Consider the following 68519-nt stretch of genomic DNA (forward strand, 5'->3'; position numbering starts at 1 on the left):
CATTTGCATCCAATCACCTTCTTGTTCTTTGCATGCTCCACCAAAACCCAAGTCTTATTTTTCTCAAGAGACTCCATCTCTTCCTTCATGGCTTTTAGCCAATGAATTTTAGAATCTAGCCTCATAGCCTCTTGGTATGAGCTGGGTTCATTAAACTCCAGCACATCTCCAACTTGAAGTGCAAATGCTATGACATCTGCATGTGCAAAACGACTTGGAGGTCTTATATTCCTCCTAGTCCTATCTCTAGATAGCAAATAATCCTCTAGATTATCTATATCCACTTCCACATCATGCTCCTCAATGGGAATGTCATTCCCATCATCTTGAACTTCAGCAACAGTGTGCTGTTGTTCATTTTCAGCCACATCAGGTTGCTGCCCAGTGTTGTTGGGCAGCTCCACCTCCAACTCAATAGTCCTAGGAGGATGCTCTTTGTCACTAAGTTTGGATATGTCTTTATAGAATGTGTTTTCTTCGAAAATCACATCTCTACTTATGACACATTTCTTTTCAGCTATGAGCCATAGCTTATATCCCTTAACACCTGAAGGATAACCAACAAAGACTGATTTAACAGCTCTAGGACTCAACTTATCTTGTTTTACATGCATGTATGCAAGACAACCAAATGGTTTTAAGTGTCTTAGACTTGGTGGCTTACTAGACCAAAGCTCCATAGGGGTTTTAAGACCTATAACAGTGGATGGGCTCCTATTTATAAGGTAACATGCTGTGGAAACAGCCTCAGCCCAAAAAGATTTAGGGAGACCAGATTCAGCCAGCATACATCTGACCTTATTTAGGATGGTTCTATTCATCCTTTCAGCCACCCCATTTTGTTGGGGTGTTTCAGCACAAGTTCTGTGCCTCATAATACCATGCTCATTGCAAAAATCAAAAAATTGATTATTGCAAAACTCAAGCCCATTATCAGTCCTTAGGACCTTGACTTTCTTATCAGTCTCATTCTTTACAAGGGTCTTCCAGTTCTTGAAGCTATCAAAGGCTTGATCCTTTTGCTTTAAGAACATGGTCCATACTCTTCTAGAGTATGAATCCACAACCGAAAGGAAGTAATGGCAACCAGAGAGAGAAGGGGGAACATTAGGTGATCCCCACAAATCAGAGTGTAAGTAATCAAGGACTGATTTAGAAAAATTTGAAGAACTAGGAAAAGGTAACTTGTGTGTTTTCCCTAAAATACAATTTTCACAAAAGTCAACACAAGTTACTTTCTTAGGACTTAAAATACCCTGTTTACATAACTCAGACAGACCCTGGTTTCTAATATGACCCATTCTCTTATGCCAGAGAACAGATTCATCATCCTTGGCTGCTGTTATACAGCTTTCGGATGAAATAGCATGGCCCTGTAATATATACAGGCCATTAATCAACCTTCCTTCCATTAAAATTTCATTACCCTTAAGAACAGTGAGTGAACCTTGCTCACTCTTGAATAACAGCCCACTTGAGTCAAGCATACCTAGAGAAATTAAATTTCTCCTCAAGTCAGGGACATACCTCACTTCTTTGAGGATTTTATGGCTGCCATCAGCCATTAGAAACTTGACAGCCCCAATCCCTTCTATTTGACAGACCTGGTCATTCCCCATAAGGACCTTTCCACCCTTTTGGAACCTTAAACCAGCAAGCCACTCCTTCCTAGGAGTCATGTGAAAAGTGCAACCTGAATCCATAACCCATTCAGCCTCAAAGCCCTTATTAGACACCATAAGGACTTCAGCACCCTCACACCCACTAAGTAAATTTGCATACTCAGTTTTGGTTGCTGCCTTTGCAGCTCCCTTATTATTTTCAGGGCAATTCTTCTTGATATGCCCCTCTTTATGACACAACCAGCAGGTAAGTTTACCTTTTGGCTGCTCCTTATTTTTATTACCTTGTGTATTCTGGTTAGGTTGGGATACATTATTGTTTCCCTTCCATTTATTTTTAAATTTCCCCTTCTTGTTCCCTTTACCCTTCACAACCAGCCCCTCAGCATGGGACTTTTTATGGGAGAGTATTTCAACCTCCCTTGCTTTCAAAGCTTCAGTTATCTCATCTAAGTCCATTCCCCCTTTGCTGTATTTTATAGCATCTTTTACACCCCTATAAGAATCTGGAACAGAATTCAAGAGGATCAAAATTTGATCCTCATTTGAGGCAGTTGCCCTAGCATTATCTAGATCTAAGGTGAGTTTGTTAAACTCATCAAGATTGTCCTCCAGGCACTTAGAAGGATCCATCTTGAAGGAAAAGAATTTCTCCTTCAAAAACATCTTGTTTGGGGCAGATTTAGTTTGATAGAGAGCCTTAAGCTTTTCCCAAAGCTCTCTAGGATTAGTTATCTTACAAACACGCCTAAGGACACTATCAGACAGATTTACAACAATTAGACTATGAGCTAAAGCCATTAAGTCTTTTAGTTCCTTAGGTGTCAGGGAATTAGGAAGATCCTTTTCAGGACCAACAGCATCCTCACACTTCTGTTGGACCAAGACAACCATTATCTTGATCTTCCACATGTTATAGTCACCCCTCCCATCAAACTTCTCCACCTCAACCTTGGTGATACCCATCCTCTTCAGCTTCCAACAGCAGATAGCACGAGGACCAGAGGGAAAAAGACAGAAAACACGGAACAGAAACAGATACTGACCAGAAGAAAAAAGGAACCAAGAACCTAAGCTCTGATACCACTTGTTACAATTCTTGGTATAGAGCTACCAAGAATCACCCCAGAAAACCAACTAGCAGAAAGAGAAAACATAAAGAACAACACCAGAATTTATACTTGGTTCAGAAATTCTTTGTAAAAGAATTTTCTACATCCAAGTTGGCCAGTGAGGGTCAAACGCCCTCTAGCATGCAATAATATTCAGAATAGTAATATGTACAAATATGTTCAGCAATTTACATATACCAGCAGCTAACACAGCATATACTAAACATGTAAATCAGCACCTACTCACAATTACAGAGAAATACCAGATCTGGAGAAGAGCACCACAATTACAAATGATTTATCTCAAGAAACGAAAACTATCAGAAAAAGAATTAAAGACAAGATAACACCGTTCTCAAGCAAGCACCAATAACACCAGCACCTCAGCTACACGATTTCACCAGCTCTGCATCAGTCCACGAGCTCACCATCTTGAATCATCTTCAATTTCTGATAACCGTATCTTCCAGAAATAAACCGATTAAAGGATGCGCCTCACCACAAGGAACAAATCTCTCCAAACAACTGAGGTGAGATTCTCAGTATTTCTCACTCAAAAACCCTCTCAAAATGTTCAACAAACCCTAAGTCTCCTTTTCTCTCAAAGAACCCAAATGAACCAGAGAGAGGAAAAAACAATCTGAAAGCTTATCCATTAAACAGAATTCGACCACGTATTTTTAAGGCCACTCATTTTTAGTTTTGTTATCACAGCAGTAAAAACGCAGCGTATTGACTTAGGTTACAGATAACTAACATATAAGAGTAATACTTATTGGGCCTCACTAATAAAACATAAGCTTCAGCCCACAAACAAAATGGACAAACAGATATGGAGCAAATGACATCAGTATATCGATAGTTGCAAGTTTAGGAAATATCCACAACACAATTTATTAAAATCGGCTCAGTCATTAACTTGGTTGAAGTATTAAATCACTGGTTCAATCATTTGGTCATTAGTTCAATCGCATGATCCGGTAATTATATATAATTTTATAATTTATATTAAAAAATTATAAACATACTCAAATATCTAAAATAAATGATAAAAATTTCAAATATTTTAAAATAAAAATAATAAATCACATATTATTATCCAATAAAGGATCAAACAAAAATATAATAATCATGATACGGGACTTTAAGTTCAGAAAACGACATCTCTAATTATAAATCAAATCAAAATTTTCTGCATAATGCATAATTGAGATAATATTAGTGTTGTAGATACATAATTTATATAATTTATATAAGTCAATAAGCAAAAAATATTCAAATATGTGCATTATGATTTTTATTTTTATTTTTTAAATTTTGGAAAAAAAAAATTTGGGACCGGTCCGGGTCATCGGTTAATCAACCGGGTCACTGATTTTCATGAAAACCGACCGGGTCGAATCGGGTCGCACCGATTCTGATGCATAGTCAGTCCATTACTTCAAGCGAACCAGTTATATGTTCAATTTATCGATTTTCGAATTCACCCAGATCAGTCTAATTTTATTAACGCTGATCAATACATCCAAAAAAGTTCTCAACATGGTTGTTGGGAATATATTTCCAACGGAGAGTGATCATTGCCATTGAGTAAATCTTCGGGTATATTCTTGCTATATAAAAAGAAAAAAATATATGAATATGTAAGAAAATAATTATGAACACAAAGATACTATAAATATGTTACTTTTTTCATATTTGATAAAGAATATACCAAGTGGTCCATACATCTATAGTACTAAAAATATTTTTGTTTTTGTTTTTATTTTTCCTTTAATTCAAATAAAAAATTTAAGAGTGATGTGGCACAACATGGATGATGGATTGCCTTTACCTTTTACAAAAATAAAAATAACTCTCCATTTTCCTTTCTAAAAAATATTTATATCCCCACATTTCTCACTATAACTATTAAATAGTTAAAATTATTAATTAATATATTATTATAATTATTAATTACTGTATTAACAATTCTCATTTGATAATAATAACTAATTAATTTTTAATGAAAATTTGATGTAAATTCATTGATGACAATTTTATGTAAATCCATTAATTGATTATAATTGATTTATACAAAAATTTATTTGTTATAAGAATACACAAATTTTATAAATGATAAACTTATCATTAATCTGTAAATTTACTGAAAATTTATAAATTTCAAAGAAAAAATAAGAATTCATTAATTTATAATTACTATAATTAATTAGTTATGGTGATAGACCGACCACCACAGACCTTTCCCTTATATGCTCTAATTTTGCTTTTTTCTGTCTTTTTTGTTTTGTTATAAAGTCAAGCGCTTCGCCACATCTAACTCATCAAGTCAAACACTTTCTCAATTCAATAAATCATCACAACACAAACAAATAGATAGATAAACAGAGAGCAAGAAAGCTAACTTGAACGATAAAAATGGAGGTTCTGCACTTTTCAAAGAGAAAGAGTCTATATGTTGTGATGGTTCTGGAAGAGTGAGAGAGAAACAGAAACAGAACACAATGTTTGGTGAAGAAATGTAGAAGAAGAAAAAGGGTTTCGGTGGGGAAGACGATGAAAAGGGTACGAGGGTTACAATGCAGAAGCGAAAAAATGAGACGGGATTAACCTTGTACATCAATTTTTTATCAGACCTAACCTCATCTTTTATATTTGATTAAATTATATATTATGTTGACATGTTATTATATAAATTTAGTTTATACTATGGTCACAATAAACGGTTAAAAAAATATAACATGTAATATAAACTTATACTGAACTTATATATAACATCATTAATGCCCTAAACGTTTATTTGTAGGGAAGCAAATACAATTTTCTGTCTCCATCAACTCTACAGTTAGTAGTGATTTTTAATTTAATTACAGAATATAAATTGTATTAATTAATATAATTATTAATGGATGTAAATTGAGTGTAAATCAATTAAAAAAATTGCTAATAAAATTTAAAAATGAAAAAGAAAACATATTGAAAATATAAAAGGAATAAAAAATACTTGATTTATTTAAAATATATTCTTTTAATTTTTTGTAAAAAATCACACACACATACACACCACACACACATATATATATATATATATATATATATATATATATATATATATATGTATGTATATATATTAAAAAAAAAAAAAAAAGTTAATCCAAACTCCAGTCGCGGTTTGAGGGTTCTAACTTGTGAAGGTTGAAGAACGACCTCTCTGCGAGTGTATAGACCACGCTACATTAGCCGTCGCGGATTGCTGATTTCATCTTTGTTGATGTTAATAAGAACTAAACAGGTTAGCTCAGTTTACCCACTTATTTTTTTGTCTGTTTCGTTTATGTGTGCGTTCTGACATCACGGAATTTCAATTCATCACTTCTCATTCATTTGGGGTTTTCGTTCGATTCCTTTTATTCTCTATTGCATCCTCCCTTAATCAGCCACACTTTTCCAAGTAAAGCAAAATCGATAATTGTGAGTTTGCAACACACTTGTTTGCAATTCTTTTTAAGTTATTATCAGGTTGATAATATTTCGCATTTCTAAATTGTAAGTTTTTTTTCAGCTGTGGAAGGAATGATGTGGACAGTGCATTTCTGTTTTAGTTATATAAATATTGGATAGATTTCTACCACATGTTAAATTACATAAATAATTCCGTAATATTTATTTGTCTAATGTAGTGAAACAAAGCTTATTTGTCTAATGTAGTGAAACAAAGCGGATATGGAATGCGTGGTTCAGGGAATTATAGAGACACAGGTGAGTTTATATTTTCTTCCAAGTTTCAATTGCCTTTTTCTTTGAAGAAAGGTGAGAGATGTTCTGGAATTAATTTGATTTGGCTACACTGGTATTATGATGCACGGGCACGGACACGGACACGGACACCTACGCCTGCATATGTGTGCCTGCGTGTGTGTGGGATGGGCGTGTGCGTGCGTCATCTTGCTGGTACTCTGCTGTTATAATTTTTGGATCTGATGTTATAGTCCATCATTCTTCATGTTAGAGCTATAATCTCCTCCAAATTTTTCTCTTCCTTTGTTTCTAGCATTGCTGACCATGATTGCTCATGTATTGGTTTGGTTAAATTTGGTGCATGTTTGTTTGCAGCTTATTTGGAGATAATCTTTTTTTTTTTTCAAAATCTCTCTCTGGAAACTTCCAAAAAAAGCGTTTACCCCAAAATTAGCTAATTCAAACATGCACTTAGTATTTGAATTCAATCCTTGAGAGTTAGCTTATGGTTCTGTTAACCCGAATACCCTAGATACTGAGGCAAAAGATTGAGTAGCTGCCTGATTAGACCCCTTTCTCAAAACAAAAAAAAAATGCAGAGAAAAAAACTTGAAGGCATAGAAGAAACAAATTTATGGTTACTAAATGATCACTAAAATGAGTTTTCCAGTTAAAAGAATGAGTTTTATATAATTTAAGTCACATTTTCTGCATAGTTTGAGTAGCCCCAACATTGCGGGTTTGATTTCTTTAATGTGATATTCCCTGTTCAAATGAAAAGGAAGCTGCAAGGCTGACGTCCAAACATGTAATATGCATATTAATACTTTCAAATGGAATAGTAACAAAAACTGGTCAACAGAATAAGGTCCAATGCTGCAATAAACAAGTTGAGGAAAAACCCTAAGAGATGATGTTCAAATTCGGATTTATGTCTCTTTGAAGTGGATTTTTTTTTCCATCTAAAAAAAAATATAGCGTTGGCAATGGCTTGTAAAGAAAGAAACAGAGTAAGAAACCTATGAAACATCAGGTAAACATTATATTGATGGCCTCTTCTTTGTTGAGTGCTCCCACATTCCCTGTTCCTTCCTTTATCTTTCCTTTGTTACTATTTGGCACCTGTAACTAGTTTACCCTTAACTCCGTTACGGGTATAATTGCAAAGTTCTGCCTGTATCAGGCCTTAGCTTTCCGCAATTGAATTTATTTATTTTTTAAATTAATTTAAGATTCACCAAAGTTCATGTTATCTCTTACATGTGGTTATAATATTTATTACATGTTTCTTTTATTGAGATTTGATCATTTAAAAGTTAAAACTTCTCTGAAGCTGAATTTTGGGTTGGAGAAGCTGATAGAGAAATAAATAATAAGTATCCAAATATCTCAATGTGGTATGCAAATAACGACCTGCTTTAAGCTCTCTAGAATGAAGTCTAATATCATAAGATGGTATTTGGAAATTTGCTTGCCATGATCCAAAATATTTTACTGTTTCGTGGAAGTATTGAAATATCAAACTGTTATTTACGATTACAAGCTTCTATTGGCTTAACATACAGAAATATTCAACTTTTCTCACAAAGTATTCACATATTAGCATTCCAAATGGCCATTTTCACTTCTACTAAAATTTTCAACTGAGATTTTTCTTTGAAACCTCTTTAAAACATGTGTTGAATCTTGTGTTCACATGATCTTTCTCCTTCTGTACCAATGTATTTTTCCCTTTGGACAGCTCATTTGTTTGTTTCCTTTCCCAGAAATAACTTGATCCTCTCCTCTCAGATTTTAAACTATTTAATGTTTTGTTAGACTGTCACTGTTCTCTAGTAGCTTGGGTATACATGATGATATATTATCCTATGTTTGATTTTGTTTGGAATCTCCGTATGCAGGACAGTTTCTTTCTGATGGCTACTGTTGCTTGCGTTTGTTTATCTCCCTAGTTCACTTCTGCACTCATTAGAACTGTGTGAGAATTTGACAGAACATCCTAGAATTACATTTCATTGAACATAAAGAATAAAGGAAACATTATTTTAGCTCAATATATTAATAAGATGTGCTTTAAGATAATGAAGACATGTTATCTTAATATTAAATCCTTTTCAGAAGGAAACCTTCATATGGAACGACTGTGTTCAAGACAACCTTGACAATTGATATTTTGCTATCTTTCGCAGCATGTTGAGGCCCTCGAGATTCTTCTTCAAGGACTATGTGGTGTTCAGAGAGAACGATTGAGGATCCATGAGATATGCCTCAAGAGTGGTCCAAATCTGGGTGAGTGTTTTCTTCCAATATTTTGTTAAGCTGTGGGGTGGGGCCAACAACATTTACTTTTATTTCCTGCTATGAAAGAATTTTTTTTTGGTAGATAGTTATGGAAGAAATTTTATTACTAAGAATAAAGGGAAGAATAGCAATCTCCTTGGAAAAACAAATATGAAATAACTCTAGAAGGAATATCGTTGTTACTTGTTTTACCCTTTCTGTTCTGTGACGTGGAATATATTCATGGTAGTCCTAGATATAGGTTGAATCTGTATTTCATTTTTCCTAGATGCGGGTTAAGTGTTTTCACATCTTCTATGATTCTCTCAACATTATTGTCTAGTTTTCTTGAATGAATGTATGTATCCAGTTTTCTATAGTATATCATTTCTGATCTTTCTCAAGCTGATCATGATTTTATGGCTTTTCTTTCTAGGCACTGTAACCTCAGAGGTTCGATTGTTATGTGATCTAGAGCAGGCTGAACCGTCATGGTAAACCAAGGAACTTTATTGTCGTTCACTTGTTAGAACTTTTTCCCTACCCATATATACATTATCACGTGCTTGATGACTTATTCAGGACTGTTAGACATATAGGGGGTGCAATGAGGGGTGCAGGTGCAGAGCAAATTTCAGTTCTGGTTAGGACAATGGTGGAAAGTAAAACAAGCAAGAATGCACTTCGTTTGTTTTATGTACTGGGGTACAAGTTGGACCATGAGCTGCTGAGGGTGGGGTTTTCCTTCCATTTCTATAGGGGTGCGCAAATCACTGTAACAGTTTCATCAATCAATAAAATGCTGAAGCTGCATGCAACTGATGAGGCTGTGCCAGTAACACCTGGTATACAGATGGTTGAAGTAACAGCGCCTGCATCTGCTGAAACCTATACTGAAGTTGCTTCTGCTGTGTCATCCTTCTGTGAATACCTTGCACCGTAAGAATCTTTCACTGTCTTCTCAATTGAACATTTTTATATACTTACCACAAATCGTTTATTTACCCGGATGTTGGAGCTGCTAGTTTTGTATACACAATGGTTGGTAATTGGCCTGTTTACGCTGTTGTTAATTTTCTTTGTGATTGGCCAGTGGACAATCTCATTTTATAATTTTATTTGGCTTGTTTTATATCGCTAATCGTGATTGTCTAAGGTTTTCCCACCCTATTAGACTTAGTTAGCAGTAATCAATTTGGGGGGACTAGCAAATCTGCATAAGCAGATCATACTGTTGGTTTGTTCCTTCATATAAATCATTGACACATGCAACTCTTTCATGGCAATTTCTCAGGCTTCTCCATCTGTCAAAGCCAGGTATTTCAACCGGTGTTGTTCCTACTGCTGCTGCAGCTGCTGCATCTCTAATGTCTGATGGTGGGGGTACAACATTGTAGTGGATTTGCACTTTTATATATATAAACACACACTTGACGTACTTTAAATTTTCATGATCTAAATAGTGTCATCAATTGCTTCTTAATCAGTCAATTGGTATGCCAAATGTAATTTGATTCTTCCAAGTTGTTTGGGATTAGTAGTGTTATATTTTATCAGAAAAGAGGAGAAAATTGTTAATTGTTAGGACGTGAATGTGTCGGTCCGTACAATCTTAAACCATCCAAATTTAAACCCCAAATTCAATTCATATTCATGTATTTCTAAAATGGACCAAATTTTATACTTAATAGCATAAAACTGGTATCGAATCTGAACTGTTACAAGGACCTGAATTTCGTTCGGTCTTTATAATTACACACTCACAATACGAGAAAATTTTTGGATTTTTTCCTTTGAAAATTTATGCAAATATTTAAGGAGTTAAATTTTACACTAGCATATGAACTCAGATTTAAGCTAATTTTTCTCATTCGAAATTTTGACGTTAAAAAAAAAAAGAGAATTTTTTTTTCATGCACACAAATTAGAAGAGAGAGAAAAAGCATAGAGTGGAATGAATCTTTGGTGCTATTGTTGCATCAAAGATTCAGTACATCCCACCAACAGAAATTTTACATGCCAGCTAAAGTTTTTTTTTTTTTTCTGTCAAATTTTTTTTTCTCTTATAATGTGTAATGCTTCCATCAGTGGAATGCACTGAATCTTGGTGCAACAGTAGTACTAAAGATTTATTCCATAGAGTGAGCTTCACCTCTAATTCTGCCTCTGAGAAATTTTTTCTCTATTTCCTCAAAAAAAATGTAATTGATTTTGTTTTTAATATTTATAAATATTAAAATATGAATTAGTTTTATTTATATTTCATATATTTTAATATTATATTTAAAATGCACATGAATCATGATTTTAAACTGTTTTTTTTCTATATATATTGTAAATATTTTGGCTAAAACACAATTGAAAGAATAAGTAATTGTAGACTTTGCCTATTTGTCACCTTTCGTGTCCTCCCTTATACCACTTTGAGAGTAGACTTAAAATGAATTTGTAAGTTTCTCCGCACAATTATAAAAAATAATCATGATTCGGCATCGATTTGTGTGAGTCTCATAGATTAAAAAAAAAAACACATAAAGATATCATTCAAACCGCAACTTTCTTGAACGCCGAATGAGCATCTTTTATTCTATATTGTTTTTATTATTTTACTATGGAAGTTCTCAGTGGGTGGGTTGGGTGATGTTGGGGATAATGTGATATCTAATCTAATTGTTATAAAAATTGCACCTGCTATAGCTATTGCAGTGAAAACACCACTATAACACTATTGGTTTATTTCTCCACCTTACACTAGAAGCACAAAAACAATTGCTAATTGCCGTGGCCATCTTCGCCTTGTCGAAGTTTCGCAGCACTTTACTCGTACCAATAATTATTTGCCCTGTAAAATCTACAAAGGCCACAAAAATCCCAATCTGGGATATAAAGACATCTTAGTAAGAGTAAGTCAAGGTGGATATAACGCGAGGGTTTGTATTTCTCTATTCTCTAGAAGGAATCAGAAGTATATTACATCAAATATGTGTAAATTAGCAAATTCGAAAAATTCAAATGACTCAATAAGAATTAACAATTTAAAAACACTGTTGCATGTTATACAAAATAATGTATATTCTATTAATTTATAAATTAAAATAACCTACCTAGAATTGAAAAAGTTAATTAATGTAGATACTAAGAATGTGTCGTAACAAGTGAGTTTTATCCGACATATCTTGGCTAAGAGGGAGGACGGTTGGGGCCTACATGAATTAGGATATCATGTGGATCAAGCAGAAAAATATTTAATTTATATATTTATTGTCTGATTATGAAACTATTATGCTTTTTATAGATTTTCCAGTTTTTCTTTTAACATTCTATAAATTCTTTTAATTTGAGTTAAGGTTGCTGCACTAAAATTCGTTAATAATTATCCATTTTTATAATTTATTTTTTATACTCGCATTTTAAGAATTTTAATGACTTATAAAAAAAATGAAGGTCCGTCGCATGAAAATAAGACTCAAATCCTCTAAGTTCTTTTTACATTAGTATAAGATTAATAAGTTTTACACTATATCTCAATTATTGATGGACAAAAATCATCGGTTGATATTTATAGATAATTAATGATTAATCAATATTAATTAATTTATATGACTTCTTAAATGATAATCGTTAGATGCACAAAAATCAACGGTTGAGATGTGGTATTTATTAGTCTTACACCGGTGTAAAATGATCCTAATCCTATATATATATATATATATATATATATATATATATATATATATATATATATATATATATATATATATATATATATATATAGGGCTTATCATTTCTCAAGTTTCTTGAGATAATTTTATCACCGGCTACTAAATCATAACCGTACAAAGATAGATCAATGGTGATAAAGGAAGAGAAAGAAAAATGAAATCATAACCATTCAAATGTGAATCAATTAATATAAGGAAATAAATAAACAAAACGACGTAGTTTTTGGATAGACGGAGATAAATATATTTTAAGCTACTTGAGAAATATTTTTCTCATATATATATATATGAGGTAGGATCATTTGACATCAGTGTCAAATTTGAAATTTGACACCTCATCTAAGAGCCGTTAGATCAAAAAAGATCAACGACTCTTATTTGTAAGCATGTGACACTGTTGATCTTTTTTGATCTAAAGACTCTCAGACGAGGTGTCAAAATTCAAATTTGACACCGGAGTCAAAGGATCCCACCTATATATATATATATATATATATATATATATATATATATATATATATGGGAGGGGTTATATTTACAACCCAAATAGTTTACAAACTCTTACAACCATATCTTAACCGTTTATTTTCGCCAATCAACGGTTGTCATTTATTGTGAATTAATAATTAATTAACAAATTTGATTTGTGAAAATCTTAACCGGTGATTGACGGAAATCAACGGTTAAGATATGGTTGTAAGAAGTTGTAAACGAAAATAGTTTGTAAATATAACATTCTCATATATATATATATATATATATATATATATATATATATATATATATATATATTGGTTAAACTTACCACTAAAAAAGTTATAAGTTATAACCAATTTAATTATCATTGGATCAGAATTAAATCTAATGGCTCATAACCAATACTTATAATCTTAATTATCATTCTTCATCCTCTTTCACCTTCTCTCTAGGTCTGACAACCCTCCTTCTATCCTCTCTCTAGGTCTATTAACTGCACATGACAAACTAGTTAATTTGTCTCTCACTCTTCAAAATGATATACATAGGATATGATCAATTTACACGTGTAAGAATATATTTCTAATATCAAATCTTAATCATTGATTTTTGTGTATCGGCTATTATGATTCATTGAAAATTAATAATTAATTAATGAGTGTGATCCAATAAATCACAACTGTTACATTCACATAAATCAACGGTTAAGATTTAGTGTAAGGCTTATTATTCTTACACTAATATAAGTTGATCATGCCCCTATATATATAGTGCACTGGACGTATAAGTAATAAAGTCGATAAATAAGAGTATCCTTTCCACAAGGATTAATGTTTCAAACTTTAGTTCATTATTTTTACTTAGGTTGGCGAATTCGAATGAGAGATTTAATTAAAAACTAATTAATAATTAAAATAAGAACAAGAACAAGAATGCAAAATCAAGGATTCAAGCAATCAATAAAAGCATAGCTGGGGATTCGATTTCCCTCAACCTCCACTATATGTATTGAATTAAATCCTTAATAAAACATCATTTTTATATTGCCAATCGCTTCATCTAATTTAATTAAAACTCAATTCCTTAGTATTCTAACCCTTTACTCCCTTAAGAGAATCCTACTTCCTTAGTGTTTCTAAAAGGATTTAAGCATTAAAATCAAGAATCATAAAAGTGGTATAACTATTCAACGATTCATATGTCTAACCCTATATTCAAATAAATCAATGATAAATTTACCAACCCCGATTTGTATATCAATATCCCTATTGTCATAAATGAACCTTATACTAGTCTACAAGAAGATTAGCTCATAGAAGCATATGATGAACATACAAATTCATTCAATATAAAAAGAAAAAGTTGCATTAAAGATTATTTCAGAAACATAAAGATTCAATTAGGTTCCATCTAACCATAAGTACAAAGAAAATTAGCTGCTCATGGCAAACCAAAGACAAAAGAAATCATAAAACAACATTCCAATGAGGGCGTGGTGAATCTCTACAAATCCCAACTTGATCTCCCTTGGTGAAAAGCTCCCTCAGAAAGTCATGAAGATAATATTTATAAAGACGTATGCGCCTAAGAATTAGGATTAAGCTTTTCTGTTTTTGGATGCTTAGGTGGAAAATCTTTTGAATGAGATTTCATTATAATATTTGTAGCTCCATATCTTCCTAATTATCTAAAATACTAAAAAGTATAAAAATTAACTTAATTATTCATAAAAAAACTTAATAACAATTCATCTAATTATTTCAATATTAACCATTTAAGACATTATATTCATATTTTACTCCTTAATTAGGAGTTTTAAGACTCCATTTTGTTGGAAATCAACAATCAGACATACTCGAGATCGAAAGTCGAAAAGATAAAGGGAAGAAGAAAATGACACAACAATTTATCTTGGTTCACTCAATGTAAGCTACGCCCAGTTTGTCTGTACTATATTCACGACACTCGTTACAAGTCACTTAGTTTACAAGGGAATATAAATAGGATTTAGAAAACCCTAAAAATAGCTATTCATGGGTCTAAGTCCAAACTACTAAGAAAAGGATAAATACAATTACTCAGCAATGAGTCAGAGGCCTACAACAGTACCAGACATCTACGGGCTCGGGGGCGTTGCCCCTTGCATCCCCGCCGGGGAGGCTCCCCTAGTTGGCTTTCTGCTAACGCTGCCAACAAGGATCTCCATCTAAATGCGAAGTATGAGCAATATCCAATGTTATCTCCCCCTTAAATGTGAAACATAACGTTGGTATGCTTCCACTCAATCGAGTACCTGGCCCAAATACTCCACCTGCCTCTAGCCAATCACCAGGCTAACTCAAGCCAAACCCAGTTTTATACCACTGTCAGATGGGCGTAGGGAGGAGCCTGTGATAGGGGACCACCGCCAATGGACTAAGCTAGACCAACCACCAAGTGGGTCCGACACATTGTCACAACCCAAAATCTTAAGGCATTAGAGGAATAGGTCCTTCCACTTATATTAACTACACTTATTCCATTACCAACCAATATGAGACTCATCACACTTGAATATCCCAACATATTTTATGTTCAAAACATTATGAATTTAAGGTCTATAATATATATATATATATATATATATATATATATATATATATATATATATATATGTATGTATGTATGTATTTATATTTAACAAAGTGGGTTCTAGATTGCATTGAACACAATCTCAAACTTTCCATCAACCTCCTTTTAAGCAAGTACCATAAGTATCATCCTCCTACATAGGTTTATCCAAATATCAAAAGCATTCTTTTTTTAGAGATGCTAAACAAAAAGTTAGGATTTTACAAAAGAGTAACTCTACGATTCTCAAATACTAATATCAAAATAACAAAATTCAACTCCCATAATAAATTACAAATTTATTACAAATTCAAAATTTAAAATCCTAAAAATAAAGAATTTTTTTGAAATAAATATAACGATAATTAACTTCTAAAAATAAGTAAATAATTACAATTAAATCATTTAAAACACATTCCAACTTCCAAGTATTAGATATCAAATTATGTCAAATATGTTATTTTTCTTTTCTTCCCAAACAAATAACAATCATATTTGCTATTTTATTTAGATTTGGATTTGATAATAATTTGTTATATTTCAAATTACTACTTCTTTCAACAATTGAGTCATATTTATTGAACCACAATTCTGATTAACTGCGAGCTTCTTGAATCAATGATTGAGTCATATACAATCACAATACTACGTTTCCATTGCTATATAAACCATATCGATAACCTAGATATTCGATTCAATATATTTGAAGCAATTGGATAAAACATAATGCCAAATAATTAAGAATTCTTTAAGTGATTTCTCTATAAAGCACATGTCAACTTTTTTATCAGTTCAATTTTTAATTTTTTATTATTGATCCAAATAATGATTTTAATATACAAATAAAAAATTAAAATCTTTAGCAACATATATAATTTAGGGCTTTATATATATAATGTTACAGAAAAGTAAAATGCGGTATGCAAACGACATCGTTTTATTTACTTGCTTCTTTTTATTTACTTGCTTCCCTTTTTATTTGTTTATGAAAAGAGTTAAAAGGCGAATGCATAGTGGAATTTGGTGGGAATGGAAGGAAGTGAGAGTGAAGCATTTTTCTATTCACATAATCTGAGACCGCAACTCTTCCTTAACGAAGTTCCCAACACCTTCGACGATGTCGTCAACGAAGCTTGATTTCTTCTACTTGTAACACTAATCACCCCCTTTCGCCTCTTCTTTTTCTTCTTTTTAAGTTCCATTACTTAGTGTTCGTACATCGACCGAGGTGAACTCCGAAGGCACACAAAGGTCCGAAGATCTGAGAAAGGTTAATCTATTTTTTTATTTTTTATTTTTGTATTCAACACGTTTTCTCTACTAAATAATTAGGGTTAGGGGGAGTAGTTATAATAATTGAAGTTGATAATTTGCATTAACTGCTCTACATAATTGTTTGGGAAAAGTACTCACTTCATCCCTGTTTTGCTGTTCCACAAGTTTTTCATATGCCAAATTCGAATTGGTTCTTGATTATGGTTTTTTTTTTTTGGTAATCTCTTGATTATGGTTTTTGGGGACACGCCGTGAAACAAATGCCTCCTTAGAAACTACTTCTACTTCAAATTTGGGGAAAAAAATAATACTTTCTCTTTCCTTCATTAATTAATTAAGGACTAAATTTTATATAGGAAAAAAATTCAAATTTGTCTAAATTACATGTTAAGAACTAAATTTAGATACTTTAGTGTATGTCAATTACATGTTATGCATACCTACAACACCTTCTTAGCATGTAGGTTTATGCTTATGCATGTGTATTCTCTCATTTTTTGCTATCAGTATATCTTTTAGCTTATTTTTTTTTTAAACAATCTTTTAGCTTTTGTATAAATGGCATATCACTGCCATCTGTTATGTTATATCTGTCAATAAAGAAACACCTGTTCTCTAGGGAAGGAAGGATTGCTATTTGTGAGAATGAAAAAAATATAAAATAAAGTATCACTCTAAGTAAAGAGGTAGAATATTTGTAAAGCTATTTTCCTCAATTATATGTTACCTTGTGGTTTTTGGTGTCATGTGCAATATCCTATAACTATTTACCTTACGTGTGATTCCAAACAAATAGGATATGAATTCAAAATTAAACTTTGAGTTTTGTTATGAACTAAAGCTTTATCCTACCTGTTTATCTTATATAATTAGATCAATTTACTTTGTGATTTTATATGTTACATCTGAAATTGTCTAGCTATGTGTAACACCCCGTTCTAGAACCGGTTTGTTAACGTTGCTTCATGATATTAAGCGCAGTTACAATGACATCGGTTCAATTAAAAACTCGGGTAAATTTTCATTTTCTTTTTTAAAACGTACTTGATTTTCCTCATTAACACTGCCGAGTTTAAAATAACCAATTGCGTGACCATAACCTCATTACCTTGCGGAATAATCAGAACTAGAATTAACATCATATTATTATTTACTTGAGTTCAATACTAAACTCTCTTCGCTTTTTATTAAATTGTAAAACTTGTACTTCCTTATAGTTCTCATTTCACACTATACGTATCCATTCTTTGTTTACTTAAGAAATTCCTATACTTCCTTTATGGTCTCCTTTTTCCCAATATATTAAAGGATATTTCATTAACTACGTGTGGGTTTAAACCGCGCTCAAATCGGAGCACCGTAGCTCAAGTTACGCATTTTCTAAGAAAAGGGTGCAGAAATTTGCAGGACTCCCACGCTCATAGCGTGGGATCCCACGCTCGTAGCGTGAAATTGTCCCAAGAGGCAGAAAGTTGGCGCCCCAAGCGCCAATGCTACTGCCTCGTTTTGGCAGTTGGTGCCCTTAGCGCCAGTTTGGCGCCCCTGGCGCCACACAACAGGGCTGGATGACCAAAATAAGGTATTTTGGCCTACCTAAGATGTTTCATCCATAACTTTAGTTATACTTATCCAAATTACACAATCTTGGTCTCTATGGAAAGCTAAGAAGATTTTCTACAACTTCCATAAAAGACGCAAAGGTCCAAATCTATCATATGGAATACGAAAAATGGACAACAAGACAAGATGTCTTTATTTCTACATGGATTTTCAAACCCATGGTCCTCTTTCACCTAATTGACATCATATAGTCCTTCCAATACATGAATTCTAATCTTTCAAGGTACACATACATTAAGAGGAGCATGCATATCATTTAATCATACATATATCTCCATTAATTACAACACTACATCAGGTCTTAATTACAATTCTCATATATATGCCAAAGGACTTAGCTACAAAAGGAACATGATCAAAGCTATAAGCCATTTACAACAAGTCATTCATCACTACAATGATCATGCACTAAGTCCCTCAAAATACATAATGTGACATCAAAATATACATATAGCAAACATAAATAGCATGCAACTCAAAATATCCAGCTATCTGGTACAGTATACTTATGCTTCTTGCCTCGATCAACCTCACCTCTATCAGCACCTGAAATGATGCCCCACAACACGGGGTGAGATATACGAATATATCACAGTAAACCAGAGGTCCTTGGAGATCACTCCACCCTAAGGTTCACTTTCGATGCACACATAATCATAATAGCTTAACACATTCTTATCCACAACCATCACATGGACTTCCAAGAGAGATCCACTAAGGGCTATTTCTCTTAGGCTTTTACCACCTGGAGATCCACATAGGGTTGTTTCTCTTAGGCTCTAACCACCTGGAGATCCACATAGGGTTGCTTCTCTTAGGCTCTAACCACATGGAGATCCACATAGGGCTGTTTCTAAGGGAAGTTCCTACCAATCATCCTCATCATAATACTATCACTCAAAACCTCAATTACAATCCTCAACCATTACCTCATTCATTATTTCTATCTCTACAACCATTCCTCAATCATTCTTAAACAATCAAACATCAATTAATCAATCATAACATTTATCAATGCATGAATCAATGCATGGGCATACAATTACGATCATAATTACATATCACATCTCATAAACCATTTCTCCTCAACGGAGTATGGTGGAACACTCAATGGGATCAACCCCAAGGTCCAAAGGTTTACCTTGATCTTGAACTTTCCTCAATTGCTCACAACCACCAGGGTTGGTCACTCCACTTGGTCCTCTTGCCTCAATCCTATCAACACAAGGAATACAATCAAATAATGCTAACAATACAAGGAAATCCATAGTTCCAAGCCTAGATTTCTCCAAATATCAAAGCATACTAAAATAACACTCTAAACTCATTTCTACCGTTTATTTATCGTTCCTAGCAACATTTACAAAGGCACCAAGCCTCCATCAAACTCAAACTCATAAAACCCCAGAAAACACTATTCATCATCTTCAACCTCTAGAAAACTCCATGAACACAAGGTTGGAGAAGTGGGAACTTACCACAATAGGTCACATAACCAAGCAATAGAGGCCTCCTAAGCTCCCATGGGTGGAGATGCCACAAAACTCCTCAAATCATCAAAGGGTCGAATTTTGGGAAGGAGAAATCTCACTCCACAAGGACCCCCACTCAAAACCAAGCTTGGATTATGAAAGAGGGGAAGATTTGGGGTGATTTAGGCTTTTGGATCAAAGAAAATGGTTGAGAATAGAGGGATCTAGGGTTTCCTCCCTTTCCTTTTCTCTTCTCCTCCTCTCCTTATCTTCTCTCTTCTTTTCTTTCTTTCTTCTTTTTGGTCGACGGGTTTGGGGAGGGGAAAATGGGTTCTTTATTTGCTTTGCCACTTAACATAGGTTAAGTGGGATCAAGTGGGTATTGGTTCATCTATCTATTCAACTCCATTAATTACCAAACTTTACCCAAATGTCTGAAATATTATTCTAGGAATATTTTCACTTTTATTTTTATATTTTGGGTACTTTTGCCTACACCCATTTATACCCCTCAATTTTCACTGAGTACATTTTTTACCTCAAAAGTGACCTCAATTCACTTAATTAGGCCTTATACTTAATTTTACTCACTAATACATTCTTAATTACTTAATTTGAAGTAATTAATTAAATTATTTAAGTTAGGGGTATTATACTATGAAATTTCCAGAAAGCCTGGTTAAGAGCATAAAATGAAAGAGATCATTGGGAGTGGAATCTTTGCTGCTAATGGAGAAAATGGCACTACAGAAGTTGACGGTGTCAAAACTACCCCCAAATTCAACATGGATACGCATGTACCAGGTGGATATCTATGGTCTATGGTCTGGAATTGTTATAAACATGGATTTTTACAGGTTGTATTGATTTGTGTTTTCCAATGGGTCTCTCCTAACTTGTATTATGATTTTTTATTGTTTAAAATTTGTAGCAAGCGGTTGCAGGAATAAGTCACTAGAAAGAGAAGATTCTAAGATAAAGAAACAAAAAAATTGTGGACATCATAATTTGAGAAACTTGAGATGTACTTCTCGAATACAAATTGTGAGGGTATTTCACCACACAAAAAATGTACTGCAAGAAATCTAAAAGCTCATGTGTGTACTGCATTAAGAGTATGTGTTGTTTTACCTAGCGTCTATGTGATTAATCTTTGTTCATTTTAAGTTTTAAAGTTGCTTGTTTGACTTTGGTTTTTGGACTGATGGAAAAGATCCATGCATTAAGCATATGAATGAGTTTTTATATAGCATCTGTATGCTAAATCTTAGTGCCTTTTAAATAACAAAGTTGCTTTTGACCTTGATTTACAGATTGATGGAGATCAGACACTATTAAGTCCACTGAGGAACCAGTTATGAAGACAACAAAGAAGATTAAGGACCAGAAATACTCTGATGATGAGATGCGAGGGAGTTTCTAATTATTGTGGTACAATTGACAAAACACACATACTGAGGAACCAATTATGAAGACAACATGGTTTTACTTGATTATAGAGCAGTGGAAGGTGATTTTCAATTTTGGATCATCAACCAAAGTTTTCATAGATGATTTAAAAACTTGTAATTATTTGATGCCTTTTTTGGGGTAAACAAATAGACGAAGCCAATTGTTGCTTGATATGTATAATGACTTTTGTAATTGTATTACGATGTTACTCATTTTGAGCATAATTGATAGAAATTTCAGTTTGAGTAATTACAATTTGAGCAACTTCATTCATTTCTAACTTTGATATATTACACTTGCTGAATGCATTGAAGTTTTTTGTACAAATCAAAAATCAGCAGGTTACTTTACATTTGATCAAAGTCCCAAAAAAAGCATAATCCTTTACACTTGATCACAGTGATTGATGTACACAAAAAAACTTTTCCATATACATATGAAACCCACAGTGCTTCTAGTATTTACTTCGCCAACCAACAGTGCTCTACAAAAAGATTGCGAAATTCTAGTATTAACTTGTCCACATACAAATGAAACCAGTAATGCCCCAAAAAATTTCGAGAAAAATAGATTGAAATGTTAAAGTTAAAAATATAATCATGAAAACCCTTCACTAAAAATAACTTCTTACCAAAATAAAACCATGAAAATATGTGCAATCGCTACTATTCTTTTTGCTTCTCTCTTCCAACTTCCATCTACTAATGAAACTTCACAAAATTTTCATCAAGTTTAAAGAGAAAATCTTAAACATAAATAGCGATTTAAAAAATGAGTACCTTTAGCATCTGACAACCTGTTTTATTATGACCCTTCCCTCGACAATAACTGCAAGTTTTTTGTTGTTTTGTCAACAACTCCATGCTTGATTTTATTCGTGAAGCAAGCTTTGGACGCCTTTTGGTTTTGACTGGTTGAGTGGGATCACGAACATCATTAATCAGTGAAGCTTGTGGAATCATTTGGGTAATTAGTTCATCTTCACCTCTTTTTCTTTTTCTTTCCAACTATTGTTGCAGAAATTCAGCAACTATAGCATCAAACCTTTTAATCTCAAAAATAGAATCTCTTGCCTCAAAAATAGCCATAGTGCACTTTGAATGAATCGACCACAAAGACAATGCACTAATTTCATTAGGATTTGTTTCCTCATGAATGGATACAAGATTCCCAGCCTTATAGCTTGCATTCATGGTCCATCTAGACAAGATATATTTTTTCGGGAAGAGTCATTACTTGTTTCTTCTTCATAATGTATAGAATATGTTTACACAAAATCCCAATAGTCTCAAACTTTGCACACGAACATTGAACTGTGAGGCTTTCTGTCAAATGGAACTTGACAATTGCCCACCATTCTTTATCAACTTCAGGAGACCCCACCCGATACATGATAAGGTTTTCCTCTGTTGCAATCTTTTCATGAAAATAATCAAGTATGGCAGCCTTCCACTCTTTTTTGAAAATTTCAAACAATTTTCTTGTGTACCGTTCTCCAGCTAGTGCTTCAATAGGATGATTGGTCTCCAAAACTGCTTTTGTATTTCTAGTTTTGAAATCCTCATCTTCCTCCGCATCCCTCCTAGATTTGATTGCTTTGTCATATTGAATAAAAAATAATTTAACATTGTGTTAGAGTTAACATATCCATCAAAAAATGCATTGATGCTCTCACTTCGGCCACTTGTGGTCATTCCGGCAAAAAACGTATCTTTCAAGTATGGCTTTGCCCAATGATGACGTGAAGCATACATGTTAGCCAACCAACTATTTTTTTTAATATCATATTTAGAATTCAATACTTCCCATTTGCCTTCAAACTCATCAATGTTTCGACTTTTATACCACGCACGGAAGACAACATCAAAACTATCCTTAAATTGTGCACGTAGTGCTTGACTATGCTCCATAACATGTTTCTTTATATGCCAAGCACAAAAACGATGTCGTGCTCCTGGAAATATCTTGGCAATTGCTTTTCCCCTAGCTTTATCTTGATCAGTGATAATAGCAACAAGAGACTTGTCAAACATACACGTCTGAAATTGTTCAAATAACCACATAAATGTTGCCTCCGTTTCATCTTCTAACAAAGCGGCAGCAAATAAAATAGTCTGCCCATGGTGATTAACCCCACAAAAGGAGCAAAAGGAAACTTGAACTTGTTTGTTCTGTAAGTCACATCAAAGACAAGGACTTCACCAAAATGAGCATATGCAGCTCTTGACCTACCATCTGCCCAGAATACGCTTCTTAAAGTTCCATCTTCTGCCAAATCCATATCAAAATAAAAAGCTCCATCAACCATGGACTTGTTTTGAAAGTGTTTGATGATGCCCTGACATTCTCGTCCCACATTATTCTTTCGCTGGCTAGATATAATACTATTGATTTGAACGAGAGTAAGATTAACCTCTTTGTTCATAGCGCTCACAACCTTTGAGATTTTCGAAGATGTTAAACCCTCTTGATAAAGCTTAGAAACAATAGATTTTGTCAAGTCCGAGCGTCTCAATTCATTCTGAGAAAGAAACTTCTTCACCTTTGTTGGAGTGTTAATCAATGGATGATTGTGTATATCATTGAACTTCTCCACTTTTCATAGGCCATCCACCAACTTTACTTGTAATATTGCCATACAATTAGTCCTTGTATCCTTTTGCCTTTTGACGTTGTCAACATCAGCTCTTTTATCATGTTGTCTCTTGACACCTTGCTTCGAGCACACATAATTCCACCTATATATTTGTTTTGTAATTAACCTCTTATTATGGTATTGCTTGCGTATTCCAAACCCCCTGCCTTTTGCGTAAGCATTATAAAATGCATAAGCTTCTTCTGATGTCTCAAAAACTCTAGTTAAAATAGGGGCCTTGCTTAATTCGGTACAACATCTCCCGTAATTGCATGTGCATTGTCTTCCCCACATTCACCATCTTTGTTTGCCATGATTTCACTAAGATCATCTTCTCCAAATTCATCCGCGTCTTTTTCTAAATCAACAATATCATCTACACATACTAAACTTTCACTCATGTCAATATCTTCAATAGTTACAATTTGAGAGTGATCCATCATGAAGAAAAATTTTAAATCTGCAAAGAATTATAGATCAAGAGTTACCTTGAATTTGATGCATGAAAAATTGTAAATTCTATACTTTTGTTGTAGGTATGCATAACATGTAATTGACAAACACTAAAGTATCTAATTTGACTACTAAATTATCTAAAATTTGAAATCAGCTATGTTTCCGAAAGACAAAAATCAGTAAGAACAAGTAAGAGAACAAGCAAGGAAGCATGGTATAATGTTAGAGTAATTCATCCAAGTTCAACAACTCAGCTGTCCATTTGACCTATTATTCACTATGGTATAGATAAGCAAGGACCATTAAAGAGCATATCATAGAAAAAGGGAACTAATTTTTTTTTCCGTTAGCCCAAAGATAAAAAACTAAAAACATTACACACACAGATTTTGATTGAATTGTGAAAAAAAAATGAGAATGAGAGAACAAAACGAAATATCAAGAATCACCATAAATTAAGGACTTTGAAAATTATAGGTTTCAAAAAGAAAGAAAAAAACGAAAAATAATCTCAAGGTAAAATAAAATAAAATGGTACAACAGCTTCATTGTAACCAGGCTAATCAGCAATGAATGACTACCATGGTTTAAAAAATAATAAAAAATGTATCAAGGAGTTGATTGATTTTACACGAAGAGGGCACAATAAATCTTACCGTTTGTTTAAGCTCTCCACCTCTTCATCAGCAAGCTCTTAATCTGGTTTCGCTTCCATGACCCTTATGTGGTGATTACAAAATTTATTTCAGCCTCAACTCACTAAATGCAGGACACCCAATAAAAAAATGAGATTCAGTGATGAACTTACATTGAGACTTTGCAAGATCATAAGATTTTCTAGTTGTGGGGGTGTGGTGGTGCTACACGGTGGAGCGCGAGAAACTGTGGCTTGTCTTCCTGCGTAAATAAGAAAGGAAAAAAAATAAAGGGAAGCAAGTAAATAAAAAGAAGAAGAAAGGAAAGTTACGAACACTAAGTAATGGAATTTAAAAAGAAGAAAAAGAAGAGGCGAAAGGGGGTGATTAGTGTTACAGGTAGAAGAAATCAAGCTCCGTTGACGACATCGTCAAAGGTGTTGGGAACTTCGTTAAGGAAGAGTTGCGGTCTTAGATTATGCGAATCCAAAAATGCTTCACTCTCACTTCCTTCCATTCCCACCAAATTCCACTCTGCATTCACCTTTTAACTCTTTTCAGAAACAAATAAAAAGGAAAGCAAGTAAATAAACAGAAGCAAGTAAATAAAACGATGTCGTTATCACTTGCAGGACCGCGTTTACTTTTCTGTAACATTATATATATAAAGCCCTGTAATTTATGCACATTACATAAAAAAATAGCATTGATCAATGTTATAAAAATTGGACCGGTTATCAATTTAGTTGGAATATTGAATTAGTGAGTTGTTGTTCTAACCAATAACTCACTAATTGAATCATTTAATTTAGATTTATAGAAGTATGTAATAAATATAATAATAATAATAATAATAAAATATCATAAAAGGATAAGTGGCATAATGGTTGTTGACTGATTGTATTGTCTCATTCCCTTCGTCATAAAACTCCAAAACTGGTCCAACCATCAAACTGGTCCAATTTTACACCGGTTCAAATGTACAGGGAATTTTTTTAGTTGGATCAAACCAGTTGAGAGTTTAATTCTGGGGTTAACCGATCCGACCGACCGAACTGGTTCGGTGTTCATAACATTGAGCCCGGCTATACCGCAACTTCTTGTGACCTTCGTGCTTTCATTATTAATTGTGTCGACTGCTAGTACTCGGTCGGTCTTAATCTGACTGGCTGATACTGTTCCTAGATTCCTAGATATTGGTCCCCGTGACACGTGTCCACATTTTGTTTGCTGATTATAAATTTCCACATACCAAACCTAGTGACAATAATCATGTTCCATCCACTCAAACAGTAAACTCGTTTCTAATTTATTTATTTTTCTAAACTTCTTAATGGATATGCACATTGAGAAAATGTTCAGGATCATTTTATAGCAGTGTAAGTTACACTTTTAATCTTGTCCGTTAATTCCACTTATATTTAAAGGTTCAATTTTTTTAATAATATGAGCCATTAGATACAAGTGGATCAATGGTCAAGATTGAGTGTAAGATTTCTAACTCTTACACCAGTGTAAAAACATACTGCCACTTGAGAAAATAATCTCCTAAATTAGTTCACTAAATATTAGTTATTATTATTACATTAACTTTTTATTAAAAAATTTATCATCAAAATATTCTTGGAAAGATATAAAAGAATTATTAATATTTTTATCATAATTTCGATCTTTTATAAAAATGAATAATGGCATTTTAAATTTGTAAAGAAAAATTGAGTAACAAATTTTTCTTGCAAGACTATTGTAATGATAACATAATATTTGAAAGCTTAATTTAATGAAATATATCTTTAAAATATTAATATAATGAAACCTTAATCTTTTAAGCATTTTTTTTTACTCGTGGTTCTAATCTGAATTTTAATAAAATTCTTATTTTGTTTTTGAATGTATTATGCTTGACAAAAATTTCAATTTAATGTATTACATTAAGTAGTTTCCTAAAAACTATTTCTGAGTTTACGTAAATTGAACACAGAAAGGATTGGTTGTGCAAAAAATACTTATTTTTTATTTTTAACATGATATACGCTTCTGTATTATATATAAAGACACATAAAAGTTAGATGAATGGAAAATTGCCGTAAGTAATTTACATTCAAAATAGTAAGCTTTTAACATAGCATAGCGCTTTAATTTGTAGGATACGGTTTTTAAACGGTATACAAATGAAGGTAATTAAACAATTCATATAGTTCGGTAATTACTTTCTATCAGTAATTGGTGCACTTTTAACTTTTTCTTTTTTGGTTTGCAATTATTGTATAGACGTACTAGTTTAATCGTTTACCATTGACTTCACAAACACCACAAAAATGGTATTCGGTTTGGCAATTTATAGTACATTCACTTGGACTGTTAAAGCAAAGACTTCTCTACTGTGAATTTGGCAATTTGGAAACAAACCAATCACGCTGCAGAGCTAAGAGGAAACATTGAAAATTTCTGAATTTCTCTCGGTTGAGGTAATCCAATCTTATTGCTGCTTCCTTGCTTCTTTCACTCTTACTTTTCCTTCTTTCTCTTCCTCCCTTTCTTCTCTCCTTTTTATTTTATTGTAGTTCTTGTTGTGAATAATCTTCTTTCACTCTGTTCTCCTTAGCCTTTCATTTTTTGTTTTTTTTTTTCGTTGCAACCCATCCTGTTGTGAGGTCTTCTTGTTTTGCCGACAGTATATTATTATTATTGTTATTATTGGTATGTGAAAGGATATTAATTATATGAGGATAGGTCATAAGTAACTGCAAAAGATTAATATTTTATGCATATCTTATATTATATGTCTTCATCACATGTGAGCTGATATTATCCCAGGATAGGTGAGCAAGTTTTGGGAGGATCGTTTATAATCAATACAAGTTCGAGATGATAAGCATGTAAGTTTAAAAAAACATTATTCAATACTATTTTTTCTCTAATTTTTACAGTACTTTAAAGATTAGGCCCGGACCAAAATTTTGGACTTTATTGTGTTTAGGACTAGGACTTGGGCTTCTAACTTAAGTTTTGTGATTCGCATGGGTTAGGCCAGTCAAAGCTATCAATAATTCATATAGTGATCATGTTTGAAGATTATGGTTTAATTTTATGAGATAATTTTTATTTATTGTACACAGATAAATATATGGAGATTTATATTTTCTTTTTTCTTTTTTTTTCTCCTCATATGACACTATATATATTCCGTACATTTTTATGTTTTGCAAGAGATGATTTTATTTTTTATAAGAGATAATTTTATTTTTTATAATATGAAAAATATTAAACCCGAATATTGTTATTGTTCGTGACCGAGGAAAAAAAAAGAGTATTTTTGTTGCAAAACAAGAATAAAGTTGCCAAGTTTGTAGGCATTTCTATAATTCTATTTTACCTCTCGAATTACATTCATATCTTGCGTTTATTCTATATTTTGATCAAATAATGCCTTATCAAAAGAAATTCAATAATTTTTACATATACATATTACTTTCATTCGCTTTCCATGAAATTATATCACTTTTCAGTTATTATTGGATATTCTTATTATTATAGACACTAAAAACGAATACATGTTTTATTTTTTTCCCCTGCTTTTAGTGAATACATGTATTAAAGTAGTATTATTTGACTTAATTATTGAAAAGATATAATAATGTATGTTTTCTTTGTAGTGAAATGGCTGCAACAGACTCAACATTTGTCCAACAACAGTTGCAAAGGGTTGCTTCAGCGCAGTTTAGGAGGCCTCTCCTTCATCGACTGTCCACTCGTAAGCTCTCTGTCCCTTCTTAAAATCTTACCAATTTATTAATTTTTTTAACAAAATGTCAATTTTTTAAACTGTAGTTGCATTATCTGAGATTAAAAAATAAAATAAAAAATCAATGATTTCATCCCTTGTGTATTGTTAGAATATTAAAGGGTGATGGAGTCTCACGTTGATTATTAATAGTCTAGTGAAAATCATATAAGTAAATATACTCAATGCCTTAAGATTTTGGATTAAGACATATATTGAACTCACTTGCTAAGGTTGTTATAGCTTAGCACTTTGATGATAATTCCCGCTAAGATGCATTAGTCGCGTTATTAACTCCAAAATTCATATAGGAATAGGATTCTATAAAAGGTTTACCCCCTATAATGATTTCCCTCAATTAACTTGTTGCAGAAGAAAGACATAGATACCTCACGGAATGTGTTCCCCTTCACAAAGCAGCATTAAAAGGTGACTGGAAAGAAGCTATGAAGATAATAGAACATGATCCAGCGCTTCTGACAAGTGCCATAACAAAGGGATGGGGAACAGTACTCCATGTTGCAGTGGGAGCAAATCATGTTCACTTTGTGGAGGAGCTCTTAAAACTAATGGATCGTGATGATTTGGAATTGCAAGATGAATTGGGGAACACTGCTTTCTGTTTTGCTGCAGCAGTTGGGAATGTGCACATTGCTGAGATAATGCGAGAAAAGAATGAATTGTTGCCAACAATAAGGGGTGGACAGGGAGTAACTCCTCTTCACTTGGCTGTTTTACAACGAAGAAGTGAAATGGCATGGTATCTATTCCCTAAATCTAGAGAAATACTAGAAGAAGTGGATTGGGATCAACTCTTCCACATTTGTATAAACTCTGGACTCTATGGTAAGCATATAGCATAGATAACCTCTGAAGCATTTGTTATGGAAAAATCAATTCATTTCTACTCTCATATTAGTCAGGAGAGGTAAAAGATGATCCTTGTTCCAAATTGGAATTTGGATTTTAAACATAGAAACAATGAGTGGATGATGAAAATCTAAATAATTTATTGTTTGGTTAATGATTTTGAAAAATTGTCTTTTTTTTTTTTCTCTTGAACACAACCCTTCCCTTTATGTACGAGCCTTGAAGTAGCAATAAAATTGCTCCTTGTGACCGGAAGGTCAAGGATTCGAATACGGGGAACAATCTTTTTGAAAAAATATAAGGATAAAATTCCGTACCCTTATTGCTTGCAAGTTGGAGAGTCTTGTGCACTGGAAGCCCTTTTAAAGTCCATGTATGATTATGAACACCAATGTATATTACTAAGTACACTTGAATACACTAAGCAGTAGGAGCAAGTTTAATCTAGGTAAAAACAAACATTGATAAACACCCACATTATTCATTCTGTGATCAGAATTTTTAATCTGCACATAATTTGGATTATCTTGCAGACTTAGCACTGGAAATGCTAAATCAGAAGGAAAGGCTGGCTTTTGCTCGGGGTGATTACGAAGAGACAGGTTTGCATGTCTTGGCTCGAAAGCCTTCAGTTTGTAGTTGCCAAAGTCCACCGTATCGAAAACGCCTCCTCCATTTCTGTAAGTGCCTAATCACTTAGGGCTCAGGGCTTGTTTGGAAGTTAGTTTTAGAGGAAAATAAAAAGAAAGTAAAAGTTTTATTAATCCCTTTCCTTATTTGTGAGTTTAAAAAAGCGAGGGAAAGGATTTGAGAATTTTCACAAAATCCTCCAAATCCCCCAATTTGGGAGATTTTAACTCTCAAACAATGGAAATTAACTCTCAAACAATGGAAAGGAATATCTTTCATTTCCCTTCCTTTTCTTTCCTTTCCTTTCCTCTCCCTTTAATTCCTTTTCTTCCCCTTCCCTCCCCTCCCCTCCCCTCCAAACTCCTAAACAAAACCTTAGGAAAATCATGACTTTGGAGTGTCATTTCAGTTGCATGTTATTATCAACTGATATACTTTTGGCATGAATTTTTGCAAGTAGTTATATTATTTATTGTTTTACATTATTTGAACCTAATAAGCATGGTTATCAAACTCTCCAGTTAACTTTTACAAGTTTATAATCTTAGGATACAAAAAATTAATTAACTCATTCAATTTTATTTTGGTTTAATTTGCACAAGTAAACTTCGATAAAATAGTAAATTCTCGATTCTGTTAGTGAGCTTATGAACCTGAATTTACACGTGATTTTACCCCAAATGCACTATTTTAGTTGATTTTGCTAGGTACTTGAGTTACTTCAAGCAATACGTATAGGTTTATGAAGCTATTTTTGTTATATTTTGTCATATTACAAAATAAGTATGGACCTGAGTGTAATATATCAATCGAGTCATGCATTGAGTTATGTTTTTGCTTTATATTTCTTCATTTGCTGTTTTTTGTTTGGTTGAGAGGACTTTCATGCTTTATTATAAAGTTAGAATGTTCAATCCTAATTAATTATGAAATGCTATACAGGAAAAGTTGTTTTCTTGTGATTGAAAGATGATAGATTATTCTTAGAGAGTCGGAGAACCTAATGCATTTGGATTTTCTTTTTTTCTTACGCTATTTATTTATATATGTTTAATTATTAAGAAAGTATGTTTTTTAAGAGGAATATTATATTAACAATTTTTTTTTCTTACAAATTACACTAAGTCTGATCAGTCATACACTATTGATTAAAGTCTTACTAGTCAGACTTAGTGTGATTTGTAAGAAATTTTTTTGTCAATATAACTCCTCCCATTTTCTAAATAGCTTTTTTAGAGCATATAAAACACTTACAATTTTAGATTAGAGAATTACCTAAGCTCTCGAGTTATAACTTTGTTTTCAAGTTTAAAGTCCAATTAATAAAATTTAGAACTTTTCCATGTTCTTTTACAGTTGTTTGGTGTATAAGAAACATGATAACTCAAAACAGAACTCAGTTAGTTTTGTTTTGATTGGATAGATAAACTATTTTAAAGTGAATTTGTTTTTAAAGTTATCAAGTAAAGGTATATTCATTTATAATTTAATCTATGGATTTGGTGTTTGTCATTTTAAATGACATAAGTTATGTCATTTTAAGAGAGAGATAGACACAAGGAATGAAAATCATAGGAGAGAAAGTGAGTGGTTTTTTTTAATTTAAATTTTAAATAAAAAAATAGTTTTTTGTGTCTATCTCTTTCTTAAGATGACATAACTGTTTGTCATTTAAAAAAGCAAACATTTTTCCCTTAATTTAATTTAAAGTATATTATGATTTTGATCCACTAATTAAAATTCAAAAGTGAATACACCTAATTTACTAACTCGCTTTAAAAATAAATTCATTCTAACTTTTTTCTTAATTTAGAAATCAAACCAAACTAATTGTAATTGATTCAGTTTGGTGGGGTCCAATTTGTATAACGCCATGTAGTTTTTTATTTATTTATTTAAAATCCATATGCAGCTTTACCTTCTTCTTTTTTACTTTCCATGATCCAATCAATCACAAATTTCATTACTAGTAAAAATCTTATGAAATAGATATCAGCCACAAACTGAATCAAACAATATTTTTATATTGAAATGTAATTATCTGTAAGTATATAAATAGTAAAATATATATTTTATCACATCTCAACTTAAAATCTTAAATCTTTTAGCTTATGAATTCTGTCACTTATATTATCCTCATTTAAATATGGAACTTCACTTCTCACGCATGCATAAAACAAACCAAAATCTTAACTGAATCAATAGGCTTAGGGTTCGTTTGGATGAACTTTTTTCTTTTCTTTAAAAGCTACTTTTTTTAAGGAAAAAAAGCACTTCTCAAAAAAATTCTATTTGGATGCCTGTTTTAAAAAAAGCAGAAGTCATAAAAAAAGTCAAAATTTTACTTTTTTCAGAAGCTAAAGATTTTAACTTCTAAAAAAAACAGAAGTCAAAAGCCAAATATATTTTTTCAAAAATCAAATATTTTTTAAAAATCTAAGTAGTTTTAACTTTTATAGAAAATACTTTTAAAATAAGGAAGTCATAGAAAGAACTTTTTTGACAATTGAATACAAACGAGCTCTTATAAGACGACCAAACAAGGGTCAGGATCATTTTACACGAGTGTAAGTTACACTCTCAATCTTGTTCGTTGATCTCACTTATATCTAAAGACTCAAATTTCTTAATAATGTGAGCCATTGGATACAAGTGAATCAATGATCAAGATTGATGGTAAGACTTCTAACTCTTACATTCCACCAAACAAAACCAAAGTTAATACATTTTGTTCGGATTTGATATTTCCAAAAAGAAATGAAAATATTCGGTCAAGATCGATTTGGTTAGATCATGAATAATCTTAATGATTGTTTCACATCACTGAAAAAGATGAAAACAACATTATTGAAAAACGACGTCTTTTGCTTTCGTTTTTTCCAGAAGAAAGTGTTGTTGGCAACTGTTATTTTTCCATTAGATGACTAACTTGTTTGTAACCAGGTACGAAGGACGCTTCGATACTCGAACTTATAAAACGCATGTGGGGTATATTTCTTTCATTGGATGACTCAGAGATGATGCAAAACACAAGAGAGCCTTCTCAAGTAACATCTATTGCCGCAGAGGTTGGAAATTTTGAGTTTTTATCTGTGGTTATGAGCACTTACCCAGATTTGATATGGGAACTGAATACCATTGGTCAAAGTATAATTCACATTGCTGCTTTGCACCGTCATGCTAGTATCTTCAATCTGATACATGAGATTGGCCCAATCAAAGATTTCGTATTATCTTTCGAGGATGATGAAAAAAACAATTTATTGCATTGTGTTGCAAAATTAGCACCGCCAGATCGACTCAACATAGTTTCTGGAGCAGCTCTTCAAATGATGCTCGAGTTACATTGGTTTGAGGTATGGTATATTAGAATTTTTATTTTTATCAGAATTTTATGTTAGAAAAAAAAACAAAGTAATAAAAACATAGGATAAGGCTGGAGTGGTGATAAAATTATTCCTTTATGACTAAAAGGAATATGCAAGGATAAGGCATATGTACGTAAATTGCCCTCACCACACCCTCATAAATATAATTGGTTAGTTTTCAAGACAAAAAATGTGACTACAAGCACAATATATATATACCATTATTTAATAAATCATAAGGAGACACTTATTATATAAGTGATTATTATGTTTAAGGCTAAGTCTTCTACCGCTACTTAAATATATAACTCCAATGTATATGATAAGAGTGCCCCTATACTAGATTGACTTCTGTTTCTTGGAGGTTTCCCCCCATAAAAAATAGCTGCCTCATTGAGTCACTCATAGTTAACATATTTATTTATCATAATTATTTCTGTTTAAAAATTCATATTTATTTGTGAAATAATTTCTAAATTGTCCATGTATATGTTCTCCGGGCTATATTTTTTCTTTCACTCTTTACATTAAACTCTTATATTCGTTTCTCCATTTTCATATGTTAAACCGAATTACTTTATCTATATAGATGGTGACAGAGTTATGATCCTTTTTCTATTCCTTAATTTAAACATAACTGCACGAAGTTAGCAGTTATACATTAGTGGCATTATTGCATTACATATATCCTTGATGTGGCAGGAGGTGAAAAAGATAATGCCATCATCATCCATAGAGATGAAAAATTCCGAAGGCTTTACTCCTCGCCAACTTTTCACAAAGGAGCATGAAGAATTGCTCAAAAAAGGAGAGTCTTGGATGAAGAAAACAGCAGACTCTTGTATGGTTGTTTCAACTCTCATAGCTACTGGAGTGTTTTCTGCTGCCTTCAGTGTACCAGGTGGTAGCAATGACAATACAGGATCTCCCAATTATTTGGACAAACCATCATTCTTGATATTTGCATTATCAGATTCCATGGCACTGATCTCATCTTCAACCTCAATCCTGATATTCTTGTCCATTCTCATATCACGATATGCAGAGGAAGACTTTTTCAGGTCACTTCCCTTGAAGTTGATGGCTGGACTAATGGCACTGTTTATCTCAATAATCAGCATGATGGTAGCGTTTAGCAGTGCTTTCTTCATAACATATTACCATGGTTTAAAGTGGGTTCCTAACTTCATTTCCGTTCTTGCATTTTTACCAATACCCTTATTTATATTTCTGCAGTTTCCTCTCTGGTCTGATTTAGTGTATTCAGCTTACATTTGTAGTTCTCTATTTAGACCGAGTAAACGTATGATTCACTAGAAAGGTCGAGCTTGTGCTAAATAATGAATTTTTATTTCCTTTTGTGTACACACTGACTTGATGTGCCCCAAAATGATGATTACGAAGGTAACAAAACATAAAGTGGCAAATTCTCACGATGGTGTTAATGTTGGAGTCAAATAAATAGATCAAGTGCAAATTGAAGTAAATAATTCAAAATAATATCAAGAACAATAGCAACAATACTTGACACACTTTTAATATGAAAAGTTCAATGTGGGAAAAAAATTAAAGTTTTATCGGAGGCTATCCAAATCTTGATTATCACCAAATAATAATAATGGATACTCAATATATAATATTCTCTATATATAATGATAGAGGATTCAAATATCATCATCTAGCGTACAAAAATAAAAATAAACAGAATCAGAACTAAAACAATGGCCTTAGGACTCAACAGAATTGGGTTCTAATTACAAATTTAAATCAATAAAATTTCAACAAATCATTTCTGACTTGGGCTCTAATTTTGACCATCTTTCTGTCTGAATTCGGCTTTCTCGTCTTCATGGCATTTGTAGCCCTTTGAGTTATCTTTAAAATGCAATAAGAACTGAGTCAATCGGACATCTGTGGAGTGAGATATGGTCAAAATACTAAAGTAACGTAAAGTTTGAAATTAATAACGAAAGTAAATTAAATCCAATAAACAACCAAAAATCTAATTTAACCCAAAAGATCATTATTTTCATTCCAAATACTCCTAAAATACTAATCAAGAGTGATAAATAAGTGCAATAAATTATTCATTCTCAGTAGTATCCATGCATGTTGATAGTTGTTATCATTTGAGTGGCATTTTTATCCTTTGTTTTGAGTATTTGTTATAAAGTTATGAATTTCAGAATTTATTTGCATATTGGCTTTAAGTCGTAGTTCAGTATATGAGGTATTTCAGCTATATGTGTTGATCTGTTGTAAGATTAAGATTCGCAGGTTTAATTGTGTTCAGGACAGGCACTGAGCCAGATTCTGTGTGAATTCATGGATGAATTCTAAGTATGATAATGTAGATTTATGTTTTGTTTGGATTTTTCTATATTACAGGAATTTGAATTTACCCGAATTACAGCCATTATGTTGTGCATAGGTTTCTGTTCAGAAAGGTCTATGAGATCATATTTGGATGGAATATATCTGTCAAATACATGTATAGATAAAATAGACATAGGTAGACTATTCAAGAAGTTTGTACAGGTAAGAGACTGTACATATTACAATAATTGGAATTAGGAATTGTACGTGGCAATGCGGGCAATGATAGTAAATATGTTAAGTCGTTAAGATAACGTAAGAAAATAGTATTTGGATAAAATAAAAAGTTTACCCGCATTTTTACAATAATTAAAGGTAATACTTATGTTAAGTTTTCTGCTTAATTCATAATTCGTGACGCGCTATTGTACCATATGCATGTTAACTAACCAGCTGCAGACGGGGTGTTACAACCACTATAATCACAGGGAGGTACGTTAAGCTTGTGATGTTAAACATGCACTTATTAGAAGGAAACCTAATAATTTCCTGCTTTCAATTTTTTTAATTTTAGCTTTTCGTTATTACTTTTAGTTAGCTTTTAGTTTATGTTGAATATAACCCTGACAATTTTTTTGAGCTAATTTTTCTAACCTCTATGACATTCATTATCATGTTCTTCCTAGTATGTGTAGAAAGCTTTATTTTTGCTGATGTTCTAGATTTAATTTGATTGCTGATGGTAGCAATATATTAAATCTGGGAATGGAGGAATCTGAGGCATTGCTTGCTACATTGCGAGGTTGGAGAGGATTTCAGAACATGCATTGAGTTATCCAGCTAAAACAGGGAATTATCTCATCTTTTCTTTTATGTTCTATTTTTTGTTTTTTTATGTTATGTTAATTTTATTTTATTTTTGAGTTAGTTTTGTTGTGTCCCATCTCCATTTTTATTATTATTTTTTTTTTTTGGTGAATAGAAAAAAAATTCTAGCGTAAGAAAAAATAATGTTTGATTAGTAATTGTGCATAAATGGATAATTGATAGGAAAACTGATTAGTATCTTGATCAGGAGTATAATTATGTGCTTACTATTTTTTTATGAATTGATAAGAACCTTTTTGGGTAAGTTTAACAATACATTGGAACACTAGGAGAGTAACTTAAAGTGATTGTGATAGAGAGTAGTAAATTAAACTTGCACCCAAAACTGTGAGCTTTTGAGCCTAAACAGATAATTTTTTATTCGATGTGCACTTCACTACATGAAAATATTCTAGAACTTGTTTTGTTTCTTGCTTGAGATGGTCTGTGAGATATATTGGTTGAGATAATAGAGGCAATTTCTTTTTTATAGCTAGATAGTCAAATAGCCACCCTGTGTGTTGATCCCTTTGATTAAGCCTCTTTGAAGAACTATTTATTCCTTGATGACCTATACATGTGAATAGCCACTCTACATACACACCCTCACCCAATTTAGGTTAGATTTCAGATTTAGAGTGAGGAATCGAGCATAATTGTCATAATTGAATTATTGATGTATGAGAGGTAAAGGTGGAAAAGGAAAAAAATTCAAGTACATATGATATGGTTAAATAAAAAAATATATAAATATACATATAAAAACAAAAATAAAGAGAAAAATGGAAAAGTAAAAAAAAAAATATAGAAAATTTGAAAAAATGAAAAATAAATTTTCTTACTAGAAAAGTATGAACAAAAAGATAAGTGAAAAAGTGTAAAGGAGGAAGAGTTAGAACAGAAGAAGAAAATGTGCTTTAAATGTATTATGCAGTTATATTCATTCATCTTTGAATCTGACTTACGATCTTAGAGATATTTTTCCCATTTATTTCCTTTCCTTTTAGCCAAGCTACATTACAACCATAATAAAAAATCTAGTGTATACGACAAAGACTGTGGAGAGTGAGAATATAACCAAGCATATGATAGTGTTGATTTAGTGAAGCATGAGGGAAACACGTACCCTCAAATACTTGAGTATGAGTGAATTGAAAATCCTAGTGAGGGGGTGTTTCGATGTAATTTTCCTAATCTTTATCTTAAGAACTCCTGTTATTAATTATTCTATGACTTATGGATTGTGAACACTTGCTTGATTTGGTACATCATTATTTTATTTTATTCTAAATCTTGGAGTTGAACACATGAACCTGTTTCCTTTCCCATATGCTTTAATTGATTGTTGGGAACAACAATATTCTAAATCTGGAAATAATTTGATAAACTCTTAGTTTATCATGTTTTTTAGGACTAAAATCATGCTTATATCTAGTCAAAAACATGAAAACTTAGAGTTATTTGGCTAGAAAGCATGAAAATTAAAATATTGAGTTAGGTGAATGAATTTTTTTATGTTTTGTAGGACAATTTAGTTGAATTGGAGCATTGAAGCAATGGTCAAAGTAGAAGAACTTAAAGCGATAAATGAGGAGCAACGATTTAGTGAAAATCTCCCTAGATCCATCTTGCGACCAATTTCTCTTATCCAAGATTATACATTTGGATATTGTGATCTTCATAAAAGTTGTAGGCCTCTCTTTTATCTTTCCCACGAGACCAAAATCACATCAATTGGATGAGTATAACTCAAGTTATGCCCAAAATACGAAATTATATTTTTGCTATAAAAATAGCACTTTGTGCATTTTTAAGCCCAGTAGCGGTCCAATTAAGGCCCAATTCATTGCTTTAACTTGGGGCAAAGATTTCTACCAAGGAAATTTTAGAATCAAAACACAACTTTTGAACAACTTGACACCGGAGGCGTAGTTTTCATCCGAGGAGCGAGTCTTTCATGCTTTTGAGAGCCGGAGATGGGTTGGAGTCAGGATTATGCTAGAAACCTTGAAGATCCATCACGCCATCACATCAATGGAGTTTGAGAAAGCTTTCTTGTATTCTTGATTTCAACATGTTAGGCTAGATTTTCTTTGTAATAGGGCTAGATTGAACCCAATTGAATCTTTATATTGCTGAATTATTGAATAAATGTGTCTTTGGATAGTGCCTTCTATGAGTTGTTCTTGTAGATTGAATTAGGATTTATATATGACAATATGGATGTTGGTATATGAATTTGGTTTGACTTATACATCATTAATTTGTATGACTCTAGTAATAGACATATGAATTGTGCCATTTTTATGATTCTTGATATTAATTAATGCTTAAACCCTTTTGAGAAACACCAAGGAATTAGGATTCTCTTAAGGGAGTAAAGGGTTAGAATGCTACGTGATTGAGTTTTAACTAATTTAGGGGAATTAATGGGCAATATAAAAGGGCGATTAATTAATTTTTAATTCAAAACATAAAGAGAAAATTTAGGGAAGTTGAATCCCTAACTGCGTTTCTTAATTGACAAGTAATCTAAAGTTTATCTTCTTATTTTGTTATTTAGTTTAATTTTCATACAATTCTCTTGATCGATTGTCGAACTTAAGTGCGTAAATAGCGAATTAGTGATTTAAATTTAATTCTCGTTGGATCAATCTTTTACTCATATTTTATTACTTGTACGGCTAATGCACTTACCGAAATGTTAGGCATAACGATTAGGGAATTAAAAGGTTGTTAGAAGGTTGTTATGCCAGCTATGCTTTGGGCTTGTATAGTGAAGAGTAGTTACCAATCTGTTACGCTTGAATGTATTGAGTAGTTATGCTTGAATGTAGATAGGGTAATGTGTGTATAAAGTGCAATGGCAGTGTAGAAAGGTATCTGATAATGAAGTTGTTGTGTTAGTTTCTTTAGTTTCTCTCTTTTATCCTTTACAGATTTATGAATCTGTAACATTGGTGCTTTCATTGTTGAACACCACCATCTTCATGAATCATGATGCTAGTTCAAGATTTCACCAAGGAATTCTCAACCTTGCAGCAGCGTATTGATTCTCGCCTCGATGAAAATCAAGCGCAATTATTAAGGGTGGAAGCAAGGTTGGCTGATTCCCAGAATCATATGTCTATGATAGTGAATCAATTGCAGCAACTCAACCCCACGGTGCTTGCGATTGATGCTCATAATCGTGATCCTAATTTTCGTGGACCTGTGTTTCACTCCAATGCTGATGCTGCATCGTCTCCGAATCCTCATCGTGCTGATCACAATGACCCTCGGAATCTCACTATAGCTGTTCTTGGTGCTTCCAAAGATTCCCCACTTCGTTCAGCCACAAGCAAAGATGAACGGACTGAAGCAGTTGGTCCGCGTCCGCTGTTACAGTCCATTTTCATCGATCAAGATACAGCTTCTTGTCCATTTTCTTTTTCCAGAAAAACAGAGCATAGCTCTGACTTTGCAGGATCTTCAATTTCTTTAATGGAAATGGAGTTTGCTTCATTACACCATGGAAGGACAACTTCAATTGGTCCGCGTCCGCTGTTGAAGTCCATTGAGAGCATTGATGCAGATCTGCGTTCTACATTCGTGTTCATTCCCATGGAGAATTCTCCTCTCAAGTACGACAATGTATCAGCTGCACACAAGGTTGTTGCACAAAGCTTGTACCCCATTGTTGATGCTAGCGGAAATGCGACTGTAAAATTAGTTTTTGGTGCATCAACTTAGCCAAGAGTCATCCCTGTTTGTCCCTCTATTTTTCATTCATCAGAGAGTGCATTTGCAGACAATTTTTTTGGTTTAACGCAACATGCATTTGAGATTAATTGGAATGTCATTTACCATGTTTTTTCGAGTTTCATTTGGGATCCAGGCGGATTATTTTTTGCTCTTCCCATTTGGACCTTGAGGACAAGGTCTATTTCTATAGGGGTGGAAATGTTACAAGAAGGGTTTCACATAGAGAGAACCAAGTCCTTCCAATTTATCCTTCTTGGTCAAAAACAGAGACTCCAAATTTTTGTTCCTTCGAGCCACAACTGGAGTATCTCATGTGTGCAAAGTAACACTGTAATATTGTCAATTGATCTTCTACCGCCACCTTGTGGGTATGGGTGATGAACCATTTTCTTTTTTTTGTATTTCATGGACCTTGAGGACAAGGTCCTTTTTGCAGGGGTAGGTAATGTTAGGCATAACGATTAGGGAATTAAAAGGTTGTTAGAAGGTTGTTATGCCAGCTATGCTTTGGGCTTGTATAGTGAAGAATAGTTACCAATCTGTTACGCTTGAATGTATTGAGTAGTTATGCTTGAATGTAGATAGGGTAATATGTGTATAAAGTGCAATGGCAGTGTAGAAGAGGTATCTGAATAATGAAGTTGTTGTGTTAGTTTCTTTAGTTTCTCTCTTTTATCCTTTACAGATTTATGAATCTGTAACACGAAATCATAACAAACATGCTAGGACCTTCGTGCTTTCATTATTATTAATTGTGTCGACTGCTCGATGTAAAGCTGGCTGGCTAGTACTATTCGTATATTCTTGTATATTGGTCCCCTGTGACATGCACGTGTCTACATTTTGTTTGCTCGTTTTAGATTTCCACATACCTAACCTATTGAATATAATCATGTTCTATCCACTCAAACAATATATTCGCTCTCTAATTTATTTATTTTTCTAAAGTTCTTAATGGATATACAATTTTAGATAATAATCTCCTAAATTAATTCTCTAAATATTAGTTACTACTATATTTTTTTTAAATTATCATCAAAATAATCTTTGAAAGATATAAAAGAATCACTAATATTTTTATCATAATTATAATCTTTTATAAAATTGAATAGAGACATTTTAAATTTTTACAGAAAATTTTATTCACAATTTTCTTTTTGCAAGACAAATGTAATGATAACAGAATATTTGAAATCTTAATTTAATAAACTATATCTTTAAAATCTTAATGTAATGAAACCTTAATCTTTTAAGCATTTTTTTTACCTGTGAGTTTAATTTGAATTTACTTAAATTTTAATTTATTTCATTTTAGATTGTATTATTTTTTAATTTTTTCTAATTTTTTTTAATTTAATGTATTGCGTTAAGTAGTTTCTTAAAAATTATTTATGAGTTTTCATAAATTGAACAAAGTAAAGATTGATTGTGTAAAAAATAGTTATTTTTTATTTTAACACAATATACATATATAAAGACACATAAAAGGTAGACGAATGGAAAATTAACTTTTTGACCATTGTGCCCCTTAATTAATAAAAAATTACCACTTCACCGCTCTACCAAAATATATCACTCATCTGCCCTATTTGACGTTGACCCCCTAATCTACCCGGGTATGAAGCGTGTAACACCCCGTGTATACCCGGAATATTAACATTATATCGTATTAAGCGGTGCTTAATTAAAAATGCAGAATATTCTTTTTCTTTTCAATTATGACGTCATTATCAATTACCATCTTGATTACTTAATCAATTTCTTAAAAACTAATGCCTGTATGTAAATTGCAAGACAACTAACTGAAACACCTCAATATATAAATATAAAGTGAGTATCTAAGTCACGGATCTACATCAAGTAGTCCGGACAACATCCTGATACATTATTACAACTCCAACTAAAACAAGACATAACAAGACTGTGTGTCATGGACAATCCCCATGCTCACCAAATAAACAGCGTCTCAACAAGGTAAAACATAATCATGAACTGAAGCTAAAAACATAAAGCAGCATCCAACATGTCAGCATAAATACAGCAAATCTAACTCAGCTCCGGCCTCCTGCCGCCTGAGGTCTCAACATTACCTGAACCTGAAATAAGCGCCCCAAACGTGGGGTGAGATCTCTCAACTAGAAATCTCAGTAAGACAAGGGGTCCTCAAGGATCTTCCACCCCAAGCTCACTTACATGTGCAATATAAGTTCTAAAAGCATTTATATCATTATCAATTCCAAAACTATGCAGTGCAACAAATATCTATGGCATGTGTGTAATCACTATTCTGCTGGCCAGAGAAATGTAGGAATACGTCTATACCTACATGTAGTATAAGGAACATCACTTGCACCTCACCCACAGCCTCACCATATTGTATGTTCTACATACTCAGGCTTACCGTATAGGTGGAACACCTCCATGCATATCAACAAGGCACTAACATATAACAGCTCAACAGCATTTCCAAAACATCAAAAGCATGTAACACAACATGCATATAACCATATCCCCATGGGACATAGTGGAACCACAACATGGCTAAACCAAGGACACATGTTGCTACTCACGGCAAGTGCACCGATCGTACAAGTAATATAATGATTAAGTAAGAAATCGTTCACACGAGGATTACGGTTCAAGCACCAATTCACTATCGCATCTTAAGTTGGACAATCAAAGTTGTATTTGACAATCAAAGATAATGGTCATGATTATTATATTAAACCCTAGTTTTTGACTTATTTAACTTGATATTTTATATTAATTTAGTCTATAAAATAAGATAAACTAAAGGTTTATCAACACAAATGATTACCTTGCAAGCTCATTATCCAATGCCAAGAGTCCTCACAGCTCAAGTCCAACACACAGTAGATCACAATCTGATTTAGGACCAGCAAGTGTATCAACATACATATCTCAAAAGCATTAACATAAAGACTATGTTCTCCTTTAACGATTTACGTCTTAAGGCTTCCAACAAAGCCACAAGCCCTTAATCACATGATTCTGACTTAGTCCATTAATTACAAAAGTTCAACTTCATCAATCTAGGGTCCCCAAACCCCCAATAGCCTACTGTCCTCACAGCACAGCTACTGTTCTACGAAATCCCAGAATATCCGGATATTCTTCGGGTACATATCCGGATATGCAATATCTGGATATCTCACTGACCATATCTGGATATACAATATCCGGATATCCAGATTCCCATATCCGGAAATCCAATATCCGGATATCCAAATCCCATATCCGGATATCACATATCCGGATATTTATCGGGCAGATATCCAGATATTTCACGACAGAATGCAGAAACTGCATTTCGTGAAGATATCCTTCCAAGGTTGGGTTTTTACCGATTTTAAACACTTAAACATGCATTTCTAGGTGTGTTTGACATTACCCAACATTAAGTTATCATCTTTTAGCCTTTACATACATCAAGCTTCCATTTTTAAGCATAAAAACTCAAGTTCAAAGGTGGTGATCATACCACAAGCCAAAACAGAGGATGGAGGTGCTCTATGGAGCTCACACAACAACTCTCAAGTCTGCCTCAACACTGTGCACGGAAATGCACACCAAGAAGGGTCCTTTCTTCACAAAGGTTGACACTTTGGAGCCCCAAGTCAAGAACAAGACCTTCACCCCCAAACCACAAACTCAGAACCTCAACACCTCACTCACAAAGGCTGGAACTCAGGGAAAGCCCTCACACTCCCTCACCAAGCAAGCTCTCACAAGCCCAAATTATTTAGAGAAGAAACCAAGGAGAAAGGAGGCTCCTTGGCTCACAACAATGGGGAAAAGAGTGGCAAAAGGTGGCCGGATCTGTTCAGCAAAAATAGAGGCACATAGGAAATCTGATCTAGGGTTTTGTGCCCAATGATTAGAGTATATATAGCCACATAAGAATAAAACACGCAATATTAGCTTTAATTGATACGCTTAGCATTTTAATCCCAAACTCTGGATTCTTAACCTACTCAATTTTACAAGAATTATCATATTTTTATAATATTTTTCTGAGCACCTTTCCGGTACGCGCTTTTCATAGCCAGTATCATTTTCTGGCACCAGTTCTCATTATTTGGACTTGAAACTCATTTTACAAGTCCTAAATATTATTCTAGTAATTATCATGCACTTACATTAATTTTCCGGGATACTTTTTCGGTACGCATTTATACCGACTAGCAGAACCGGTATCTGCACTTTTCTTCCGAAAAGCGACTTTCAGCATTCTTAATCACTTATCATAATTATTAGAGCCTCATAATAATTATTAGGGTCAATTATGGAATTATTACCTAATTTTGCATAATTAATTAATTAAAATTCCTTAATTAACGGTGCGGGTTTTTACAAAGCGGATACTCGAGTATCCTAGGAAAAAAACACTACTCGAGCACGCATGTGGGCTACACAGGTATCGTTCAGAATTTTATGGTATCAGAGCAATGGTTCGAGGGAAAAGCCTATATGTATTGCAATTGCTAGGTTGTTTGGTTGTGTCTGTCTTTGTGTTTACTCCGTCGAATTTTATTATGATGCTATATATGTGATCACATTGTGTGGGCCTGATCAACTCATAATTTGTGTAACTTGTGCAGAGTCATGGTAAGGTCCGGGAGAACACGAGAGACTTCTGAGGATCAATCCGATCCTATCCTGACTGCATTGGCTGAGATGTAGGCGGCTAGGTTAGCCGATTAGGAGGCCACTAGATTGGCCAACGCGGCAATGATGGAAGCTGTTCCCGAGGCGAACCGGATAGCCACAGCTGAGGTTCGTGAAGCGAACCGGAGGACCACTGAGGAAGTCCTCGAGGCAAACAGGATGGCGAACATGACGATGATGAGAGTCATGTTGGAGGAGATGAGAGCTGGTCCTGCTATTGGCCAGGCTCCACCACCACCGCCACCGCCTCCACCTAGTGTTCAGGAGGAGAGCCATAGTCACATCGGCAGTGCTACTCATGCCGCTGAGACGGGGGAGCCCCTTGTGGGGATTGCTGAGGATCGTGATGTGATCGATCGCCGGCTGAATGCTTTCAGGAAGCATAAGCCACCTGTGTTTGAGGGGTCTTTGGATCCTATTGCTGCTGCGAGATGGCTAGAGTCGCTGGAAAAGATTTTTTGGGTTATGCAGTGTACAGACCCACAGAAGCTGATGTTCTCGACCTACATGCTGGAGGGCGATGCCCATGAGTGGTGGACGCACACCTCTCGTGCTTTTGACAGGCAGGGCCGTGTCATGACGTGACCATTCTTTAAGGAGTGCATTCTGGGCCGATACTTTCCCTATGATGCGCAGGAGAGGAAGCAGGGAGAGTTTGATCGTTTGGTACAGGGCTCGATGTCTGTTGATGAGTACCTTGCTAAGTTTAATGAGCTAGTGAAGTTTGCACACTTCTGGATGGTTCCTCCTACTCCGTTGTTTCTGGCAGCTAGTTCCACAGGGGACTTAGTGAGGTGATTGCTGAGCATCTTGCTGGTGCTGCTTCGAAGGACTTTGGTACACTGGTTCAGCAGTGTAAGGACATCGAGGATGTTTGCGTGGCAAGCAAGGCCAAAAGGGCCAAGGTTGAAGAGAGCAAGGGAACAGGTGGTTCCACTCCTGCTCCTACTTCTTGGAAGGACAAGAGGTTTGCTGATAAGAGCAAGGGAAAGCAGTTAGCGACTAGGCAGGCGCCTGGTCAGTTCAAGAGAGCTGCTTCACATCAGGGGAGTTCTGCTAGGCCTCCTACCACTCCGAGATGTTCGGGATGTGGGAAGGAGCATGTGGGACGCTGTGCTACGGGGCAGTTGCTGTGCTTCAAGTGTGGCAAGGAGGGCCACTTCTCTAGAGATTGTCCGTCGTCGACGTCGAGAGCTGCAGTTGTTCAGGCAGTTCCTTTGCATATGGTTCCGATGGCATCTTCTTCGGCACCTGCAGTGCCACCTTCTGTTGGGAAAGTGTATACACTGGATAGGCAGCAGTCGGACCGCGCTTCGAACCTTGTCAGAGGTACTGTGTCTATTGGTGATTCTTTTGTTGATTCTATCTTTGATTCCGGGGCTACTCATTCGTTTGTTGCTACCCCGATTGCTTTGGGGCTTGAGTCGCCCAGTGCTGTGCTTTCTCCATCGTTGCGGGTGACTACCGCCACCGGAGAGATTTGTGATTCTACCACTGTACATCGCGATGTAGCATTTCAGTGGGATGGCCGTGAGTTCTCGGTAGATCTGATAGGATTGCCGATGGCCAACCTTGAGATTATTCTGGGCATGGATTGGTTGTCTAGAAACTGTGCATTGATTGATTGCTGTGCAAAGCGCGTGGTGATGTGTCCGTGTGATTCCACAGCTAGTTCCTCGCCATACATTTCACTGCTGCAGGCCAGGAGAGCGCTGCGAGCAGGGGCATTGGGTTATGTCATGTTGGGTGGTTTGGTGAGTGGGACACAGGAGGATATCACTGGCATTCCTGTGGTGGGGGAGTTCCTGGAGGAGTTTCTTGAGGAGATCCCTGAGTTTCCACCACAGCGGGAGATAGAGTTCTCCATTGATTTGTCGCCCGGTGTGGGGCCGATTTCTTTAGCTCCTTATCGGATGTCGCCACCGGAGTTGGCTGAGCTGAAGAAGCATATTGAGGATCTTTCGGCGAAAGATTTCATTAGACCGAGTGTGTCTCCTTGGGGAGCACCGGTCATCTTCGTGAAGAACAAGGACGGGACAATGCGATTGTGCACCGACTACAGGCAGTTGAACAAGGTGACAATCAAGAACAAGTATCCCCTTCCTCGGATTGATGATCTGTTGGATCAGCTCAGGGGTGCTTGTGTGTATTCCAAGATTGATCTCCGGTCCGGATACCATCAGATTCGGGTGAAGCCGGAGGATGTCCCGAAGACCGCGTTTCGTTCGAGATACGGTCATTTTGAGTATTTGGTGATTCCGTTTGGACTCACAAATGCCGGCAGTGTTCATGGATTACATGAACAGGATTTTTCAGCCGTATTTGGATCAGTTTGTGATTGTCTTCATTGATGATATCTTGATCTACTCCAAGACTGAGGAGGAGCATGCGGAGCACCTGAGGTTAGTTCTGCAAGTGCTGAAGGAGAAAACGTTTTATGCTAAACCTTCTAAGTGTGAGTTTTTGCTCAAATCAGTCAAGTTTCTGGGGCATGTGATTTCAGCAGATGGAGTTGCAGTGGATCCCAACAAGATTGAGGCCGTGTTGGATTGGGAGAGACCCAAGACAGCTACGGAGGTGAGGAGCTTCTTAGGTTTGGCAGGTTACTATCGGAGGTTCATCAAGGGTTTTTCCACGATGGTTCTCCCTTTAACTCGCCTTAACCGAAAGGAGACTCCATTTGTGAGGACTCACGAGTGTGAGGCGTGCTTTCAGGAGTTGAAGGAGAGGTTGACTTCTTCACCTGTGTTGATCCTTCCTGATCCTGAGGAGCAGTTTGAGCTTTACTGTGATGCTTCTGGAAAGGGGCTGGGATGTGTGCTGATGCAGTCTGGTAGAGCTGTTGCTTTTGCTTCGAGGCAGTTGAAGCCTCATGAGGAGAACTACCCGACTCATGATTTGGAGTTGGCTGCGATTGTGTTTGCTTTCAAGATTTAGAGGCATTACCTGTTTGGCTTGAGGTTTGTGGTGTTCAGTGACCACAAGAGTTTGAAGTATCTCTTCGACCAGAAGGAGTTGAACATGAGGCAGAGGAGATGGCTGGAGTTCATAAAGGACTACGACTTTGAGCTAAGGTATCATCCTGGCAAGGCCAATGTGGTAGCTGATGCTTTGAGTCGGAAATTCAGTAGTTCATCCAGTTTGCTACTTGGTAACTTCGATGTGGTTGAGAAGTTCCACAGCTTGGCAGTGACCGCTCCGTGTGAGAGTGTACTTCTCGGATTGGAAGCATCTGATGTTGTGAACGAACTGCTTGAAAAGATTAAAGAGGCACAAGTTCAGAGGGAGTGTCTGGATTATGTGAAGAACCAAGACGATGTGTCTTGGAATGATGAAGGATTGCTTTTGTTCCAGCAGAGGATTGTGGTTCCTCGAGGTCCGTTGACAGAAGAGGTTATGACAGAAGGCCATAAGGGTCAGTTTTCTATCCATCCTGGTGGCCGGGCATGAAGAAAGATGTTGCTATCTTTGTGTCCAAGTGTTTGGTTTGCCAGAAAGTGAAGATTGAACACCAGAAGCCGTCTGGTAAACTTCAACCTCTTGAGATTCCAGAGTGGAAATGGGAGAGCATTTCCATGGACTTCGTTGTGGGTTTGCCGAAGACTCAGGTTGGCTGTGACTCGATATGGGTCATTGTGGACAGATTGACGAAGTCTGCCCATTTTCTTCCAGTGAAGGTGAGCTTCACTACAGAGCAGTTGGCCAAACTGTATGTTCGCGAGATTGTGAGGCTTCACGGGGTTCCCGTGAGTATCATCAGTGATAGGGACCCGAAGTTCACATCTCGGTTCTGGGAGGCGCTGCAGGGAGCTTTTGGTACGCAGTTGAGATTGAGTACCGCCTATCACCCTCAGACTGATGGACAGACTGAGTGGACTATCCAGACCTTGGAGGACATGTTGCGGGCTTGCACGTTGGAGCATGGCTCGGCATGGGATAGGTACCTTCCATTGGTAGAGTTTTCGTATAACAACAGTTTTCTTGCTAGCCTGGGCATGGCACCCTACGAGGCGCTCTATGGTAGGAGGTGTCGTACACCTACCTGCTGGTCGGAGGTTGGGGATCGTGATTTGTTTGGCTTGGACTTTGTCCAAGATACCACCCTGCAGATCCAGATGATCAGAGAAAAGTTGAAGCAGGCGCAGAATCGTCATAAGAGCTACTACGATGTCAAGCATCGACCACTGGAGTTCAGTGAGGGTGAGCACGTGTTTGTGAGACTTTCACCTGTCACCGGTGTTGGACGGGCACTCGGAGTGAGGAAGCTGAGCCCGCGGTTTATTGGGTCATACCAGATTCTTGGTAGAGTAGGACCTGTTGCCTACCGGCTTGCCTTGCCTCCGAACCTGGCCAACATCCACGATGTGTTTCACGTGTCTCAGCTTCGGAGGTACATAGCAGACCCTTCGCACGTGGTGCAACCAGATGATGTGGAAGTTCGAGAGAACTTAAAGACTCCTGTAGGACCACTAAAGATTCTCGATCGTGGCGAGAAGCAGCTGAGGAGCAAGATCATTCCGATGATGAAGGTACAATGGACCGGAAGGACTCCTGAGGAGTGTACTTGGGAGCGTGAGGACGAGCTTCTCCAGCAGTACCCTGATTTTCGACCAGGTATGTTTCTAATTTTGAGGTCAAAATCCTAAAAAGGTGGGGTGAATGTAAGAACCCGCACCGTTAATTAAGGAATTTAATTAATAAATTAGGAGAAAATAGGAAATGATTCCATAATTAACCCTAATAATTATTATGAGGCTTTAATAATTATAGTAAGTGAGTAATAATGCTGAAAGTCGCTTTTCGGAAGAAAAATGCAGATACCGGTTCTGCTAGTCGGTATAAATGCGTACCGAAAAAGTATCCCAGAAAATTATAATAAGTGCATGACAATTATTAGAATAATATGTAGGACTTGTAAAACGAGTTTCAAGTCCAGATAATGAGAACTTGTGCGAGAAACCGGTACTGGCTTGGAAAAGCGCGTACCGGAAAAGTGCTCAGAAAATTATAAGAAAAATATGATAAATCTTAGAAAATTGTGTCGTTTTAGAATCCAAAGTTTGGGATTAAAATGCTAAGCGTAGCAATTAAAGTTAATGTTGTGTGTTTAAGTGGCTTGGGCTGTAAATACCCATTTCTAAGGGCACAATGCCCTAGAAAACAGATTTTGAACGTGAGAGTGGAGGGTGGCTGATTAGCTTGGCTGACTTGTGGGGTTTCTTCTCCATTTTGGGTCCAAGACACTTCCTTTCTTGATTTTCTTCACACCTTCACTTGGTGAGGGTGAGAGCTAGCTTTGGGACTCCATTGCTGGTCTTTTCTGAGTTGAGAGAGGTGCTGTGTGTGAGGTTTTGAGGCTGACTTGGGTTGGTTGTTTGTGGGAGCCTTTGATTTGGCATTGTGAGGTCCAAAAAGCTTCCTTTGTGTTGAAAGGTCCAAGCTTGTTGATCCATTTTCGTGCACCTTGTTGAGTCAGTCTTGAGGGGCTGATTGTGAGCTCCAAAAAGCAACATCTTCTTCTGTTTTGAGCTGCGGTATGTGTACCAACCTTTGATCATGAGTTTAATGCTTAAAAATGAAAGCTTGATGCATGTTAAGGCTTAAAGATGATAACTTGTTGATTGGGTAATGTTGAACACACCTAGAAATGCATGATTAGATGCTTTAAATCGTTAAAAACCCAACCTTGGAAGGATATCTTCACGAAATGCATTTTCTGCATTCTGTCGTGAAATATCTGGATATATGCCCGATGAATATCCGGATATGTGATATCCGGATATGGGTTTTGAGTATCCGGATATTGGATATTCGGATATGGGAATATGGATATCTGTATATTGTATATCCGGATATGGTCAGTGAGATATCCGGATATTGCATATCCGGATATGGTCCCGAGGAATATTCGGATATTCTGGGATTTCGAAGAACAGTAGCTGTGCTGTGAGGACAATAGGCTATTGGGGGTTTGTGGACCCTAGAATGATGAAGTTGAACTTCTGTTTTAAATAAACTAAGTCAGAATCAAGTGATTAAGGACTTATGGCTTGGTATGGAGCCTTAAGACGTTAAACGTAAGGAAAGACGTTGTCTTTAAGTTATATGCTTGTGTTGCATTTTTATTGATATAGTATTGGTCCATAACAGATTGTGAATCTGCTGTGTTTGGACTTTGAGCTGTGGACTCTTGGCTTTTGGAGTTAGCTTGCAAGGTAAGCTTTCGTGTCCTCGGTTTAGCCATGTTGTGGTTCCACCATGTCCCATGGGGGTATGGTTTATGCATGTTGTGTACATGCTTTTGGATGTTTGATATGTTGATTGAACTTTACATGTATTGGCTTTTAATATGCATGTGTTGTTTCATCTTACGGGAAGCCTGAGTATGTAGCGCCATACAAGAAGGTGTACCGGGGTGAATGCAAGTGGTACTTGCACGGTGTATAGGTGATAGACGTATACCTGCACTGTCTCTGGCCAGTAGATTAGTATTGACACACATGACATGATTATCTGCTGCATTGCATGGTTTTAGAAATGATAAATGATAAGCTGCTTTTGAACTTATATTGCACATGTAAGTGAGCTTGGGGTGGAAGATCCTTGAGGACTCACTGACTTACTGAGATTTCTAGATTAGAGATCTTACCCCACGTTTGGGGAATGCTTATTTCAGGATCAGGTAGTATGGGTACTGATGCCTCAGGCGGCAGGAGGCCGGAGCTTAGCTGATTATGTTGTTTCTGCTTATTTGTTAGCATGACTGGATATTGATGCTGATTATGTTTTATGCCTTTTATGATATGTTGTTGTTGAGACTAATGTTGGGCATGTTGCCTTATTTGAGTGAGCATGGGGATTGTCCATGACACTTTCTGTTAGTACTTTTTGATTGGAGTTGTATAAACTGTTAGCCGGTCCGGTCTACATTGTTGTAGTTCCGCGACTAGAGCCACACTTATATTATCTATGTTATGAGGTTTTTCAGTTAGCTGTTTTATTGCAATTACATACAGGCAATGTTTTATTTATTGATTATTAAGAAAGTTGGTAATGTTAATGGCATCATAATTGAAAAGAAAAAGTAATTCCGCATTTTTAATTAAGCGCAGCTTAATACGATATTATGATAACATTACCGGATATATACGGGGTGTTACAGGCTACGCAGGTATCGTTCAGAATATGGGGAAAAGTTTGAATTATTTACCTGAGTATGGAGGGGGATACCCGAGTAAATTTCGCGGGTAGGGTTTTTTTAAAACCCAACAGCCTCCATTTTTCCAAACCCATAAACGATACCCGGGTAGAGCTACGAAAAAGGGAAAAATTATGGTTCCTTCACCACACTGGTTGGACAAGTTTCTTCCTTTACCATCATTCTTCGTCCACCACTGTCTTCAACCGATTGAAAATGATGAAAGGTATTTTTTTGGTTTTTAATTTTTGATGAGCCCTAACCCGAATCCATTGATTTTCGTTTGTGGGTACCTTTCAAGTGTCCAAATATAGTTTAATCGATGATTACCTTTTGCATTTTGCTAGTGTTTGGACTGTTTGCATTTTGCATTTATGTTTGGACTGTTTGCTAAGTCATTTTGTTACAGTGTTTAATCTTTGAGTGTTAATTATATTTCAAGTGGTATTAATACGGGTGCATTTGTATTTTTTCAGTTTGACATTGTAACAAAATGATTGACAGACGTCTTTTAAAGAAATGAGTGGGTACTAAGAGAAAGACTAAGAGCCGACATGATGGGTCCTTATCCTCTTAGCAAGAGGTTGTTTTTCATGAGGCTCCTGACATGCCTTTTGGATATTTGTTTGAGAATGACATTGCAACACACGATCGATTTGTGAAGTCCTTCATGAGCCGCAAAATATGTGAGCCAAATTCACTGGATTCAGAGTTATTCAATATGGAATGGTTCGACATTGTGCCACTTCTTGATGAGACACATCTTCTGGTGCTTGTGGAGATGAAGTGCCCGTATTTGGAGGTTATGATGAGGGCTTTCTACCAGAACCACCACTACCTACATGGCGAGTTGACTTCTCGCATATGCGTATTGATATTGTCTTGACCGCCCCTATCTGAACGGAGCTCCTCGACTTTGACTTTGATGATATACCAGACGCAGCCATGATACTAGTGCAGCTGCTAATGCACATGCACATCCCTCCCCCCGCCTCCGGCCACACCACCACATTCTTTAGCTCTTGAGGATGGATAGACAATTAATCATGTCATGGTGTAACACCCTGTGTGCATCCGGTGTATTAACATACAATAGTAATGGCGCAGCTAAATAAATACGATAGCTAACTTTTTCCTTTCAATTATGACGTCATTATTATTAACCAAGTTGATTACTTATTTTCTTTTCAAAGCATCGCCTGTATGCAAATTGCCATTTAACAACTAACTGAATAACTTCATAATATAAATAAGTGTGTATCTAGTCACGGAACTACAACACGTAGACCGAACAATATCTTGATACAATTATACAACTCAAATAAGTCAAACACAACTGATATCAATATAGCATGGACAACCCCCATGCTCACCAAATAAGGCAACATATCCCAAACAATGTCTCAGAACAGTAACCATATACTGATATGAAAGTATAATAAAATCCAACATGTCAGCACTACAGCATGCATAGTCAACTCAACTCAACTCCGGCCTCTTGCCGCTAGAGGTATCAACTCCCGAGGTACCTGTACCTAAAAATGTGCCCCAACACGGGGTGAGATCTCTAAAAAGAAATCTCAGTAAGACAAGGGGTCCTCAAGGATTTCTCCACCCCAAGCACACTTACATGTGCAATATAAGTTCCAAAACAGTATAATAATATCGTTTCCAAAATCTGTGCAATGCAACATATAATCATGTCATGTGTGTATGCATCCTACTGGCCAGAGAATAAAAATATAGGGATTACATACGTCTACAACCTACAGTATAAGGAACACCGCTTGTACCTCACCCACAGATTCACCATCTTGTATGTCTTCACATACTCAGGCTTACCGTCTAGGTGGTACACCACATACATATCATATGGCACTTGCACTCAATAAAGTAGCTCCATAGCATTTCAGTATTCATCACATAATTTCATAAAAACACATAATGCATATAAACCATCCCTCCATGATGTATGGTGGAATCAATAATGGGCAAAATCGAGGACACGAAAGCTTACCACACAAGCTAACAATCCCAAGTCAAGAGTCCACACAACCCAAGGTCCACAAACAACACAATTACAATCTGTTTAGACCAGAAACATCATCAATATTCATACTCTAAAGGTTCATTTCATGATGACAATATTTTCTTTTTCATTTAGTGTTCTTAGGCTTCTCCCAAAGCCATAAGTCCTTAATCTAAGTGATTTTGACTTAGTTCAATTATTACAGAGGTTCATATTAACCATTCAAGGGTCCAGAAACCCAATCCAAGCTTCTGTTCGGACAGAACAGTACGCAACTCGAAATTTCCAGAATATCCGAATATTTGTCAGGGGCATATCCGGATATCCATATCTGAATATCAACAACCCCATATCCGAATAACAATATCCAAATATCATATCTGGATATCTCGTGACAGAATGCAGTTCTGTATTTTCACGAAGATATCCATCCAAGGCTCCTCTTTTCATGTTTTCAGAAGCTCAAACATGCATGTTTAGGTGTGATAACCCTTACCCACCCTTAAGTTCTTAACTTTTGCTTATTACATGCATCAAGGTTCATCCTTTCTATAGAAAATCAATGACAAAGGTGATGGTGCTTACCACTAAGGCTTGAAACAGAGGCAAGGGTGCTCTTGGAGCTCACTTTGCAGCTCCAAAGGTCATACTACACAAGGCCACGAAAATGCACCTACAAGATGGTTTCCTTCTCTCCAAAAGTAGCTTCTTGGATCATCAAATGCCAAGTAAATGGCCTCCTCCACAAGAAATCAGAACACAACCCCAAAGCCTCACCAACTCAGAAGCTTAACTCAGATATGGAGCACCTTCCAATATCTCAAGGCTTAAGCACACTCAAATATATATGGAATTCTTGTGAAGAAATCAAGAGGAAAGGTGGCCTCTTGAAGGTTTTCTATGGAGAGAAAAGTGGTGGCAAGGGTAGGCACTCAGTTGAAGCACAAGGTTCACGTAAAAGACACAATATGGCCTAAGGTTATGTGCCAATCGCTATTTATAGTCTCATTAAGTTTTAAGCGTCAATATTAGCAATAATAGCTCCGCTAATCGTTTTAATCTCTAATTTCATATTCTTAACCTAGCCATTTTTCTTGGATTTTTCATATTTTTATTATAATTTTCGCAGCACTTTGCCGGTACGCATTTTTACGTAGCTAGTATCAATCCTGACGCTAGTTCTCATTATTTCGACTCCAAACTTGGTACACTTGACCTACATATTATTATAGGAATATACATACACTTATTATAATTTTTTGAGATACTTCATCGGTACGCACTTACACCGTGAAGCAGAACCGATATTTGTACTTTTCATCAGAAAAGTGACTTTCAGCTTTATCAAAACCTTACTACAATTATTTAAGCTCTCTCATAATTATTTAAGGTCAATTATAGAATTTATTTCTTAACTCATAATTAAATCAATTCAATTCCTATTTTAACGGTGCAGGTTCTTACTCATGGCATCCATGTATAACTTGACATGTTGCCTTGACACCTTGACTGTAAGAACCCGCACCGCTAATTAAGGAAATTAATTAGATAATTATGAGATAATTCCATAATTGACCTTAACAATTATTATGAGGCTTTAATAATTATAGTGAGTGAGTAATAATGTTGAAAGTCGTTTTTCTAACGAAAAGCGCAGATACCGGTTCTGCTAGTCGGTATAAATACGTACCGATAAAGTATCCCAGAAAATTATAATAAGTGCATGAATATTCCTAGAATAATATGTAAGACTGTGAAAACGAGTTTCAAGTTAAAATAATGAGAGCTGATGCCAGAAACTGATATTGGCTATGAAAAGCGCGTACCGAAAAGGTGCTCCGAAAAATATAATAAAAATATGTTAATTCTTGTAAAATTGAGTAGGTTAAGAATCCTTAGTTTGAGATTAAAATTCTAAGCATAGCAATTAAAGATAATACTGTGTGATTTCATTTAAGTGGGCTATATATATGGCTTTTAGGCACAAAACCCTAGGTGCCACTATTTGCCTTCTTGCTCCATTTCTTGAGCCAAGTTGTCATATTTTGCATTGATCCTTCTCTACTTCTCCTTGTAAACACTTGGTTGGGGTGAGGGTGAGCTTTGTGAGTGAAAAGGCCAGCCATTTTCTGAGTTGGGGACTGTCTTGGAGTACTTTGAGGGATGACCTCTTGGTTGAGTGTTGAAGGGCTTTGTTCCTTGCTTGTGAGGCTTCAAGGAGCAACCTTTGTAAAGAGAGAACCTTGGTGGTGTGTCATTTTCGTTTTTCTATGAAGTCAGAACCTTGGAGACTGTTTGTGAGCTCCAAGAGCCTTCTTTTCTGAGTTGTGAAGCCTTGGGTATGTTCTTGAACCTTTGATCATGAGTTTTATGTTTAAAGGTGGTGTCTTTGCATGTAATGAGCTAATGATGATAACCTAACGTTGGGTAATGCTTAACACACTTAGAAATGCTTGTTTAAGCTTCTGTAATCGGTAAAAGTTAGACCTTTGGTTTGGATTTTTGCAAAATACAGAATCTGGGTTCTGTCGCGAAATATCCGAATATTTCGTTGTCAATATCCGGATATTGTTATCCGGATATAGGTATTCGGATATTGATATCCGGATATGGGGATCTGAATATCCGGATATTGGAAGAGAGATATCCGGATATGCCCCCGACGAATATCCAGATATTCTGGGTTTACGAGGAACAGTAGTTTACTGTTCATCCAGAACTGATGTTTGGGGTTTGTGGACCCTAGATTGGCTAAGTTGAACCTCTGTAATAATTAACTAAGTCAGAATCTAAGTGATTAAGGGCTTGTGGCTTTGTGAGAAGCCTTAAGACATGAAAAGTAAAGGAAAAATGTTGTCCTTGTGTCTTGTGCTTGTCGTATATGATTATTGATATATCTATCGGTCCAAAACAGATTGTGATTGTGCTGAGTTTGGACCTTGAGCTGGGTTGGATTCTTGGTTTGGATAGCTAGCTTGAAAGATAAGCTTTCGTGTCCTCGGATTAGTCTGTTGTTTGTTCCACCGACCTCCATGGGAGGGTGGTTTATATGCATGGTATGATTTTATGAAAGATGAAATATGCATTGATATATGCCTGAGATGTATTAAATTAATTGTTGACTACTTGCACAATCAGACAGCGACTCTGGTGTGTAAGACATGTAGTGTATGAAAGTGATGTTGTCACTTACATGATCAGACAGCGACTCTGGTGTGTAAGGCATAAGACTGCGACTCTTATGTTTAGATGGGTCGCAGACGTGCATAATCCCTATCCTATTCCCTGGCCAGTCGAACCGCATTTACATACAACACATGATTAATGAGTATAGTATTTAGCTCGTTGAGCAAGAGATTATACTGTTGAGCAAGAGATTATACTGTCATGATATATATGCCTTAACATGAATATGCATTGAAATTAGTGGTTTTGAACTTATGTTATACTTGTAAGTGAGCTTGGGGAGGAAGAGTCCTTGAGGACCCCTTGTCTTACTGAGATTTCTTGTTTAGAGATCTCTCCCTACGTTTGGGGGCGCTTATTTCAGGTTCAGGTAATTTGGGGGCTGATGCCTCTGGCGACAGGAGGCCTGAGCTTAGTTGATGATATAAACTGTTTATATGCTGGCATGACTGGATTTGGATGTTGTTTATGTTTTCCGTCTTATTATTATGTTGTTGATGTTGAGACTTATGTTGGGCCTTGTTGCCTTATTTGGCTGAGCATGGGAGTTGTCCATGCCACTATATTGTTAGTACTTTTAGCTTGAGTTGTATAAACTGCTAGTTGGTCCGGTCTACGTGTTGTAGTTCCGTGACTAGAGACATATATCTGTTATTTTATTTAATGAGGTATTTCAGTTAGCTGTCTTTTGCAATTTACATACAGGCATAGCTTTATTTAAATGATTAATTAAGAAAGTTGGTAATGATAATGACGTCATAAATGAAAAGAAAAAGATATTCCGCAATTTTTATTAAGCGCAGCTTAATACGATGATATGATAACATTACCGGATATATACGGTGTAAGAACTCGCACCGCTAATTAAGAAAATTAATTAGATAACTATGAGATAATTCCATAATTGACCCTAATAATTATTATGAGGCTCTAATAATTATAGTAAGAGAGTAATAATGCTGAAAGTCGCTTTTCTGACGAAAAGTGCAGATACCGATTCTGCTAGTCGGTATAAATGCGTACCGAAAAAGTATCCCGAAAAATTATAATAAGTGCATGAATATTACTAGAATAGTATGTAGAACTTGTAAAACGAGTTTCAAGTTAAAATAATGAGAACTGGTGCCAGAAACTGATACTGGCTATGAAAAGCGCGTACCGGAAAGGTGCTCCGAAAAATATGATAAATCTTATAAAATCGAGTAGGTTCAGAATCCTAAGTTTGGGATTAAAATGCTAAGCGTAGCTATTTTCGTTAATACTGTGTGTTTAATTTTAAGTGAACTATAAATACTCACTTTGGCCCAAAACCCTAGGCCATATGCTTTGCTACGTGAGTTTCTTGAGCAGCTGATTAGCCTTCCTCTGTTCTTTGGCTCCTTCCCTTGTAAACTCACCAAGGAAATCATCTTTCCTTCTTTTCTCTCTACCAAAACACTATAGCTTGTGAGAGTTGGTCTAGTGAGAGTGTGGAGAGTCTCATTTCTGAGATTGTGGCCTCTGTGGTGAGGTGGAGTTGTTGTCTTGGAGCTGTTTTCTTGGGGTATGAGGTGGTGTGAGCCTTGATCATACCATTGGAGGCTCCAAGAAGTCTTTTTGTTGGTGAAAGGTTTAAGCTTTGGTGTTAATTCGTGGCTTGACAAAGTCAGAGCCTTGGTGTGTAGTTGGAGACCTCTTTGCTGTACCATTTTCGGAGTTGTGGTGCATTGGAGGTATACATGATCATCTTTTGTGCATTTTGATGTTTTAAGCTTGTTTAAGCAATTAAAAATCGTAACTTGAACCATTTGATAAAAGGAATGTGTTTATGGGTTCATAACATGTTAATAAACATCTGTTTAAGGAGTTCTTGGACTCCAGATCGAGTTTGGATCATTGGAGGTCGATTTTACGTTTAAAACTCAGTTTTCTGCATTCTGTCGAAGAAGTATTCGAATACTTTTCGGGCAGTATTCGAATACTTTTCTGGGAAAATGCAGTAATCGAATACTTCGCGAGACAACAGCAACCTGGTTTAGTAAAATTGTGATATCTTGAGATTCAGAGCTCTAAATTGAGTGAGGTTTGGACCTATGTGAAGCTAACACATAGGGATACAACCCTGAAAATTTTCAGATCCATTGGATAAGTGGATTTCTCTTTGTGTATGTTTGAAGTCGAGACCCTATTGTTGGAAATTCAGCTTGTTGTAGGAACTTTGCAAAAATCATAACCGGAGTTATACAACTCCGATTGAGGCATAAGATATGGCATTGGAAAGCTTGAGATGTCTAGTTTAACATAGTAAAATCTTAGAGTATTTGTTAAATATTTGCAATGGTAATTTTTATCTGGTAGTCGATACTCATGGCAGGAGTATTGGAATACTTTTTTGGGAAGAAAAGTATTCGGATACCTTTGAAGAAGTATTCGAATACTAGAGAGTATTCAAATACAGTAAGGTTTAGTATTTGGATACTTGGGTATTCGGATACTGGGGGAAAAGTATTCGAATACTTGGTAGTATTTGAATACTTTAATGAAAGTAATCGAATACTTTCTAGAGAGCTAGAGTATTCGAATACTACTCGTGAAGTATTCGAATACTTCCTGCAGAAACAACATGTAATGAGTTAAAATGAGTAAGAAAAACTTAATCACTTAATGGAATCTGAGCTATGATTATTGATGATTAATTATGGTATGGGCAGATTGTGATTGTGCTGTTTGTGGGCCTTGAGCTTGTGTGGACTCTTGGCATTGGATAGTTAGCTTGCAAGGTAAGCTTTCATGTCCTCGGTTTAGCCATGTTGTGGTTCCACCATGTCCCTTGGGGGTGTGGTTATATGCATGCTGTGTTACATGCTTTGAATATTTGAAATGCTGTTGAGCTTTATGTGTAATGACTTTTAATATGCATGTGTTGTTTCATCTTGACGGTAAGCCTGAGTATGTGGCGTCATACGATATGGTGATCCGGGGTGAATGCAAGTGGCGTCTTGCACTATGTGTGGGTATTTGGTGTATATAAATCCTGCATTTCTCTGGCCAGTAGAATAGAATTGACACACATGACATGATTATCTGCTGTATTGCACTATTTTAAAACTGATGATGATAAACTGCTTTTGAACTTATATTGCCCATGTAAGTGAGCTTGGGGTGGAAGATCCTTGAGGACCCCTTGCCTTACTGAGATTTCTTGTTTAGAGATCTCACCCCACGTTTGGGGAATGCTTATTTCAGGTTCAGGTAGTATGGGGACTGATGCCTCTGGCGGCAGGAGGCCAGAGCTTAGCTGATTATGATATTTATGCTGTATTGCTGACATGACTGGATTTGGATGTTGTTTATGTTTTCCGTTGTTTATGATTATGTTGTTGTTGAGACTGATGTTGGGCTTGTTGCCTTATTTGAGTGAGCATGGGGATTGTCCATGACACTTTCTGTTAGTACTTTTAGATTGAAGTTGTATAACCTGCTAGTTGGTCCGACCTACTTGTGGTAATCCCGTGATTTCTAGAGACATACTTATATTATCTATGATATGAGGTATTTCAGTTAGCTGTTTTATTGCAATTACATACAGGCGATGTTTTATTAATTGATTAATAAGCAAGCTGGTAATGATAATGACATCATAATTGGAAAGAAAAAGATATTCCGCATTTTTAATTAAGCGCAGCTTAATACGATAGTATGATAACATTACCGGATATATACGGGGTGTTACATTTATGGTATCAGAGCAATGGTTCGAGGGAAAAGCCTGTATGTATTGCAATAACTAGGATGCTTGGTTGTGTCTGTCTTGTGTGTTTGCTCCGTTGAGTGTTATTATGATGATGCACATGTGATCACATTGCGTGGGCCTGATCAACTCATAATGTGTGTAACTTGTGCAAAGTCATGGTAATACCCAGGAGAACCCGCGAGACTGCTGAGGGTCAACCTGAACCAGTCCTGACTGCATTGGCTGAGATGCAGGAGGCCACTAGATTGGCCAACGTGGCAATGATGGAAGCCGCTTGAGAAGCGAGCCAGAAGGCCACAGAGGATGCTCTTGAGGCAAATCGGCTGGCGAACATGACGTTGATGCGGGTTATGTTGGAGGAGGTGAGGGCTGGCCCTGCTGTTGGTCAGTATCCTCTGCCACCACCTCCACCGCTGCCGCCTCAACCTAGTGTTCAGGATGAGACCCTGAGTCACATTGGTAGTGCTACTCATGTCACTGGGGTGATGGAACCCTATCTGGAGCCTGCTGAGGACCGTGACGTGATCGACCGTCGACTGAAAACTTTCAGAAAGCATAAGCCGCCTTCTTTTGATGGGTCTGTGGACCCTATTGTCACAACAAGATGGGTGCAATCGCTGGACAAGATCTTCCGGGTCATGCAGTGTACTGATCTGCAGAAGCTGATGTTCTCTACTTACATGCTGGAGGGCGATGCCCATGAGTGGTGGACGAACACCTTTCGTGCTTTTGAGATGCAAGGTCATGTTATGACGTGGCCATTCTCCGAGGACTGCTTTTTGGGCAAGTACTTCCCGTATAATGCGCAGGAGAGGAAGCAGGGGGAACTTGATAGATTGGTTCAGGGCTCGATGTCTGTTAACGAGTACCTGGCCAAGTTTAATGAACTTGTGAAGTTCGCACACTTTCGGATGGCGGTGCTTACTTCAATGTTTTTGGCTGCTAAGTTTCGCAGAGGACTTAGTGAGGTGATTGCAGGGCATATTGCTGGAGCTGCTTCGAGGGATTTTGGTACACTAGTTCAGCAGTGTAAGGACATTGAGGATGTCTGCATTACGAGCAAGGCCAAGAGGGCCAAGGTTGATGAGACCAAAGGAACGAGTGGTTCCACTTCTTGGAAGGACAGAAGGTTTACTGAGAAAGGCAAGGGAAAACAGTTTGCGACTTGGCAGGCGCCTGGTCAGTTCAAGAGGACTTCTCCGCAGCAGGGAAGCTTTGCGAGGCCTTCTTCCACTCCTAGATGTTCGGGGTGTGGAAAGGAGCATGTGGGACGTTGTGCTTCGGGGAAGTTGGTATGCTTTCAATGTGGCAAGGAGGGCCACTTTTCTAGAGACTGTCCGTCGTCGACGGCGAGCGTTGTAGCTATTCAGGCAGTTCAATTGCAGATGGTTCCTTTGGCACCTACTTCGGCACTTGCAGTGCCACCTTCTGTTGGGCGTGTTTACACCTTGGATAGGCAGCAGTCGGACCGCGCTCCGAACCTTGTTAGAGGTATTGTGTCTGTTGGTGATTCAACTGTTGATGTATTGTTTGATTCCGGGGCTACGCATTCGTTTGTTGCAACCCCGATTGCTTTAGGGCTTGAGTTGCCCATGTATGTTCTTTCTCCATCGTTGCGGGTGACTACCGCAACCGGAGAAAAGTGTGATGCTACCACTGTACATCGAGATGACGTGTTGATGCTCTCCGGCAAGTATACTGATCGCACAAGTAATATAATGAGTAAGTAGAGTATCGTCTCCACAGGGATTGTAAACCAAGTACTACAATAACCAGTCCCCTTAAGTTGGAAAACTCGGTTTGTTGTTTTGAAAATTGTGAATTGAATTTGAGTAACAATATGAAATAAAAATAAAGACTTGTTTTTATATTTTTATTTAAGAGAAATAAAACAATAACAATGAGATTTGATTTTAAAAATATGAGAAAAAATATTGTAGCTAGGGCGCACTCACCTTTTGATCCCCACTTCTTACTTTGGATTGATTCACAATATTTATTCATATAATTACTCGGATAAATTATTATCTAAAAATATTTATTAGTTAACCCTCAATTCCTTGCAAGGTTAACCCTTTAATCCCCAATTCCTTGCAATGTTCCTCATGGTATTAAGCAATGAACGCAATAATTTAAGCATCCGCAATTAAATACACATTTATTCCTAGCATGCATACCAATTGTTGTCCTACCCCCTTTCAAGATCAAAACCCCAATATTCCTATATAGGGTTCTAACCCTCAAACTATCCCCAACTATCAGATTGATCAGTTCTAATAAAGGAAATAGAAAATACGCACAAGGTAGAGACAAAGATAATTATATAAATGAATAAAACTAAATCAATCAATCGTAACAAGGGTTCACATAGGGCTCGTGACCCTAACTACAATAAAAGAAAACTAGCCAAGCATACTCATGGCTAAAAATAATTCAATATTCAAAAGCATAAAATTACAGAGAAATAGATGAAGAAGAAGAACTGTGGAAGAATCCTTCAGAGCTCTGTCGTCGGCCTCCTTTGACTGGAATTTGATGATCTAGGTCTAGCACAAGGATCCTATTTATAAACTTTATTTTTTTCCTTCTTCCAAAAATACCCCCGCGAAAAGACGGTGTTATTTTCTCGCAACCCGGCGCCAGTTGGCGCCGGTTTGGCGCACGTTTGCGCCAACTTGCTGCCTCAAATACGAAAAGTCGGACCTGTTTGCATGGACCGGCGCCAGTTGGCGCCACCCTTTGTAGTTTGGGCGCCTAGTGGCGCCAATTTCATCTTCACTTTGGGCGCCACTTGGCACCAAGTTCTTCATTATGCTAAGCATGACTGAATCAATGCAAAGAACTCCTAACAATGCCTTCTATTCTCATGAACATGTCAGAATCTAGCTTGAACACCCCTCACCAAGATAATCATATAACGCTCAGCACTCAAGTGTTTAAGGGAGTAACAATCACTCAATCTATCACATCAATAACATTACCATAAGCTTGATCATATTCTCAAAAATTCTTAAAAATGAAGAATCAATCACATGCATCAATTGATCAAAAGGACTTCTCAGGTTGTAACTTGGCCGGGTTTAAGGGTAGGAATTTACGGATAGTAGCTCAAACAACAATGAGATTGAAAAACTGATATTATTTCATTTTTAACACATTCACTCAATGATTTTGCTCGACTAACATTCCCACAGAATTTCGGGAATTAATTCCTTTCAGCCACCTTTTCTTTACATTCACCCTTTTTCTTTTTTTTCTTTTTTTTTCCCAAAACTTTTTGTTTTAAGGGCACAGATGAAATTTTTCCTCCCCTAATTATTTGACCTCTGTGGAGCTTACCTCAATTTATTTGTTTTCTTTTCAACATCTCAGTAATTCAATCTCAATCAAGGTAAGTCACATGGATATAGGCTAAGCCATCAATCAGGCCACAAGTCATTTAACAACAAATAAGTTCAGGCTCAAGGGGGCTAACAATGGAAAAATTCATACAGGTGGGTTATTTTTGGCCAATAGCTAACAAGAACAAAATGCCTTTATCATATCAATCAATACATGCATAACAGAGAAACAGAGCAAGTTCTAGAATGCTATCACAGTGAGGTCTCTCAGAATAAAATAAGTGTTTAAGCACAAAACCTCACCAGCTATGATGTCAAGCTAGACTTCCAAAAGAACATCAGGCATTATTAATCATTCAAGCACAAAATTCAGACAAACGAGCAATCATGAAATCTACTCATGCCAATACAATATTATGCCAGAAGTTCATACAAAACATGATTCCTAGGATGAATCAGGCAAATTAACTAGGGAAAACATATCTAAACCTGGGACTTGCTCAGAAAACATGTTCAAATTTTTTTTTTATATAGTACACAAAATACTATAAAAATAACTAAGAAAATTAAAAGAGTTAGAATATCTCCCCTGATAGAAGAATTGCAGCAGTTCTCAGGTGCAAGCCTACCATTCCCAGATTTAGGGAATTGCTGTCCTCAGCAATAATTAAACCACGATAAAGAAGAAAAACCTGCACAATAGAACAACAGTGGCATATAGAAGAAACTATAATGCGCACATTAAAACCTCAGAGAAAAATATACTAACACAAAGTAACTAAAAATAAAAATAAAAATACGAAATAGAAAAATAAATTAATATACAAAATCTCCATTAGCAAAGAGATAAACTCAACCCTCCATGTCATCCCCCTCAGCAGCGTGGGATGACTCAGCAAATGGAAGGTCTGGTGGTACTGGTTGCCTTGGTGTATGAGACCACAATTCCCAGATTTGCTCCAAACCATGGAGCCATGTTAAGAACTCTTTGAAATTTTTATTTTTCCGAGAGATAAAGTCTCGGTGTCTCTTGTCAAACTTCAGCTCCTGATATCTCTTCCAACTCGTATCAAAGAGTTTCACCACTTCCTTTCTCAGTACCTTCTTCAGCATAGGATGACGCCTCCTTTTGGATTTCCTCCCAGGTTTGTCATCATCCTCATTGAGAATTTTGTTGGTATGGGAAAAATGATCTTTATTTTTCAATTCAGTTTCCTCTTCCTTCAATGCTTCAATCACCGCCTCCTTATTACTCAAGAAGACATTTTTTTGAGGTTGAGGAAACTCTTCCAATTCCACCTTTATGGCACCATCTTCCTTGGCATCATCCGCTGCACTTTGTTTTTCTTTTACTTCAAGACTAAAACAATCATCTTTGTGAGAAGACTGTTTTAGAGAATCAAAGACATTGATGGTAATGGTCTCATCATTCATTCTTAGCTCAAGCTTCCCGTTTTCAACATCAATTATTGCCCGAGCAGTGGCTAAGAAAGGTCTACCCAGCAACAGAGGCATCTCAGCTCCCCCTTCCATGTCCAACACTACAAAATCAGCAGGAAAGATGAACTTGTCCACCTTCACAAGAACATCTTCAATAATACCACTAGGCTTCCTCAAAGACTTATCAGCAAGCTTAAGAGATGCCAAAGTGGGTTTCAACTCGGTGATCCCCAAAGATTTACAAACAGAAAGTGGCATCAAATTAATGCTAGCCCCAAGATCGCATATTGCTCTGCCAATTTTTGAGTCCCCAATTTCAATAGGAATTTTGAAACTCCCTGGATCACTGAGTTTGGGTGGGAACTTCTTCTGTATAATGGCACTACACTCCTCAGTGAGTGTTACAGTTTGGCATTCTTGCAGCTTATGCTTTCTTGATAACAAGTCCTTCATGAACTTGGCATAATTAGGCATGCAAGCCAAAGCTTCAGCAAATGGAAGATTTATGTGAAGCTTTTTGAATATGTCAAGGAACCTGGCATACTGTTGCTTCTGAGCATCCTTCTTGAACCTTTCAAGATAGGGTGCCATGTTTCTCACATATTCAGGACTCAGCTCAAACTTCTTCTTTTCAACTGGCTTCTCCACTTCAGCAGGTTTTTCACTTTCTTTTTCTTTTCCGGGCTCACCTGCAGTATCTAGCTTCTTCTTTTCAGCTTCCATATTTATTCTCGGCTTTTCTGGAGCTACTACCACTTTACCACTTCTAGTGGTTACAAACATACAATCCTCCCTTGGATTGGTTGTGTTACTAGGGAAACTACCTGGAGTTCTATCAGCAACTTGCTTGGCCAGCTGGCCAATTTGATTCTCCAGATTTCTGATGGAAGCACTCATGTTTCTGGTATTAGCCCTAGTCTCTTCCATGAAAGCATTTGTATTCTTTGTATTGGCTCTAGTCTCCTCCATAAAGGAATTGGAGTGCTGAGCCATTTGTCCAATTAACTTCTCCAAATCAGAAAGTTCCTTCTGTGGAACAGAAGGAGGTTGCAGATAATTGTTAGAACTGTAGTCAAGACCACCTCCTTGACCTCTCTTCTGAAAATTACTTCCAGAAGAAAAATTCTGATTTCTTGAAAAATTTTGTTGGGGCTTCTGCTCATACCAAACCCCATTCACTTGCAACTGCTGTGGATTATCACCCATGAGAGTAGGACACTCATTAGACTCATGAGCTTCCTTACAATATTCACAAACCACAGAAGTTGATTGAACCTTGGACACTTGTATTTTCTCAAACTTCTCATTCAAGCTGTCAAACTTTTTGGACAACAGCTTTTGTTCAGCAAGCATCGCATCATTGCTTTCCAGCTTTATCACCCCTCTTTTCATTTGAGCTGGTATACTCTCATTCTCATTCCTTGCCAGTTTCTTTATCAAATCAATGGCTTGTCCAGAAGTACTTTGCCGAATAGAACCTCCAGCTGCACTATTAATCACCAACCTTGTTTCAGGAAAGATGCCATTAAAGAATATTGCCACCTTTTTGTCATCGTCTCCTTCATAGTGCGGATACTTCCGGATGAGTTCCTGGAATCTATTCCAGGTTGCACACAGTGATTCTGCTTCAAGTTGGCGGAAGTTTGTGATTTCATTCACCAGCTGGTTGTACTTTTCCATAGAAAAGAAATGGGCAAAGAACTCTGATGACAAGTCTTCCCATGTCGTGATACTATTAGCTGGCTGCCTTTCTATCCATCTGAGAGCTTTTCCCTTAACAGCAAAAGGGAATAATCGAAGCCTTACAGCATCGGCCGACACTCCGTTGTGCTTGGTAGTGTCACAGATCATCAGAAATCGATCTATGAACTCATGAGGATCTTCCTCCTCAGCACCAGAGAACTCAACCTTTTCCACCAAAGTAATCAAAGATGGCTTCAGCTCAAAATTATTTGCCTCCACCATCGGCCTGATTATACTTGAATTTGGCCTATTGAACACCGGAGTCAGAATGGTGTCCAACAATCGTGGAGGTGGGTTATTTGCATTGTTGTTTCCCGCCATCTCTTGTATTTTTTGTACAGGTTGTCGATTGAAATCTTCCCAAATTAACTGCTTGGCAACTTTCCTCAGTCTCCTCTCAGTCCTTGAAATTTCAGGATCAATTACAAAGTCTGTAGGAGGAGGTCTACCTCGCATAAAACTCAGAAAAATATAG

General features: G+C 35.9%; 2 protein-coding genes across 6 annotated transcripts; both read left to right on the forward strand.

Annotated features, from left to right (window-relative positions):
• Window positions 1-5867: 5867 nt before the first annotated feature.
• LOC133286291 (mediator of RNA polymerase II transcription subunit 18) lies at window positions 5868-10314 on the forward strand. Of its 3 annotated transcripts, none has more exons than XM_061483687.1 (6): window positions 5868-6026; window positions 6443-6493; window positions 8662-8761; window positions 9189-9246; window positions 9335-9691; window positions 10047-10314. In XM_061483687.1, exons 2-6 carry the CDS (start codon window positions 6458-6460, stop codon window positions 10147-10149), a joined length of 654 nt encoding a protein of 217 aa, XP_061339671.1. In that variant the 5' UTR covers window positions 5868-6026; window positions 6443-6457; the 3' UTR covers window positions 10150-10314. The 3 variants fall into 3 exon arrangements, with proteins under 3 accessions (XP_061339671.1, XP_061339672.1, XP_061339669.1); XM_061483688.1 differs by having other exon boundaries at window positions 5879-6026; window positions 6415-6493; XM_061483685.1 differs by lacking the exons at window positions 5868-6026; window positions 6443-6493 and adding an exon at window positions 6531-6685.
• A 17124-nt stretch (window positions 10315-27438) lies between these two features.
• LOC133286292 (ankyrin repeat-containing protein ITN1-like) lies at window positions 27439-35137 on the forward strand. Of its 3 annotated transcripts, none has more exons than XM_061483689.1 (7): window positions 27467-27574; window positions 27924-27985; window positions 28763-28860; window positions 29263-29736; window positions 30294-30440; window positions 33334-33746; window positions 34461-35137. In XM_061483689.1, the coding sequence occupies exons 2-7, from the start codon at window positions 27975-27977 to the stop codon at window positions 35073-35075; spliced, it is 1758 nt and encodes a 585-aa protein (XP_061339673.1). In that variant the 5' UTR covers window positions 27467-27574; window positions 27924-27974; the 3' UTR covers window positions 35076-35137. The 3 variants fall into 3 exon arrangements, with proteins under 3 accessions (XP_061339675.1, XP_061339673.1, XP_061339674.1); XM_061483690.1 differs by lacking the exon at window positions 27467-27574 and adding an exon at window positions 27625-27806; XM_061483691.1 differs by lacking the exon at window positions 27924-27985 and having other exon boundaries at window positions 27439-27574.
• The last annotated feature ends 33382 nt before the right edge of the window (window positions 35138-68519 follow it).

This window comes from Gastrolobium bilobum, unplaced genomic scaffold (assembly GCF_033153095.1).
Source record: "Gastrolobium bilobum isolate Gb01-03AN ecotype WA unplaced genomic scaffold, APGP_CSIRO_Gbil_v1 utg43831, whole genome shotgun sequence".
NCBI lineage: Eukaryota > Viridiplantae > Streptophyta > Magnoliopsida > Fabales > Fabaceae > Gastrolobium > Gastrolobium bilobum.

What these genes read in the sequence shown, in the direction of transcription:
- LOC133286291 (XM_061483685.1), top strand. Translation starts at nt 6,590, where the DNA reads ATGATGCACGGGCACGGACACGGACACGGACACCTACGCCTGCATATG. An exon ending in GTGCGTGCGTCATCTTGCTG is followed by an intron (nt 6,686 to 8,661) that starts GTACTCTGCTGT and finishes TATCTTTCGCAG; the next exon opens with CATGTTGAGGCCCTCGAGAT. An exon ending in CAAGAGTGGTCCAAATCTGG is followed by an intron (nt 8,762 to 9,188) that starts GTGAGTGTTTTC and finishes TTTTCTTTCTAG; the next exon opens with GCACTGTAACCTCAGAGGTT.
- LOC133286292 (XM_061483689.1), top strand. An exon ending in AAAACGCCTCCTCCATTTCT is followed by an intron (nt 30,441 to 33,333) that starts GTAAGTGCCTAA and finishes GTTTGTAACCAG; the next exon opens with GTACGAAGGACGCTTCGATA. An exon ending in TCGAGTTACATTGGTTTGAG is followed by an intron (nt 33,747 to 34,460) that starts GTATGGTATATT and finishes TTGATGTGGCAG; the next exon opens with GAGGTGAAAAAGATAATGCC.